Raw genomic sequence first — 55,000 nt, 5'->3', positions numbered from 1 at the left:
GCTAACCAGCTAACTAGCTACAAGCTATTTAGTCATTGTTAGTTTTTTTAACCTGGATAACACTCGCCAGTCCAGCTTCCCTGCCCCATCCACCGCTGCCCCCTGGACACTGATCACTTGGCTACAATAGCTGATGCATGCTGGACTGTCCATTAATCACGGTACTATATTCTGCTTGTTTATGTTTTATCTGTCGGCCCCAGCCGCACTCAGGCTCTGTGTGTAGTTAATCCGACCCTCCCTCTGCCTAGTCAACGCCATTTTACCTGCTGTTGTTGTGCTAGCTGATTAGCTGTTGTTGTCTCACCTACTGTTTTAGCTAGCTCTCCCAATTCAACACCTGTGATTACTGTATGCCTCACTGTATGTCTCTCTCAAATGTCAATATGCCTTGTATACTGTTGTATACTTGTATACTGTCAGGTTAGTTATCATTGTTTTAGTTTACAATGGAGCCCCTAGTTCCACTCTTCATACCCCTGATACCTCCTTTGTCCCACCTCCCACACATGCGGTGACCTCACCCATTACAACCAGCATGTCCAGAGATACAACCTCTCTCATCATCACCCAGTGCCTGGGCTTACCTCCGCTGTACCCGCACCCCACCATACCCCTGTCTGCGCATTATGCCCTGAATATATTCTACCATGCCCAGAAACCTGCTCCTCTTATTCTCTGTCCCCAATGCTCTAGGCGACCAGTTTTGATAGCCTTTAGCCGCACCCTCATACTACTCCTTCTCTGTTCCGCGGGTGATGTGGAGGTAAACCCAGGCCCTGCATGTCCACAGGCACCCTCATTTGTTGACTTCTGTGATCGAAAAAGCCTTGGTTTCATGCATGTCAACATCAGAAGCCTCCTCCCTAAGTTTGTTTTACTCACTGCTTTAGCACACTCTGCTAACCCTGATGTCCTTGCCGTGTCTGAATCCTGGCTCAGGAAGGCCACCAAAAATTCGGAGATTTCCATACCCAACTATAACATCTTCCGTCAAGATAGAACTGCCAAAGGGGGAGGAGTTGCAGTCTACTGCAGAGATAGCCTGCAAAGTAATGTCATACTTTCCAGGTCCATACCCAAACAGTTCGAACTACTAATTTAGAAAATTACTCTCTCCAGAAATAAGTCTCTCACTGTTGCCGCCTGCTACCGACCCCCCTCAGCTCCCAGCTGTGCCCTGGACACCATTTGTGAATTGATCGCCCCCCATCTAGCTTCAGAGTTTGTTCTGTTAGGTGACCTAAACTGGGATATGCTTAACACCCCGGCAGTCCTACAATCTAAGCTAGATGCCCTCAATCTCACACAAATCATCAAGGAACCCACCAGGTACAACCCTAACTCTGTAAACAAGGGCACCCTCATAGACGTCATCCTGACCAACTGGCCCTCCAAATACACCTCCGCTGTCTTCAACCAGGATCTCAGCGATCACTGCCTCATTGCCTGTATCCGCTACGGAGCCGCAGTCAAACGACCACCCCTCATCACTGTCAAACGCTCCCTAAAACACTTCTGTGAGCAGGCCTTTCTAATCGACCTGGAAGGACATTGACCTCATCCCGTCAGTTGAGGATGCCTGGTCATTCTTTAAAAGTAACTTCCTCACCATTTTAGATAAGCATGCTCCGTTCAAAAAATGCAGAACTAAGAACAGATATAGCCCTTGGTTCACTCCAGACCTGACTGCCCTCGACCAGCACAAAAACATCATGTGGCGGACTGCAATAGCATCGAATAGTCCCCGCGATATGCAACTGTTCAGGGAAGTCAGTCAGGGAAGTCAGGAACCAATACACGCAGTCAGTCAGGAAAGCTAAGGCCAGCTTCTTCAGGCAGAAGTTTGCATCCTGTAGCTCCAACTCCAAAAAGTTCTGGGACACTGTGAAGTCCATGGAGAACAAGAGCACCTCTTCCCAGCTGCCCACTGCACTGAGGCTAGGTAACACGGTCACCACCGATAAATCCATGATTATCGAAAACTTCAACAAGCATTTCTCAACGGCTGGCCATGCCTTCCGCCTGGCTACTCCAACCTCGGCCAACAGCTCCGCCCCCCCCCACCCCCCGCAGCTACTCGCCCAAGCCTCTCCAGGTTCTCCTTTACCCAAATCCAGATAGCAGATGTTCTGAAAGAGCTGCAAAACCTGGACCCGTACAAATCAGCTGGGCTTGACAATCTGGACCCTCTATTTCTGAAACTATCCGCCGCCATTGTCGCAACCCCTATTACCAGCCTGTTCAACCTCTCTTTCATATCGTCTGAGATCCCCAAGGATTGGAAAGCTGCCGCAGTCATCCCCCTCTTCAAAGGGGGAGACACCCTGGACCCAAACTGTTACAGACCTATATCCATCCTGCCCTGCCTATCTAAGGTCTTCGAAAGCCAAGTCAACAAACAGGTCACTGACCATCTCGAATCCCACCGTACCTTCTCCGCTGTGCAATCTGGTTTCCGAGCCGGTCATGGGTGCACCTCAACCACGCTCAAGGTACTAAACGATATCATAACCGCCATCGATAAAAGACAGTACTGTGCAGCCGTCTTCATCGACCTTGCCAAGGCTTTCGACTCTGTCAATCACCATATTCTTATCGGCAGACTCAGTAGCCTCGGTTTTTCGGATGACTGCCTTGCCTGGTTCACCAATTACTTTGCAGACAGAGTTCAGTGTGTCAAATCGGAGGGCATGCTGTCCGGTCCTCTGGCAGTCTCTATGGGGGTGCCACAGGGTTCAATTCTCGGGCCGACTCTTTTCTCTGTATATATCAATGATGTTGCTCTTGCTGCGGGCGATTCCCTGATCCACCTCTACGCAGACGACACCATTCTATATACTTCCGGCCCGTCCTTGGACACTGTGCTATCTAACCTCCAAACGAGCTTCAATGCCATACAACACTCCTTCCGTGGTCTCCAACTGCTCTTAAACACTAGTAAAACCAAATGCATGCTTTTCAACCGTTCGCTGCCTGCACCCGCACGCCTGACCAGCATCACCACCCTGGATGGTTCCGACCTTGAATATGTGGACATCTATAAGTACCTAGGTGTCTGGCTAGACTGTAAACTCTCCTTCCAGACTCATATCAAACATCTCCAATCGAAAATCAAATCAAGAGTCGGCTTTCTATTCCGCAACAAAGCCTCCTTCACTCACGCCGCCAAACTTACCCTAGTAAACCTGACTATCCTACCGATCCTCGACTTTGGCGATGTCATCTACAAAATTGCTTCCAACACTCTACTCAGCAAACTGGATGCAGTTTATCACAGTGCCATCCGTTTTGTCACTAAAGCACCTTATACCACCCACCACTGCGACTTGTATGCTCTAGTCGGCTGGCCCTCGCTACATATTCGCCGCCAGACCCACTGGCTCCAGGTCATCTACAAGTCCATGCTAGGTAAAGCTCCGCCTTATCTCAGTTCACTGGTCAAGATGGCAACACCCATCCGTAGCTCGCGCTCCAGCAGGTGTATCTCACTGATCATCCCTAAAGCCAACACCTCATTTGGCCGCCTTTCGTTCCAGTTCTCTGCTGCCTGTGACTGGAACGAATTGCAAAAATCGCTGAAGTTGGAGACTTTTATCTCCCTCACCAACTTCAAACATCTGCTATCTGAGCAGCTAACCGATCGCTGCAGCTGTACATAGTCTATTGGTAAATAGCCCACCCATTTTCACCTACCTCATCCCCATACTGTTTTTATTTATTTACTTTTCTGCTCTTTTCCACACCAATATCTCTACCTGTACATGACCGTCTGATCATTTATCACTCCAGTGTTAATCTGCAAAATTGTAATTATCCTCATGCCTTTTGCACACAATGTATATAGACTCCCCTTTTTTTCTACTGTGTTATTGACTTGTTAATTTTTTACTCCATGTGTAACTCTGTGTTGTCTGTTCACACTGCTATGCTTTATCTTGGCCAGGTCACAGTTGCAAATGAGAACTTGTTCTCAACTAGCCTACCTGGTTAAATAAAGGTGAAATAAAAAATGTTTTAAAACTAGAGATTCATCACCATTATAAATCTCTCAATAACAAACTAGAGATTCATCACCATTATAAACCTCTCAATAACCAGCTAGAGATTCGCCACCATTATAAACCTCTCAATAACAAACTAGAGATTCATCACCATTATAAACCTCTCAATAACAAACTAGAGATTCATCACCATTATAAACCTCTCAATTACAAACTGGAGATTAATTACCATTATAAACCTCTCAATAACAAACTAAAGTTAATCCTAGACAGTATCTTGTCATCTTAGATAGGGTTTTAATACATAATTTCCCCCTCCCAGTTTCAGCTGTTTCCCCTGCAGACCCTCCTGCCAACCCCTCTGCCCCCCCTGGTAGAGCCTTCATCAGAAGACACAGAATGGCTCTAGAGACTCGCCTGGGACTGTTACAGCCCATATTCCTGCGTCTCCAGTATCATGGAGTTCTGATTCACGAGGAGAGGGAGGAGGTGGTCAGTAAATCCACCAAGACCCTACAGAACCAAACCCTGCTGGACATGGTGGTAAAGAAGGGGGCTCGCGCCCAGGAACACTTCTACCAGGTCCTGAAGGAAGTAGATCCCTGCCTGGTCGAAGACCTGGAAGAGCAGACAGTCTGAGAGGTAACCATGGATACAACAGCATCAGGATATATTATATCACTATACTAATACATGCTCTGAAAGAGACAGACAGTCTGAGACAGGTAGCCATGGATACAACCTCACAACCTCAGAAGATATCAAAACATTTAACAGAGACAGAGAGCAGCAATTTGAGGAGGAGCCATCCTGACCAGAGGTGGTTGGTGTGTAACGTGATTGGACACCATTCTCACCAGCACTCCCATCAGTCTGTAGTTTACTATACAAGCCCCAGGTCTCAGGCAAGATGACATCACTGTGAGGCTACTGTCTACCAGACAACCTACCTGTGTTACTCTGGTACACTGGCTATAAACAACAAGATTTTAGAATTTCTATCTGGAACATGGTGAATGTTGAATCATCTTGGACAGGACTCAGACAAAAACATGTGAGACTTAACATCTACCAGACAACTGACTCGTACTGGACAGCTGTACTGGCTGAACACAAGATATATCTCTGTTTAGAAATAGTGTATACAGTGGGGCAAAAAAAGTATTTAGTCAGCCACCAATTGTGCAAGTTCTCCCACTTAAAAAGATGAGAGAGGCCTGTAATTTTCATCATAGGTACACTTCAACTATGACAGACAAAATGAGAGAAAAAAAATCCAGAAAATCACATTGTAGGATTTTTAATGAATTTATTTGCAAATTATGGTGGAAGGAGGAACCAGAATGATCTAAGTTAGAGAGAGAGGTGAAACAGAAGGGAACAATTAGTCTGTTCTTTAGAAGTTCAGTTCCTTGTTTATATGTTGACTGTCATCGTCTTTCCTTCACACAACTAGAACCACAACTTGCTGACAAACTGAGAACCATCCTTGATAATGTAGCCCTTGAAATGATGTAGACAGTTAAATAATGATAATTTCTCGACAAAACAATAATCCTAATGTAGGTTTATTTTTTTATGGGCTAATTATTCCTCAACCTGCTCAATTGATCCCATCCCCACAATGTTTCTAATTGTTTGTTTGTTAAACGATGTCTTAGAAATTGTATATTGCTCTGTATTTTATCACCTTTACCTGGTTGCAATCTGGTTAGTTGACATTCATGGGGGGGGGGGGATTTCGACAAGGCCATTTTCTTGCCTGACGAACCTCCCCCCCTTTCTAATTTCCTTAATTTTGTGGATAGAGTCAAATACTTTCTGTGGCATTTGATAGGGAAGCTGAAAGGTCAAATATACTGTTAGGCTTTCTACTGCCAAGTTTACACCTTCACTATTGCACTGAAATGTTTTGATCGGGAAGTTGTCTAAATGGGTTATCATTTTTTGTTAGTGAGTGAAGGAAAAGCAGCCAACAAGTGCTCAGCGTATGTGGAAACTCCTTCAAGACTGTTGGAAAAGCATTCCTCATGAAGCTGGTTGAGGGAATGCCAAGAGTAGGTGTGCAAAGCTGTCATCAAGGCAAAGGGTTGCTACTTTGAAGAATCTCAAATATAAAATACATTTTATATTTAACACTTTTTTGGTTACTACATGATTCCATATTTTTATTTCATAGTTTTGATGTCTTCACTATTATTCTACAATGTAGAAAATAGTACAAATAAAGAAACCCTGGAATGAGTAGGTGTGTCCAAACCTTTGACTGGTCCTGTATATGACATGAGCTTCAGAGATGGTGACTGTTACATTTAGGAACTGTCATCATAATTGTATTGCTGTAGTAGTAGTAGTGTTGTTGATTTAATTGAATTATGATACAATTGATTATTTAACCATAGTAGATCACCATCTTTTAATCCACAGCCTCACCAACAGAAGTGAAGTCTGCAGGTAACTGGTCTCATCAAACCTTATACTTTGGGGCGGTTAAAGTGCCACCAACAAAGACAACTACCCACAAACACAGGTGGGGAAAAAGGGCTGCCTAAGTATGATTCCCAATCAGAGACAACGATAGATAGCTGTCCTTGATTGAGAACTATACCCGGCCAAAACAAAGAAATACAAAAAGATAAAAAATTGACCGTAGAATGCCCACCCCACATCACACCCTGACCTAACCAAATAGAGAAATAAAACGTCTCTCTAAGGTCAGGGCATGACACCATGTTGATTCTACCTGCAGTTTAACCTATCTCATAAACTGCACCACAAACTGTAACTACCATATTCTTTATGGTCTGGCACTTAACCAAGTGACTTCTTTTGTTGAAGGTCCTGCACAGTCAAAATCATGTTTTTCATGAAATGTGATAATATTTGGATTAAATCAGATCAGAAGTATGAAAAATTACTGTTGCTTCTGCATTGATAAAGTTGTATCATAAAGTCCCCTCTCCTTTGTCCACCACTTGGATTCAGGAGCTGTGGGGATATTAATGGCTTTTTGTGACATCACAAAATCCTCAAATTTGAATACACCAATGGTAACATCTCATTTTCTTACCTAATTTAAATAACTACCGCCTTGTAACTAACATCGCAGAATGGTGTGGTTTACATAGCAGAATGGTGTGGTTTACATAGCAGAACGGTGTGAGAACGGTGTGGTTTACGTAGCAGAACGGTGTGGTTTACATAGCAGAATGGTGTGGTTTACATAGCAGAATGGTGTGGTTTACATAGCAGAACGGTGTGGTTTACGTAGCAGAACGGTGTGGTTTACGTAGCAGAACGGTGTGGTTTACGTAGCAGAACGGTGTGGTTTACGTAGCAGAACGGTGTGGTTTACGTAGCAGAACGGTGTGGTTTACGTAGCAGAACGGTGTGGTTTACGTAGCAGAACGGTGTGGTTTACGTAGCAGAACGGTGTGGTTTACGTAGCAGAACGGTGTGGTTTACGTAGCAGAACGGTGTGGTTTACGTAGCAGAACGATGTGGTTTACGTAGCAGAATGGTGTGGTTTACGTAGCAGAATGGTGTGCTTTACGTAGCAGAATGGTGTGCTTTACATAGCAGAATGGTGTGGTTTTACGTAGCAGAATGGTGTGGTTTACGTAGCAGAATGGTGTGGTTTACGTAGCAGAACGGTGTGGTTTACATAGCAGAATGGTGTGGTTTTACGTAGCAGAATGGTGTGGTTTACGTAGCAGAATGGTGTGGTTTACATAGCAGAACGGTGTGGTTTACATAGCAACGTATTTGATGAATAGGGGAAACTTGTATATATATTTTTTAAGGCAAATATACTTAGGTTTCCGCTTTCATCTGGGTCTGGTGTTAGCTAGTTACTGGCTAGCTAGGTTTTTCACAAGCATGAAACAAACGTGGGGGAAGGGTAGCCCAAAACTCTGACTAATTGTCAGGTCATTACATCAAGAGACATGCCAAACATGAGTCATACAAACTTCTTGACATCATTGATGGTCATGATATATGAACGTTGTCTGACAGTCAATACACACTGAGTGGACAAAACACCGGCTCTTTCCATGACAGACAGTTGATTTAACAGATTGTTAAATCAACTTAAAACCGTGTAGATGAAGGGGAGGAGACGGGTTAAAGAAGGATTTTTTTTTAGGCTTGAGACATTTGAGACATGGATTGTGTATGTGTGCCATTCAGAGGGTGTTTCCTATGTGTATCAACAGTGGTCCACCACCCAAAGAACATCCAGCCAACTTGACACAACTGTGGGAAGCATTGGAGTCAACATGGGCCAGCATCCCTGCGGAACGCTTTCCACACACCTTGTAGAGTCCATACCCCCAACGAATTGACACTGTTCTAAGGGGGGTGCTACTCAATATTAGGAAGGTGTTCTTAAATGTTTTCTACACTCAGTGTGTTTATATGTAAGGTACCCAGACCTCACCCTGTAAAGTTTCAACAAAAATTGTCCAAGATGATCTAGCTAGCTAAATTATATAGCCACCATTATTTCTTTATTGATGCTGTTACAATAGCCAAACCATTTGTGAAACCATGCTATGAGTTGCTTTGTCTATCAGCAAATTTGCTTGATATAATCTCATCACAACACTGCCTCCATGTTGCTTGACATATGCGGTTCCCAAGGTGAGCTCCCCAGCCTCTCCTATAAGCCTGCGGTAAACACAGTCTTTATCAGCTAATGTCACTTTTTGTCAATTTGTGGACATGTATGTAATAATAAAAACACAAAGCATAAAGGCGTCATAATTCATAAAATTCCTGTTGACTGACTGATATTATCTCATAGAACAAAATGTATAAGATCTCCAAAACCTGCGTTAACCTCGGACTTATTTGGGGTTTTTATCCCAAAAACTCTATTCATTCCCCGTAGGGATGGTTGAAAGAACTAGAGGTAACCCATTTCCGGGTTTTTGGACTACAAGCTGGCGAGCTCTATTGTGGATAAAATGCTGTGCCTGGTGACGTAGTGCACATATAAATAACTTGGCGTAGTGCACATAAAAATAAATTCCCATGTACTGAATGAAAAATCTAAATTAAATGGGTTTCCATAACATTTTCAGCTCTACTGATGATTTTGTCACAACAACTGTTGCGTTAAATAACAAATGTTCCCACTCTGGTCTTGGCAAGTGCGCTCTCGTCAACAGCTCACAGAAAAGTGGGGTTAGGATACCTACATTATGAGCTAATTTGTATTGGTCAAACGGCAGCCAATCATAGATCAACATGTCCCCAGAATAAGACCCTCGATATTTATTGGAAATGAGCATAAAGCTCATCACCGTGCATATTCACCAGCCTGTGAAGTTTATCGTAATTTATTTCATCTGAATCCTAATAAACGGCCTGCTTTCCCGAGTAATAATGAAAGGACCACACAATATATCGCGTTTAAAAAAATATTTTAAAAAACGTAGAAATAACACAAAAAAAAGAAAAAACAATTCAATGTACGACTGCACACAAAAATTAAAAGATGGACAACTTTCTTCAAAGAGAGAAACTTAGCCTTCTCTTAATATTTCCTACCAGTTTTAAAATGGACAGTCTCTAGTGTATACATCAAGTTAACCTTGATAAAAAGGTTATTATATCAATATTTGCGCAAAAAGCGTTTTCCACCGCCAATTCTCACCAATTAATTTTACCGACACATGTCAAAATAACTTATTGTCTATCGGCATTTATAAAAGTGTACGAGCATTTCCTGTGTCCATCAGCCCTGTCGTGAATTTCTTTCATGCATCAGGTAATTAATCCGCATGAAATGGCTGGATGGAAACCTGGTTACTCAAAATGCTATTTTACAGACTCAGAACGACTGTTTAGGACCTTTAACAAGTGTAACAAGTTATATTTGTATCCACAGTTACACCACAAGATGGCGCTACAGCGGGTAAATATAATTTCCTGTCTTCACCAGGAGATTTAGTTAAGAGTTCCTGAAATTAATGTCTGATTATTGCAGCGAACACAATCGTGTATTTTATTTTTGGAATCCTAAACACGAGAAATAAAACATCAGTTACTAGAGATAGTGTTCATAACCAAGTGCTCTGATATAGCAATAGAAATACATTCATGTAGATATATTCACCTGACTAAGGTGCAGTCTCCCACTACAGAGACAACCATACTCACCACCTCGACATAGCCATGGCACAAACTGCTAACAGTCAGTGTATTGGCACATTCTACAAAACCATAAACATTTTGAATGTCTTCAATTACAAGTATTTAATGTAGACTCAGCAAGATGGCATCATCACACACAACAGGGAACTTGTTGTTTCCATACATCAACATAAAAGGTGACATCACCGTGAGAATATCGTCTTATCAAACAACGTGACTGTGCTACTCTGGTACACTGACTACAAGATCAGGGACTGTTTTAATGTTGTGACTCAAACATTTTTATATATGTATATAGTGCAGAAGCTTATATAACGGTATTTCTAAGCTTTTTAAAAATGGAAATGTCATATATTTTTTTACATAAAAACTGTTGATGGATGGTCGATGATACCAATGAATTTATGTTTGCAGATTACAAGATCAACGACTGATATTTGAATGATCTTCTACTGTGACATGATACTTCTACTGTGACATGATACTTCTACTGTGACATGATACTTCTACTGTGACATGCAGCATAGGCTAGCATTTGTATTGTTAATACATTAGTAGTTATTAATTAATGAATCTACATTTTCTTATTATGTACACTAGATGATCAAAGGTATGTGGACACCTGCTCGTCCAACATCTCATCACAAATTCATGGGCATTAATATGGAGTTGGTCCCCCCTTTGCTGCTATAACAGCCTCCACTTTTCTGGGAAGGCTTTCCACTAGATGTTGGAACATTGCTGCGGGGACTTACTTACATTCAGCCACAAGAGCATTAGTGAGGTCAGGTACTGATGTTGTGCGATTAGGCCTGGCTCACAGTCAGCATTCCAATTTATCCCAAAGGTGTTTGATGGGGTTGAGGTCAGGGCTCTGTGCAGCCCAGTCATGTTCTTCCACAACGATCTCAACAAACCAGTTCTGCATGGGACTCGCTTTGTGCACAGGGACATTGTTATGATTAAACAGGAATCATCTAGAACATCATGTTAGCGTTAAGATCTCCCTTCACTGGAACTAAGGGGCCTAGCACCGAACCATGAAAAACATCCTCAGACCATTTTTCCTCCTCCACCAAACCTTACAGTTGGCGCTATGCATTGTGGCAGGTAGCGTTCTCCAAACCCAGATTTGTCCGTCAGACTGCCAGATGGTGAGGCGTGATTCATCACAGTTCTTATGCTGACGTTGCTTCCAGAGGCAGTTTGGAACTCGGTAGAGTGTTGCAACCGAGGACAAACGATTTATACGCGCTACACACTTCAGCACTCGGTCGGTCCCATTCTGTGAGCTTGTGTGGCTTACCACTTCACGGCTGAGCCGTTGTTGCTCCTAGACGTTTCCACTTCACAATAACAGCACTTACAGTTGACTGGGGCTGCTCTAGCAGGGAATACATTTGATGAACTGATTTATTGGAAAGGTGGCATCCTATGACGGTGCCACGTTGAAAGTCACTGAGCTCTTCAGTAAGGCCATTCTACTGCTAATGTTTGTCTATAGAGATTGCATGGCTGTGTGCCTGATTTTATACACCTGTCAGCAACGGGTGTGGTTGAAATAGCCGAATCCACTAATTTTAAGGGTTGTCCACATACTTTTGTATATATAGTGTATGTAATATATATTGGATCGTCCAACCCTCCATGATAAAATGAGACAGCAGACAGAGCTTAATAATTGACATACAATGTATTTATTCATTTTTGGTTATTTTCTGCCATTTAGAACTTTCCGTTGTGTACATTTTGTCTCTGTAGCAACTGTTTTTTTAAAAAGTCTAAAAAGGAAAAATACAATCGTTGCTAAACACCTAAAAGGGACGACATGCATGGAAGACGAGAAACAGTAGATTTTTTTTCTTTATTTTTCTTGTTATGCATTTTTTTCTTCTTCTTCTTCTTCTTCTTTTTGAGTAACATGATGCGTCCACGTCAGGCTCCAACACACGCGGCTGGTGCGGCTTTGTGAAACAGTATTAGAAAAAAAAAACTACATGTGACTCTAAATTACCTTCTTTTTTTAAACGAGAGAAAAATAAGTGGTTATAAAAATAAAGAAAAAGACTTGATGTCAGACGATGGAGGAAGAGGAGGAGAGAGAGGAAGAGGAGGAGAGAGAGAGGAGGAGAGAGAGGAGGAGAGAGAGAGAGGAGGAGAGAGAGAGGAGGAGAGAGAGGAGGAGAGAGAGAGAGAGGAGGAGAGAGAGAGGAAGAGGAGGAGAGAGAGGAAGAGGAGGAGAGAGAGAGGAGAGAGAGAGGAGGAGAGGAGGAGAGGAGAGAGAGAGAGAGAGAGAGAGGAGAGGAGGAGAGAGAGGAAGAGGAGGAGAGAGAGAGGAGGAGAGAGAGAGAGGAGGAGAGAGAGACGAGAGAGGAGGAGAGAGAGAGAGAGGAAGAGGAGGAGAGAGAGAGGAGAGAGAGAGAGAGGAAGAGGAGGGAGAGAGAGAGGAGGAGAGAGAGAGAGAGAGGAGAGAGAGAGAGAGGAGGAGAGAGAGAGGAAGAGGAGGAGAGAGAGAGGAGGAGAGAGAGAGGAGGAGGAGAGAGAGAGACGAGAGAGAGAGGAGGAGAGAGAGAGAGAGAGAGAGGAGAGAGGAGAGAGGAGAGAGGAGAGAGAGAGAGAGAGAGAGGAGAGAGAGAGAGAGGAGGAGAGAGGAGAGAGAGAGAGAGGAAGAGGAGGAGAGAGAGAGGAGGAGAGAGAGAGGAGGAGAAGAGGAGAGGAGGAGAGAGGAGAGGAGGAGAGAGAGAGAGAGGAGGAGAGAGAGGAGGAGAGAGAGGGGGGAGAGAGAGAGGAGGAGAGCGAGGAGAGAGAGAGAGGAGAGAAAGAGGAGGAGAGAGAGAGGAGGAGAGAGAGAGGAGGAGAGATAGATTGGGGAGGGAGAGGAGAGAGAGAGGAGCAGGAGAGAGAGGAGGAGAGAGGAGGAGAGAGAGGAGGAGGAGAGAGGAGGCGAGAGAGAGGGATGGGGGAGGGAGGGAGAGGGATGGGGGGAGGGAGGGAGAGGAGGGGGGAGGGAGGGAGAGGAGGGGGGAAAGAGAGAGGAGGGAAGAGCTAGGGGGTTATATTGCATCAGGAGTGGAGGGGGGGAGGATGGGGGAAGAGAGAGGAGGGAAGAGCTAGGGGGTTATGTTGCATCGGGAGTGGAGGGGGAGAGGGATGGGGGAGGGAGGGAGAGGAGGGGGGAGGATGGTGTGGAGGGAGAGGAGGGGGATGCTCAGGTACAGGTAAAGCAGGGGGAAGTTGTTTCAGTTTGAGGTATGACTGATATGTGGGGGGGGGTAGAGGGGTGGCTGTGTGAGGGTGGAGGAAGTGGAATTTGAAGGGTAGAGGGGTGGGGGGCGTTTGGGGTGAGTGTGTGTCTCAGTTTGAGGTGTCCGAGTGCACGCTGCCCGGTGCCCCGTGAGGGGGGGTGAGGGAGGGGGGGTCGGTGCTGTCCTGCCATCCACTATCAACCTGGAGAGAGAGAGAGAGAGAAAGGGAAGCGTGGAGGGAGAGAGAAAGAGAAGGAGAGAGAGAGATGAAAAGAGGGAGTGAAAAATATTTTATACAAGACATCAATTGAAGGTATTCACATGAGTTGGTCACCCACCTACAATATCTGTTTTAAAAAACTGGCATAGACAGTGGTGGTGAACAGAGTGTTACCATAGATACTGACATGGAAACAGTGGTGGTAAACCGAGTGTTACCATAGATACTGACATGGAAACAGAGTGTTACCATAGATACTGACATGAAGACAGTGCTTGTAAACATAGTGTTACCATAGATACTGACATGAAGACAGTGGGGATGAAACAGTGTTACCATAGATACTGACATGGAAACAGAGTGTTACCATAGATACTGACATGGAAACAGTGGTGGTAAACAGGGTGTTACCATAGATACTGACATGAAGACAGTGCTTGTAAACATAGTGTTACCATAGATACTGACATGAAGACAGTGGGGAGGAAACAGAGTGTTACCATAGATACTGACATGGAAACAGAGTGTTACCATAGATACTGACACGAAGACAGTGGTGGTAAACAGAGTGTTACCATAGATACTCACATGGAGACAGTGGGGGAGGAAACAGTTCCTCCAGGCAGCTCCTCATAACATCCCGTCAGGAGTGTAGCACGGCGCTGGGTATCCACCTGGAGGAACAGACCAGCAGGGGGCGCTTTACACACTAGTACAGACTAATACTACATTTATACACACACTGGTACACACTAATACTACATTTATACACACTAATACTACATTTATACACACACTGGTACACACTAATACTACATTTATACACACTAACACTACATTTATACACACTAATACTACATGTATACACACTAATACTACATTTATACACACACTGGTACACACTAATACTACATTTATACACACTAACACTACATTTATACACACTAATACTACATGTACACAGACTAATACTACATTTATACACACACTGGTACACACTAATACTACATTGATACACACTAATACTACATTTATACACACACTGGAACACACTAATACTACATTCATACACACTAACACTACATTTATACACACTAATACTACATTTATACAAACACTGGTACACACTAATACTACATGTATACACACTAACACTACATTTATACACACACTGGTACACATTAATACTACATTTATACACACTAACACTACATTTATACACACTAATACTACATGTATACACACTAATACTACATTTATACACACACTGGTACACACTAATACTACATTTATACTCTCTGGTACACACTAATACTCTCCTGTCCTATTCGGTGTCCTGTGTGAATCTAAGTGTGCGTTCTCTAATTCTCTCTTTCTCTCTCGGAGGACTTGAGCCCTGGACCATGCCCCAGGACTACCTGACATGATGACTCCTTGCTGTCCCCAGTCCACCTGGCCGTGCTGCTGCTCCAGTTTCAACTCTTCTGCCTTATTATTATTCGACCATGCTGGTCATTTATGAACATTTGAACATCTTGGCCATGTTGTTATAATCTCCACCCGGCACAGCCAGAAGAGGACTGGCCACCCCACATAGCCTGGTTCCTCTCTAGGTTTCTTCCTAGGTTTTGGCCTTTCTAGGGAGTTTTTCCTAGCCACCGTGCTTCTACACCTGCATTGCTTGCTGTTTGGGTTTTTAAAGCTGGGTTTCTGTACAGCACTTTGAGATATCAGCTGATGTACGAAGGGCTATATAAATTTGATTTGATTTGATTTATACACACTAATACTACATTTATACACACACTGGTACACACTAATACTACATTTATACACACTAACACTACATTTATACACACTAATACTACATTTATACACACTTATACTACATTTATTCACAAACTGGTACACACACTAATGCTACATTTATACACACTAATACTACATTTATACACACACACTAATACTACATTTATACACACACACTAATACTACATTTATACACAAACTGGTACACACACTAATGCTACATTTATACACACTAATACTACATTTATACACACACACTAATACTACATTTATACACACACACTAATACTACATTTATACACAAACTGGTACACACACTAATACTACATTTATACACAAACTGGTACATACTAATACTACATTTATACACACACTAACACACAGACTGTTGCACATTAACACTGCAAACTCAAACACTAATACACACACACACACACACACACACACACACACAGGGTTCCAAGAGTTCCAACAGGGGGCTAAAAGGTGCAACTGAACAGGGGTCAGAGGGGCTCTATAGGGGCTGGGGGGGTTGGTAGCTGATACTACTAAAAGGTACAACTGAACAGGGGTCAGAGGGCTCTATAGGGGCTGGGGGGGTTGGTAGCTGATACTACTAAAAGGTACAACTGAACAGGGGTCAGAGGGGCTCTATAGGGGCTGGGGGGGTTGGTAGCTGATACTAAGGGGTATCAATGATACCACCGGGAACACAGGTGGCAGTTTGGGGGGATTGAGGGGGGGCAGGAGAGAGGAACAAGCAGCTATAACAGGGGAACCATTTTGGGGAGGGGGATGCAGGCCTACCTGAGGCTGCAGAGGAGGGCTGAGAAATAACCCCTCCCCATTGGTCGGGTGTAAACCGGGGTGGGCGTGGCCTGTGTTGGGCCGACTGTACGACCCTGGCGAGCCTGCGGAATGTCATAACCAGCCAATCAGGAGAGAGGCTTTTGTGGCAGGGAGCGGTTGATTGGTGGGGCGGGTAATAAGAGGCGGGTTTAAACTTTGTTAGAAGGGAGACTATGGGAGAAGTAATTGTGTGAAAAAGATGTGGCTGGTCTTGGTGGTGCCACTGTGTGTGTTTGTATGCGAGCGAACGTGTGAAATGCACCCCCACATGGTCTACGACTGTGTGTGTGTGTGTGTGTGTGCCCCCGAGTGGGTGTTTGATGTCCAAATGTGTGTGTGATATCCGAGAGTGAGTGATCCTGGCGCGTATGCACACGTGTGTGTCAAGTCTGAGTGTGTGTGTGATGTCCGAGCGTGAGTGATACTGGCGCGTACGCACACGTGTGTGTTTGTGTGATGTCCGAGAGTGTACCTGAGTTGGGCGTGGCGGGGGAGTTGGCCTGGCTGGCCTGTGAGGAGACGCTGGCTGCATCTACAGCTGTTTTCACAGCATACAGGTTCGCTTCCTCCTGGAACTTCCCTATGTTCTTCTTGTACCTGATCCTCTTGTTACCAAACCAGTTAGACACCTGAAAGAGAGAAGTAGGGGGGGGGGGGGTAGAGGGGGGGAGAGAGAGAGAGAGAGAGAGAGAGAGAAGTAGAGAGGGGGGGAGAGAGAGAGAGACGTAGGGGGGGAGTAGAGGGGGGGAGAGAGAGAGAGAAGTAGAGGGGGGGCAGGGAGAGAGAGACGTAGGGGGGGCAGGGAGAGAAGTAGGTGGGGGGGTAAGGAGAGAGGGAAGGGGGGAGAGAGGGGGAGACATAGGGGGGGCAGGGAGAGAGAGACGTAGGGGGGCAGGAAGAGAAGTAGGGGTGGAGAGAGAGAGAGAGAAAGAGAGAGAGAGAGAGAGAGGGAAGTAGGGGGCAGGAGAGGGGGGGCACGGAGCAAAATAGAGGGAAGTAGGCGGCAGGGAGAGGGAGGGGGGAGAAGGAGGGGGAGAGAGAACTCAGTTTGAGGAAAAATGAAAATGATCTACTCATTTGAATCAAGTGATAACTAAGACCTAGTCAAGTCTGAATTAAGTGATAACTAATACCTAGTCAAGTCTGAATCAAGTGCATGCAGGTGCCAGAGCGTGTTTCTGGGAACTTTAAGACATGAATCACATTCTATTCTTCTCACCTCCTGGGGAAACGTTCAGATAACAACCTGTTCCTGATACAGTAAGTCTAACGTGGCTGTGGTCAAAAGTAGTGCACTTTGGTGGTCTCACATCTACCCTGTAATTGAATTGACTTAGTTGACATGGAAAAGTAAAAGTAAACACGAGCAATAATACCAACAGTAGTGACAATATGAACAGCAGTATTACTACCTCCTATAACCCCCTACCCTAATATTAATACCTCCTATAACCCCCTACCCTAATATTAATACCTCCTATAACCCTCTACCCTAATATTAATACCTCCTATAACCCTCTACCCTAATATTAATACCTCCTATAACCCTCTACCCTAATATTAATACCTCCTATAACCCTCTACCCTAATATTAATACCTCCTATAACCCCCTACCCTAATATTAATACCTCCTATAACCCTCTACCCTAAATTAATACCTCCTATAACCCTCTACCCTAATATTAATACCTCCTATAACCCTCTACCCTAATATTAATACCTCCTATAACCCTCTACCCTAATATTAATACCTCCTATAACCCTCTACCCTAATATTAATACCTCCTATAACCCTCTACCCTAATATTAATACCTCCTATAACCCTCTACCCTAATATTAATACCTCTATAACCCCCTACCCTAATATTAATACCTCCTATAACCCCCCTACCCTAATATAATACCTCCTATAACCCTCTACCCTAATATTAATACCTCCTATAACCCTCTACCATAATATTAACAGTAGTATTAATACCTCCTATAACCCCCTACCCTTAATATTAATACCTCCTATAACCCTCTACCCTAATATTAATACCTCCCATAACCCTCTACCCTAATATTAATACCTCCTATAACCCCCTACCCTAATATTAATACCTCCTATAACCCCCTACCCTAATATTAATACCTCCCATAACCCTCTACCCTAATATTAATACCTCCTATAACCCTCTACCCTAATATTAATACCTCCTATAACCCTCTACCCTAATATTAATACCTCCCATAACCCTCTACCCTAATATTAATACCTCCTACAACCCTCTACCATAATATTAACAGTAGTATTAATACCTCCTATAACCCCCTACCCTAATATTAATACCTCCTATAACCCTCTACCCTAATATTAATACCTCCCATAACCCTCTACCCTAATATTAATACCTCCTATAACCCCCTACCCTAATATTAATACCTCCTATAACCCCCTACCCTAATATTAATACCTCCCATAACCCTCTACCCTAATATTAATACCTCCTATAACCCTCTACCCTAATATTAATACCTCCTATAACCCTCTACCCTAATATTAATACCTCCCATAACCCTCTACCCTAATATTAATACCTCCTATAACCCTCTACACTAATATTAATACCTCCTATAACCCCCTACCCTAATATTAATACCTCCTATAACCCCCTACCCTAATATTAATACCTCCCATAACCCTCTACCCTAATATTAATACCTCCCATAACCCTCTACCATAATATTAACAGTAATATTAATACCTCCTATAACCCTCTACCCTAATATTAATACCTCCTATAACCCTCTACCCTAATATTAATACCTCCTATAACCCTCTACCATAATATTAATACCTCCGATAACCCTCTACCCTAATATTAATACCTCCTATAACCCTCTACCCTAATATTAATACCTCCTATAACCCTCTACCCTAATATAATACCTCCCTATAACCCTCTACCATAATATTAACAGTAGGTATTAATACCTCCCATAACCCTCTACCCTAATATTAATACCTCCTATAACCCTCTACCCTAATATTAATACCTCCTATAACCCTCTACCATAATATTAACAGTAGTATTAATACCTCCCATAAACCCTCTACCCTAATATTAATACCTCCTATAACCCTCTACCATAATATTAACAGTAGTATTAATACCTCCCATAACCCTCTACCCTAATATTAATACCTCCTATAACCCTCTACCCTAATATTAATACCTCCTATAACCCTCTACCATAATATTAATACCTCCTATAACCCTCTACCCTAATATTAATACCTCCTATAACCCTCTACCCTAATATTAATACCTCCTATAACCCTCTACCCTAATATTAATACCTCGTATAACCCTCTACCATAATATTAACAGTAGTATTAATACCTCCCATAACCCTCTACCCTAATATTAATACCTCCTATAACCCCCTACCCTAATATTAATACCTCCTATAACCCTCTACCCTAATATTAATACCTCCTATAACCCTCTACCCTAATATTAATACCTCCTATAACCCTCTACCCTAATATTAATTCCTCCTATAACCCTCTACCCTAATATTAATACCTCCTATAACCCTCTACCATAATATTAATACCTCCTATAACCCTCTACCCTAATATTAATACCTCCTATAACCCTCTACCCTAATATTAATACCTCCTATAACCCTCTACCATAATATTAACAGTAGTATTAATACCTCCCATAACCCTCTACCCTAATATTAATACCTCCTATAACCCTCTACCATAATATTAATACCTCCTATAACCCTCTACCCTAATATTAATACCTCCTATAACCCTCTACCCTAATATTAATACCTCCCATAACCCTCTACCCTAATATTAATACCTCATATAACCCTCTACCCTAATATTAATACCGCCTATAACCCTCTACCCTAATATTAATAGCTCCCATAACCCTCTACCATAATATTAATACCTCCTATAACCCTCTACCCTAATATTAATACCTCCTATAACCCTCTACCATAATATTAACAGTAGTATTAATACCTCCTATAACCTCTACCCTAATATTAACAGTAGTATTAATACCTCCCATAACCCTCTAACCTAATATTAATATCTCCCATAACCCTCTACCCTAATATTAATACCTCCTATAACCCTCTACCCTAATATTAATACCGCCTATAACCCTCTACCATAATATTAACAGTAGTATTAATACCTCCCATAACCCTCTAACCTAATATTAATACCTCCCATAACCCTCTACCCTAATATTAATACCTCCTATAACCCTCTACCCTAATATTAATACCTCCTATAACCCTCTACCCTAATATTAATACCTCCTATAACCCTCTACCCTAATATTAATACCGCCTATAACCCTCTACCATAATATTAACAGTAGTATTAATACCTCCCATAACCCTCTAACCTAATATTAATACCTCCCATAACCCTCTACCCTAATATTAATACCTCCTATAACCCTCTACCCTAATATTAATACCTCGTATAACCCTCTACCATAATATTAACACCTCCCATAACCCTCTACCCTAATATTAATACCTCCCATAACCCCCTACCCTAATATTAATACCTCCCATAACCCCCTACCATAATATTAATACCTCCTATAACCCTCTACCCTAATATTAATACCTCCCATAACCCCCTACCCTAATATTAATACCTCCCATAACCCTCTACCCTAATATTAATACCTCATATAACCCTCTACCCTAATATTAATACCGCCTATAACCCTCTACCCTAATATTAATAGCTCCCATAACCCTCTACCATAATATTAATACCTCCTATAACCCTCTACCCTAATATTAATACCTCCTATAACCCTCTACCATAATATTAACAGTAGTATTAATACCTCCTATAACCCTCTACCCTAATATTAACAGTAGTATTAATACCTCCCATAACCCTCTAACCTAATATTAATATCTCCCATAACCCTCTACCCTAATATTAATACCTCCTATAACCCTCTACCCTAATATTAATACCGCCTATAACCCTCTACCATAATATTAACAGTAGTATTAATACCTCCCATAACCCTCTAACCTAATATTAATACCTCCCATAACCCTCTACCCTAATATTAATACCTCCTATAACCCTCTACCCTAATATTAATACCTCCTATAACCCTCTACCCTAATATTAATACCTCCTATAACCCTCTACCCTAATATTAATACCGCCTATAACCCTCTACCATAATATTAACAGTAGTATTAATACCTCCCATAACCCTCTAACCTAATATTAATACCTCCCATAACCCTCTACCCTAATATTAATACCTCCTATAACCCTCTACCCTAATATTAATACCTCGTATAACCCTCTACCATAATATTAATACCTCCTATAACCCTCTACCCTAATATTAATACCTCCCATAACCCCCTACCCTAATATTAATACCTCCCATAACCCTCTACCCTAATATTAATACCTCCTATAACCCTCTACCCTAATATTAATACCTCCCATAACCCTCTACCCTAATATTAATACCTCCCATAACCCTCTACCATAATATTAACAGTAATATTAATACCTCCTGTAACCAAAGGTCAAGACGTTGGTTTCTCCCATGGGAGACCAGGGTTCAGATCCCACCCGTCATACTTCTGTGACCCTAGTTTGACCCCAATTTGACCTCTGACCTGAGAGACGGTGATGGCACACTTCTTGGCCAGTTCCTCCTTGGCCTCCTCACTGGGGTAGGGGTTAGACAGGTGGGAGTAGAAGTACTCATTCAGCACCTCAGTAGCCTGCTTGTTGAAGTTACGTCTCTTCCGTCTGACCAGAGAGAGAGAGAGGGAGGTCAGAGAGAGAGAGAGAGACAGAGAGAGGTGAGAGAGAGAGAGAGAGAGAGAGAGAGGGGAGGTGAGAGAGACACCGAGAGAGGTGAGAGACACACCGAGAGAGGTGAGAGACACAGAGAGAGAGCGAGAGAGAGAGAGGGGAGGTGAGAGAGAGAGGGGAGGTGAGAGAGACACCGAGAGAGGTGAGAGACACACCGAGAGAGGTGAGAGACACAGAGAGAGAGCGAGAGAGAGAGGGGAGGTGAGAGAGAGAGCGAGAGAGAGGGAGGTAAGAGAGAGAGAGAGACAGAGAGGGAGGTGAGAAAGACGGAGAGAGTGAGAGACACAGAGAGAGAGAAAAGGGGGGGGGGTGAGAGAGACAGAGAGGGCTGGTGGGAGGTGAGAGAGGGAGACACCAAAAACACACACACATCCACACTGTCTCTCTCCGTCTCTCTCACCTGGCGTCGAGGAATCTGGAACGCAGGATCATGACGGCTTCACAGGTGCTTTGTTTGAGCTGCATCTGGATGGAGCTGAACTTGCGGTGGATGATCCCCACCATGCGCTCGATCTCCTTGGGAGAGATGGGCCGCGTGCGACTCTGCTCCCTCAGCAGGTTCATCACGTGGTTGGTGAACTCACTGCACGCCTGGGGAGGAGAGGAGAGGAGAGGAGGAGGAGGAGGAGGAGAGGAGGAGGAGAGGAGGAGGAGGAGAGAGGAGGAGAGGAGGAGGAGAGGAGGAGAGGAGGAGGAGGAGGAGAGGAGGAGGAGGAGGAGGAGGAGGAGAGGAGGAGGGAGGAGAGGAGGAGGGAGGAGAGGAGAGGAGGAGGAGGGGAGAGGAGGAGGAGAGGAGAAGAGAGGAGGAGAAGGAGGAGATGAGGATCGGAGGAGGAAGGAGATGTCATTTTTTTCTGAAGGGGAGGTACTGGTCGTGTCTGAATACCCATCCTGAGTTCTAAATAGTAGTCTGTGAAATCTCTAAATGTCAGGAGGTCATCAGGCTTTTCATCTCCTAGAATTCACTGCACCCTACTCAGGAAGAGAATGATCCTTTCATCTAGTAGAATTCACTGCACACTACTCAGGAAGAGAATGATCCTTTCATCTAGTAGAATTCACTGCACCCTACTCAGGAAGAGAATGATCCTTTCATCTAGTAGAATTCACTGCACCCTACTCAGGAAGAGAATGATCCTTTCATCTAGTAGAATTCACTGCACCCTACTCAGGAAGAGAATGATCCTTTCATCTAGTAGAATTCACTGCACCCTACTCAGGAAGAGAATGATCCTTTCATCTAGTAGAATTCACTGCACCCTACTCAGGAAGAGAATGATCCTTTCATCTAGTAGAATTCACTGCACCCTACTCAGGAAGAGAATGATCCTTTCATCTAGTAGAATTCACTGCACACTACTCAGGAAGAGACTGATCTTTTCATCTAGTAGAATTCACTGCACACTACTCAGGAAGAGAATGATCCTTTCATCTAGTAGAATTCACTGCACCCTACTCAGGAAGAGAATGATCCTTTCATCTAGTAGAATTCACTGCACACTACTCAGGAAGAGACTGATCTTTTCATCTAGTAGAATTCACTGCACACTACTCAGGAAGAGAATGATCCTTTCATCTAGTAGAATTCACTGCACACTACTCAGGAAGAGACTGATCTTTTCATCTAGTAGAATTCACTGCACACTATTCAGGAAGAGAATGATCCTTTCATCTAGTAGAATTCACTGCACCCTACTCAGGAAGAGAATGATCCTTTCATCTAGTAGAATTCACTGCACCCTACTCAGGAAGAGAATGATCTTGTCATCTAGTAGAATTCACAGCACACTACTCAGGAAGAGAATGATCCTTTCATCTGTTTGAAAACAGCTGATTATCAGATTAGGGGAGGAGCAACGAATGGCGAGGAACAAGCGTGATTGGATGATGTTGATATTTCAGGATTCCTGCATTCGTTGTCACAAAACAGTATCTTCTAAATGGTATGTAGTACTACTAATACACAGTATGTAGTTTTAGTAAGTAGTAGGTAAGACAGATTTCAGAGACGCCCCCTCCACCCCCCTCCTTCTCTCAGCTGTTTTTGGATAGTGTGTGTTCCCTCCTACCTGTTCATATTTCTCCAGTTCAGAGTGGTATATTCCTCTGATCTGAGTCAGCTTGGCCCTGTAGTCTGAGTGTTCTATACTGCCGTCGTTAGGGGACCCGCCTGCGGCCGCCGCCGCCACGGCCGCCGCCGCCGCCGAGGCCCCGCCCTTCTCTGGGCCGGACACGCCCTCTGCCAGCAACATGTTGTCCAATCGCATGATCTGAGGATCTGGTGGATCCTCATCCTGGATGCCACGGATACTGAGGACTGGAGAGGAGAGAGAGAAACAAGCATAAGGGTTAGAAAGATGAATAGAGAGAGAGAGACAAGCACAAGGGTTAGAAAGATGAATAGAGAGAGAGACAAGCACAAGAGTTAGAAAGATGAATAGAGAGAGAGAAGCACAAGAGTTAGAAAGATGAATAGAGAGAGAGAGACAAGAACAAGGGTTAGAAAGATGAATAGAGAGAGAGAGACAAGCACAAGGGTTAGAAAGACGAATAGAGAGAGACAAGCACAAGGGTTAGAAAGACGAATAGAGAGAGAGAGACAAGCACAAGGGTTAGAAAGATGAATAGAGAGAGAGAGACAAACACAAGGGTTAGAAAGATGAATAGAGAGACAAGCACAAGGGTTAGAAAGACGAATAGAGAGAGAGCGAGGGAGAAAAAGATGATTAGAGAGATGAACGTGGGGGAGAGAGATGGAGAGAGAGAGAGAGAGAGAGAGGTTAGAGAGAACAGAGAGAGATGAATAGAGAGGTGAGGGAGAGAGTAGAAATGGACAAAGAGAGAGAGCACATTTCTTCAGTGAAAACAATGTACTGAGCAAATGTTGAATTGGCTTTTTACCAAATTACTGTACGACAGACCACGTATTCACCCTGCACACTAGACGTTGACCGATTAATCGGAATGGCCGATTAATTAGGGCCGATTTCAAATTTTCATAATATATCATTTTTTTTACACCTTTATTTCATCTTTATTTAACTAGGCAAGTCAGTTAAGAACTCACTCTTATTTTCAATGACGGCCTAGGAACGGTGGGTTTAACTGCCTCGTTCTGGGGCAGAACGACAGATTTTCACCTTGTCAGCTCAGGAGATTCAATCTTGCAACCTTACAGTTAACTAGTCCAACGCTCTAACCACCTGCCTCTTATTGCACTCCACGAGGAGACTGCCTGTTAAGTGAATGCAGTAGGAGCCAAGGTAAGTTGCTAGCTAGCATTAAACTTATCCCATAAAAAACAATCAATTAATCATAATCACTAGTTAACTACACATGGTTGATGATATTACTAGTTTATCTAGCGTGTCCTGCGTTGCATATAATAGATGCGGTGCGTATCATTGCTCCAATGTGTACCTAACCATAAACATCAATGCCTTTCTTAAAATCAATACACAGAAGTATATATTCTTAATCCTGCATATTTAGCTAAAAGAGATCCAGGTTAGCAGGCCATATTAACCAGGTGAAATTGTGTCACTTCTCTTGCGTTCATTGCACGCAGAGTCAGGGTATATGCAACAAGTTTGGGCCGTCTAATTTGCCAGAATTTTACATAATTATGACATAACATTGAAGGTTGTGCAATGTAACAGCAATATTTAGACTTATGGATGCCACCCGTTAGATAAAATACCGAACGGTTCCGTATTTCACTGAAAGAATAAACGTCTTGTTTTCGAGATGATAGTTTCCGGATTCGACCATATTAATGACCTAAAGGCTCGTATTTCTGTGTGTTATTATGTTATAACTAAGTCTATGATTTGATAGAGCAGTCTGACTGAACGAAGGTAGGCAGCAGCAGGCTCATAAGCATTCATTCAAACAGCACTTTCATGCGTTTTGCCAGCAGCTCTTCGTTGTGCGTCAAGCATTGCGCTGTTTATGACTTCAAGCCAATCAACTACCGAGATTAGGCTGGTGTAACCGATGTGAAATGGCTAGCTAGTTAGCGGGGGGCGCGCTAATAGAATTTCAAACGTCCCTCGCTCTGAGACTTGGAGTAGTTATTCCCCTTGCTCTGCTCAATATTGTTATAATTGTCATTATTACAAATACATTTTTTTTAAATCTTCAGATTAATTTGGTCCTCCAATAATCGGTATCGGCGTTGAAAAATCATAATCGGTCGACCTCTACTGAACACCCTAATTGACAAACAAAACAAAGGCAAAGTCTTGTCATGCATTGTTGATTGCCAAAAAGCTTTTGACTCAATTTGGCACGAGGGTCACGAGGGTCTGCTGTAGGCACGAGGGTCACGAGGGTCTGCTGTAGGCACGAGGGTCTGCTGTAGGCACGAGGGTCACGAGGGTCTGCTGTAGGCACGAGGGTCTGCTGTAGGCACGAGGGTCACGAGGGTCTGCTGTAGGCACGAGGGTCACGAGAGTCTGCTGTAGGCACGAGGGTCTGCTGTAGGCACGAGGGTCACGAGGGTCTGCTGTAGGCACGAGGGTCTGCTGTAGGCACAAGGGTCTGCTGTAGGCACAGGGGTCTGCTGTAGGCACGAGGGTCACAAGGGTCTTCTGTAGGCACGAGGGTCACGAGGGTCTGCTGTAGGCACGAGGGTCTGCTGTAGGCACGAGGGTCACGAGGGTCTGCTGTAGGCACGAGGGTCACGAGGGTCTGCTGTAGGCACGAGGGTCACGAGGGTCTGCTGTAGGCACGAGGGTCACGAGGGTCTGCTGTAGGCACGAGGGTCTGCTGTAGGCACGAGGGTCACGAGGGTCTGCTGTAGGCACGAGGGTCACGAGGGTCTGCTGTAGGCACGAGGGTCTGCTGTAGGCACAAGGGTCTGCTGTAGGCACGAGGGTCTGCTGTACTGATGGAAAGTGGTGTTGGGGAAAAATACAACATAATATCAATGTATATCAACAACAAGTGTGCAGCTTGAGGATGCAGCTTGAGCCCCGCCCTCTTCAACATATATATCAATGTACATCAACAACAAGTGTGCAACTTGAGGATGCAGCTTGAGCCCCGCCCTCTTCAACATATATATCAATGAATTGGCGAGGGCACTAGAACAGTCTGCAGCACCCGGCCTTGGAATCTGAAGTCAAACGTGTCTCCTGTTTGGTGATCTGGTGCTTCTGTCCCCAAACAAGGAGGGCCTACAGCAGCACCTAGATCTTCTGCACAGATTCTGTCAGACCTGGGCCCTGACAGTAAATCTCAGTAAGACAAAAATAATGGTGTTCCAAAAAAGATCCAGTTGCCAGGACCACAAATATAAATTCCACCTAGACACCGTTGCCCTAGAGCACAGAGAAAACTATACATACCTCAGCCTAAACATCAGCGCCACAGGTAACTTCCACAAAGCTGTGAACGATCTGAGATACAACACAAGATGGGCCTCCTACACCATCAAAAGGAACATTACTTTTTTTTAAACTTGAATCAGTTATAGAACCCATTGCCCTCCATGGTTGTGAGGTCTGGGGTCCGTTCACCAACCAAGAATTCACTAAATTGATACTCTGCAGACAGACAGACAGACGTAGTCCCAGCTGTGACCAGCAGAGTGCACCCTTCCCCTGTTTCTAGCCCACTAGTGAGCAGACATAAGGGCCACTATAGAAGCCAGTGTTGTTTCCTCCTCCATGCTCTAACATTCAGGCCTCATAACCAGTTACCAGGCTGGAAACGAATTAAGACAACTGATTGTGGGCTGGTTCACCTGGTCAAGGTTTGATTTGATTTGATTTGATTTAACTAGCTCACCTGGTTCACCTGGTCAAGGGCTTTAACTAGCTCACCTGGTTCACCTGGTCAAGGGCTTTATCAGTAGTTAACAAGTTGAATCAGATGTGTTTGCTCTGGAATAGCTACAATACATGGAATGACTGGCGGGCCCCGTGGAGAGGTTTGAGAACCACTCGTCTGATAGGTGTAGTAACGCTGTAGGAGTTACTGGTCTCTTGGTGCGTCCCAAATGGTACTCTATTCCCCCTAGGCCCATAGGGTTCTGGTCTGAATGGTACTCTATTCCCCCTAGACCCATAGGGTTCTGGTCTGAATGGTACTCTATTCCCCCTAGACCCATAGGGTTCTGGTCTGAATGGTACTCTATTCCCCCTAGGCCCATAGGGTTCTGGTCTGAATGGTACTCTATTCCACTAGGCCCATAGGGTTCTGGTCTGAATGGTACTCTATTCCACTAGGCCCATAGGGTTCTGGTCTGAATGGTACTCTATTCCACTAGGTCCATAGGGTTCTGGTCTGAATGGTACTCTATTCCACTAGGCCCATAGGGTTCTGGTCTGAATGGTACTCTATTCCACTAGGCCCAAAGGGTTCTGGTCTAAATGGTACTCTATTCCACTAGGCCCATAGGGTTCTGGTCTGAATGGTACTCTATTCCACTAGGCCCATAGGCTTCTGGTCTGAATGGCACTCTATTCCACTAGGCCCATAGGGTTCTGGTCTGAATGGTACTCTATTCCACTAGGCCCATAGGGTTCTGGTCTGAATGGTACTCTATTCCACTAGGCCCATAGGGTTCTGGCCAGAATGGTACTTTATTCCACTAGGCCCATAGGGTTCTGGTCTGAATGGTACTCTATTCCACTAGGCCCATAGGGTTCTGGCCAGAATGGTTCTCTATTCCCCCTAGACCCATAGGGTTCTGGTCTGAATGGTACTCTATTCCCCCTAGACCCATAGGGTTCTGGTCTGAATGGTACTCTATTCCCCCTAGACCCTTACTGGGTCTAGGGGGAATAGAGTGGGGGAATAGAGTGGTGAATGACCGGTATGCTGTCTAAATATATGTCTGTCTGGTGGTTTAATGTGTCTTACTGATTGGTTCTCAGAAAGGCTTCTGTCAGACTGGTGTATTACTGGTTACTGATTGGTTCTCAGAAAGGCTTCTGTCAGACTGGTGTATTACTGGTTACTGATTGGTTCTCAGAAAGGCTTCTGTCAGACTAGTGTATTACTGGTTACTGATTGGTTCTCAGAAAGGCTTCTGTCAGACTGGTGTATTACTGGTTACTGATTGGTTCTCAGAAAGGCTTCTGTCAGTCTGGACCCGTCAGGCATATTTAGACAACTAACCAGTAATACACCAGTCTGACAGGGTACTGGTTAGGGTCCAGTCTGACAGGGTACTGGTTAGGGTCCAGTCTGACAGGGTACTGGTTAGGGTCCAGTCTGACAGGGTACTGGTAGGGTCCAGCCTGACAGGGTACTGGTAGGGTCCAGTCTGACAGGGTACTGGTTAGGGTCCAGTCTGACAGGGTACTGGTTAGGGTCCAGTCTGACAGGGTACTGGTTAGGGTCCAGTCTTACAGGGTACTGGTTAGGGTCCAGTCTTACAGGGTAATAGTTCACAGAGAATTCACCCAACAAAGGACGACATAAGAAACTTAACCATTTCCTTCTTTAGTGTGTGTGTGTGTGTGTGTGTGTGTGTGTGTGTGTGTGTGTGTGTGTGTGTGTGTGTGTGTGTGTGTAAGCCTTTGGTTGTAAGAAGATCAGGTTTAAGTAGCGTCTGTTAGTATTTACTGAAGATTGACACGCACACATTCTGAGAGATAGAGCGAGAGAGAGAGAGAGACAGCGAGAGAGAGAGAGAGACAGCGAGAGAGAGAGAGAGACAGCGAGAGAGAGAGAGCGAAAGAGAGACAGAGCTAGAGAGAGACAGAGAGCGAGAGAGACAGAGCGCGAGAGAGAGCGAGAGAGCGAGAGACAGAGAGAGTAGCAGTGGTTTGTGTGGCTGTTGCTATGGTAGCATTGCCAGCTTTCCCTGGCATCCCCTTACTGCCAAAACAACAGATACGACACACACACTCTCTCTCCCTCACACACACACAGAGGCGTTAATTAGGGCGTCTCTTAAGGAGCCACTAAAGACCCTGTGAAAAATGAATGCTCATTTGAGAGGTCATTATTTGCACAGTTATGCAAATTAGGTGGCAATTACAGCGTAGTTCCCTGGATCAGCTCACATTTATAATCACACAATGAGGGATATGACAGCATCCACATCTGGCAACCGGCCAGTCTACAATATACACACAGAGACACACACAGTCTACAATACAGACAGACAGACAGACGGACGGACGCAACCAAACACAGATACATCTTTCCCTAACTGACACTCTGCTGAAACTGGCAACCAAACACAGATACATCTTTCCCTAACTGACACTCTGCTGAAACTGGCAACCAAACACAGATACATCTTTCCCTAACTGACACTCTGCTGAAACTGGCAACCAAACACAGATACATCTTTCCCTAACTGACACTCTGCTGAAACTGGCAACCAAACACAGATACATCTTTCCCTAACTGACACTCTGCTGAAACTGGCAACCAAACACAGATACATCTTTCCCTAACTGACACTCTGCTGAAACTGGCAACCAAACACAGATACTACTACATCTTTCCCTAACTGAAACTTTGCTGAAACTGGCAACCAAACACAGATACATCTTTCCCTAACTGACACTCTGCTGAAACTGGCAACCAAACACAGATACATATTTCCCTAACTGACACTCTGCTGAAACTGACAACCAAACACAGATACATCTTTCCCTAACTGACACTCTGCTGAAACTGGCAACCAAACACAGATACTACTACATCTTTCCCTAACTGACACTCTGCTGAAACTGGCAACCAAACACAGATACATCTTTCCCTAACTGACACTCTGCTGAAACTGGCAACCAAACACAGATACATCTTTCCCTAACTGACACTCTGCTGAAACTGGCAACCAAACACAGATACATCTTTCCCTAACTGACACTCTGCTGAAACTGGCAACCAAACACAGATACATCTTTCCCTAACTGACACTCTGCTGAAACTGGCAACCAAACACAGATACATCTTTCCCTAACTGACACTCTGCTGAAACTGGCAACCAAACACAGATACATCTTTCCCTAACTGACACTCTGCTGAAACTGGCAACCAAACACAGATACATCTTTCCCTAACTGACACTCTGCTGAAACTGGCAACCAAACACAGATACTACTACATCTTTCCCTAACTGACACTCAGCTGAAACTGGCAACCAAACACAGATACATCTTTCCCTAACTGACACTCTGCTGAAACTGGCAACCAAACACAGATACAGCTTTCCCTAACTGACACTCTGCTGAAACTGGGAACCAAACACAGATACATCTTTCCCTAACTGACACTCTGCTGAAACTGGCAACACCCAGGAAATTCAACTGGATCAGAAACTGAAACTCTGCTGAAACTGGGAACACCCAGGAAATTCAACTGGATCAGAAACTGAAACTCTGCTGAAACTGGGAACACCCAGGAAATTCAACTGGATCAGGAACTGAAACTCTGCTGAAACTGGGAACACCCAGGAAATTCAACTGGATCAGAAACTGAAACTCTGCTGAAACTGGGAACACCCAGGAAATTCAACTGGATCAGGAACTGAAACTCTGCTGAAACTGGGAACACCCAGGAAATTCAACTGGATCAGGAACTGAAACTCTGCTGAAACTGGGAACACCCAGGAAATTCAACTGGATCAGGAACTGAAACTCTGCTGAAACTGGGAACACCCAGGAAATTCAACTGGATCAGAAACTGAAACTCTGCTGAAACTGGGAACACCCAGGAAATTCAACTGGATCAGGAACTGAAACTCTGCTGAAACTGGGAACACCCAGGAAATTCAACTGGATCAGGAACTGAAAACTCTGCTGAAACTGGGAACACCCAGGAAATTCAACTGGATCAGGAACTGAAACTCTGCTGAAACAGGGAACACCCAGGAAATTCAACTGGATCAGGAACTGAAACTCTGCTGAAACTGGGAACACCCAGGAAATTCAACTGGATCAGGAACTGAAACTCTGCTGAAACTGGGAACACCCAGGAAATTCAACTGGATCATAAACTGAAACTCTGCTGAAACTGGGAACACCCAGGAAATTCAACTGGATCAGGAACTGAAACTCTGCTGAAACTGGGAACACCCAGGAAATTCAACTGGATCAGAAACTGAAACTCTGCTGAAACTGGGAACACCCAGGAAATTCAACTGGATCAGAAACTGAAACTCTGCTGAAACTGGGAACACCCAGGAAATTCAACTGGATCAGGAACTGAAACTCTGCTGAAACTGGGAACACCCAGGAAATTCAACTGGATCAGGAACTGAAACTCTGCTGAAACTGGGAACACCCAGGAAATTCGACTGGATCAGGAACTGAAACTCTGCTGAAACTGGGAACACCCAGGAAATTCAACTGGATCAGAAACTGAAACTCTGCTGAAACTGGGAACACCCAGGAAATTCAACTGGATCAGAAACTGAAACTCTGCTGAAACTGGGAACACCCAGGAAATTCAACTGGATCAGAACTGAAACTCTGCTGAAACTGGGAACACCCAGGAAATTCAACTGGATCAGAAACTGAAACTCTGCTGAAACTGGGAACACCCAGGAAATTCAACTGGATCAGAAACTGAAACTCTGCTGAAACTGGGAACACCCAGGAAATTCAACTGGATCAGGAACTGAAACTCTGCTGAAACTGGGAACACCCAGGAAATTCAACTGGATCAGAAACTGAAACTCTGCTGAAACTGGGAACACCCAGGAAATTCAACTGGATCAGAAACTGAAACTCTGCTGAAACTGGGAACACCCAGGAAATTCAACTGGATCAGGAACTGAAACTCTGCTGAAACTGGGAACACCCAGGAAATTCAACTGGATCAGAAACTGAAACTCTGCTGAAACTGGGAACACCCAGGAAATTCAACTGGATCAGGAACTGAAACTCTGCTGAAACTGGGAACACCCAGGAAATTCAACTGGATCAGGAACTGAAACTCTGCTGAAACTGGGGACACCCAGGAAATTCAACTGGATCAGGAACTGAAACTCTGCTGAAACTGGGAACACCCAGGAAATTCAACTGGATCAGGAACTGAAACTCTGCTGAAACTGGGAACACCCAGGAAATTCAACTGGATCAGGAACTGAAACTCTGCTGAAACAGGGAACACCCAGGAAATTCAACTGGATCAGGAACTGAAACTCTGCTGAAACTGGGAACACCCAGGAAATTCAACTGGATCAGGAACTGAAACTCTGCTGAAACTGGGAACACCCAGGAAATTCAACTGGATCAGAAACTGAAACTCTGCTGAAACTGGGAACACCCAGGAAATTCAACTGGATCAGGAACTGAAACTCTGCTGAAACTGGGAACACCCAGGAAATTCAACTGGATCAGGAACTGAAACTCTGCTGAAACAGGGAACACCCAGGAAATTCAACTGGATCAGGAACTGAAACTCTGCTGAAACTGGGAACACCCAGGAAATTCAACTGGATCAGGAACTGAAACTCTGCTGAAACTGGGAACACCCAGGAAATTCAACTGGATCAGAAACTGAAACTCTGCTGAAACTGGGAACACCCAGGAATTCAACTGGATCAGGAACTGAAACTCTGCTGAAACTGGGAACACCCAGGAAATTCAACTGGATCAGGAACTGAAACTCTGCTGAAACTGGGGACACCCAGGAAATTCAACTGGATCAGGAACTGAAACTCTGCTGAAACTGGGAACACCCAGGAAATTCAACTGGATCAGGAACTGTAGTATCTTTATATCTAATTAGGTACAACATGTCAACCCCCATCCATCCTTTCCCCAACATCCCAAACCATACTCACACTGCTCTTCGCACACAAGTAACATCAACAAATGTGTGATGTTAAGTGCAAACGACAACCCCAGACAAACACTCACCAGCACACACACACACAAGGCAGTCAAGGCCATTAGTTTGAGACAGCAAAGCTCTGTTGTATGCATTATACATGTAGCAGCTCATTATTACCGCTGCACTATGATGCATTACAACATCTAAACATGTATTAACAATTACCGTGGACATCTGCATGACAATTAAACCTTACTCAAAAATGTCAATGATCACAGCCCTACCCAAAACACCTTTTGACAGATTAACTAGATTACTATATAATCCAACAACTCAATCCAAAGAAACACCTGTACATTAACTCACGTCTGTTAGTGTATATCCTCCCTCTCTCTGTCTCAGCAACACGTCTGTTAGTGTCTATCCTCCCTCTCTCTGTCAAATCAACACGTCTGTTAGTGTCTATCCTCCCTCTCTCTCTGTCTCAGCAACACGTACAGGGACGTGCGCGCGCACACACACACACACACGTTGGTAGTGTGTAACAGCAAGTATGGGGCCTCCCAAGTGGCGCAGTGGTCTAAGGCACTACATCGCAGTTGCTAGCTGTGCCACTCGAGATCCTGGTACGAGTCCAGGCTCTGTCGCAGCGGGCCTCGACCCAGAGACCCATGGGCCAGGTGTACGGTGTTTCCTTCCGACACATTGGTGTGGCTGGCTTCCGGGTTAAGTGGGCATTGTGTCAAGAAGCAATGCGGCTTGGCTGGGTCGACCCTCGCCTCTCCCGAGTCTGTACTGGAGTTGCAAGCGATGAGACAAGACTGTAACTACCAATTGGATTCCACGAAATTGGGGAGACAAAGGATTTTTTTTTTTTTATACTTAAAAAAATGTAAATACATCAAAGTAATATCAGTACAGTAACGTCTGCTGTGATTGGATGTTAGTGTGTAGATGTGCGTTTACAAGGATATGAAATGGAGGTGAGGGTGTGATATGGTTTATCAGGGTGTGTGTGTCACATGGCTCAACTTAACAGACAGGAGGACCCCCCCCCCCCCCCCCCAGTTTCTTGGGAGAGCGGAAGTATTAACTGAGATTAGAGCTTACACAGAAATCCCCTCCATTCTTTCCATCCTCTCTTATGCCCTGTCACTCGGATCATTCCATCATTCAGTTGATCATAATCCCACTCTGCTAATAACTCAGGTAGAGAAAGAAAGAGACGAGAGGAAAGGTCAGAGAGAGAGGGAGGATAGACACTAACAGACGTGTTGCTGAGACAGAGAGAGGGAGGATAGACACTAACAGACGTGTTGCTGAGACAGAGAGAGGGAGGATAGACACTAACAGACGTGTTGCTGAGACAGAGAGAGAGGGAGGATAGACACTAACAGACGTGTTGATTTGACAGAGAGAGGGAGGATAGACACTAACAGACGTGTTGCTGAGACAGAGAGAGGGAGGATATACACTAACAGACGTGTTGCTGAGGAGAGAGAGGGAGGATAGACACTAACAGACGTGTTGCTGAGACAGAGAGAGGGAGGATATACACTAACAGACGTGTTGCTGAGGAGAGAGATAGAGGGAGCGAGGTGGGGAGAGGAAGAGAGATCAACCTGTAGTCTACAGGCAGCGCAGTGAGTAGTCTACAGGCAGCGCAGTGAGTAGTCTACACGCAGCCCAGTGAGTAGTCTACACGCAGCCCAGTGTGTAGTCTACAGGCAGCCCAGTGAGTAGTCTACACGCAGCCCAGTGTGTAGTCTACAGGCAGCCCAGTGTGTAGTCTACAGGCAGCGCAGTGAGTAGTCTACACGCAGCCCAGTGTGTAGTCTACACGCAGCCCAGTGAGTAGTCTACACGCAGCCCAGTGAGTAGTCTACACGCAGCCCAGTGAGTAGTCTACACGCAGCCCAGTGAGTAGTCTACACGCAGCCCAGTGAGTAGTCTACACGCAGCCCAGTGTGTAGTCTACACGCAGCCCAGTGAGTAGTCCTACACGCAGCCAGTGAGTAGTCTACACGCAGCCAGTGAGTAGTCTACACGCAGCCCAGTGAGTAGTCTACACGCAGCCCAGTGAGTAGTCTACACGCAGCCCAGTGAGTAGTCCTACACGCAGCCCAGTGAGTAGTCTACACGCAGCCCAGTGTATAGTCTACATGCAGCCCAGTGAGTAGTCTACACGCAGCCCAGTGAGTTAGTCTACACGCAGCCCAGTGAGTAGTCCTACACGCAGCCCAGTGAGTAGTCTAACGCAGCCCAGTGAGTAGTCTTCACGCAGCCCAGTGAGTAGTCTACACGCAGCCCAGTGAGTAGTCTACACGCAGCCAGTGAGTAGTCTACACGCAGCCCAGTCAGTAGTCTACACGCAGCCCAGTCAGTAGTCTACACGCAGCCCAGTCAGTAGTCTACAACGCAAGCCCAGTGAGTAGTCTACACGCAGCCCAGTGTGTCGTCTACACGGCAGCCCCAGTGAGTAGTCTACACGCGGCCCAGTGTGTAGTGCTACACGCAGCCCAGTGAGTAGTCTACACACAGCCCAGTGAGTAGTCTACACGCAGCCCAGTGAGTAGTCTACACGCAGCCCAGTGAGTAGTCTACACGCAGCCCAGTGAGTAGTCTACACGCAGCCCAGTGAGTAGTCTACAACGCAGCCCAGTGAGTAGTCTACACGCAGCCCAGTGAGTAGTCTACACGCAGCCCAGTGAGTAGTCTACACGCAGCCCAGTGAGTAGTCTACACGCAGCCCAGTGAGTAGTCTACACGCAGCCCAGTGAGTAGTCTACACGCAGCCCAGTCAGTAGTCTACACGCAGCCCAGTGAGTAGTCTACACGCAGCCCAGTGTGTAGTCTACACGCAGCCCAAAAAGCAAGAAGGAAAAAGGAGAGAAACAGAGAGAGAGAGAGAGAGAGAGGAGGATGAAAGAGAAACAGAGAGAGGGACAGAAAGAGAGGATGGGGAACCAGGTCCCATTAGTTTTAATTAATCCTTAATTAGTATGGATTATGGTCCAGCCTCCCAGACTGCCCACCACACACACGTCTATGTTTCAGACAGACAGACACGTCTACGTTTCAGAGACAGACACGTCTACGTTTCAGACAGACAGACACGTCTACGTTTCAGACAGACAGACACGTCTACGTTTCAGACAGACAGACACGTCTACGTTTCAGACAGACACGTCTACGTTTCAGACAGACACGTCTACGTTTCAGACAGACAGACACGTCTACGTTTCAGAAAGACAGACACGTCTACGTTTCAGACAGACAGACACGTCTACGTTTCAGAAAGACAGACACGTCTACGTTTCAGACAGACAGACACGTCTACGTTTCAGAAAGACAGACACGTCTACGTTTCAGACAGACACTTCTACGTTTCAGACAGACAGACACCTCTACGTTTCAGGCACCCCATATTGTGCGAACACATTCACACACACATTTGTACCTCTCTAATACACAGGCTGCCACTGTACAACACACACACACTCCTGCTTACAGACATGCTGAGTTAATAACCCCACTGTATTACTTTTTTATAAACCAGCTTCATGCCACCGTGATCCAGCAGAGTGGGCTATTACCAGATACCACCAGGTGTAGGCCAAAGCCAGGGCAGGCGGGTGAGCCCCCTCCCCCCAGGGAGAGTGAGTGTTGGTGGGGAGGAGGCCAGGCTGACAGGGGTCTGGAGCATATCACCAGTCTGGCCAATCCACAGACACAGTCATTACTGCCTCTCCCTCCATCTCATCAATCAATCTGTCGCCCTCGTTCTTCTCCTCCCTCTCTTTCTGTCCATTTCTTTTATTTCCCCTATTACCCATTTTCTCCTTCTCTCCATTGCTCTTATTCCCTTTGTCTAATTCCAAATGCCTTTTCTTATTTTGCTTCTCTCTTTCTCTCTCTCTCTCTCCTGCGTGCTCTCCTCTCTGTCTCTCTCTGCATCTGCTGCCTCTCTCTGTCTCTCTCTCTTCTCTCTCTGCGTCTCTGGTCCTCTGTTCTGCTCTCACTCTCTCTGTCTCTCTCTCTCATCTCTCTCTCTCTCTCTGTCTCATCTCTCTCTGTCTCTCCTCTGTCTCTCTCTCGTCTGTCTCTCGTCTCTCTCTGCTCTCTCTCTCTCTCTTCTCTCTCATGGTGAAACCAGAGGTGAAAAGGGGAGGAATACAGATCAATATTTAGGACATTATGAAATCCGAAAGCAAGAGTGTGACAGGATGAGAAGATAAAGGGGATGAAATAATGAAAATAAATGAAAGATAGTAGGAATGGAGAGTACCTGGCATGTGTTTCAGATGATAATGATTACACTAAAATACCCCCCACTAACACTATCATTACCTAGATCTACCAACCCCCTCTCATCTCTCTCTCTCTCTCCCCTTCTCTCTGTCTCTCTCTCTCTCTCTCCCTCCCTCCCTCCCTCTCTCTCTGGACACAGAGTGCAAATGTGAAAATCAAAGTGAATGACATTAGGTAAATAAGACAGCTAGTTGCCTTGACAACCATAACCCCCTACTCTGCCTCGGGCCTCCCCTTTCCCCCTCTGGACCAATCGGGAACAAGCAACACCGGGTGATTGACATATCGTCATGGCAGCCAGCAGAGGATGCCTCTCATAATGTTTTCCATCACGAGAAGAGGGGGAGAGGGAGCGAGAGAGAGAGAGAGAGAGAGAGAGAGAGAGAGAGAGAGAGAGAAGGGGAGAGAGAGAGAGAGAGAGAGAGAGAGAGAGAGAGAGAGAGAGAGAGAGAGAGAGAGAGAAGGGGAGAGAGAGAGAGAGAGAGAGAGAGGGGGAGAGAGAGAGAAGGGGAGAGAGAGAGAGAGAGAAGGGGAGAGAGAGAGAGAGAGAAGGGGAGAGAGAGAAGGGGAGAGAGAGAGAGAGAGAGAGAGAGAGAAGGGGAGAGAGAGAGAGAGAGAGAAGGGGAGAGAGAGAGAGAGAGAGAGAGAGAGAAGGGGAGAGAGAGAGAGAGAGAAGGGGGGAGAGAGAGAGAGAGAGAGGAGGGGGGGGGGGGGGATGCGTGAATGAAAGAAGGTGACTTTAAAAAGCGAAGAGGACAGTAAAGGGGGACTAAAATGAAAAGATACAACCAGTTTTAGTGTCAGTTTCATTCAATGCAGTCGTATGGTTGTTGTTGATAGGGCCAGGTGGAGGGCTGACTCTAGATCAGTGCTTAGGGAACCTCTGTACTACCATGTAAACAACGTCAACTGCTTGGAGGAATAGCAGAGAAGAGTCAACCAAAACACGAGACACCACTACAGACACCCTGGTTCGAATCCAGACTGTATCACAAACGGCCGTGATTGGGAGTCCCATTGGGCGGTGCACAATTGGCCCAGCATCGTCCGGGTTTGGCCGGTGTCGGCCGTCGTCCGGGTTTGGCCGGTGTCGTCCGGGTTTGGCCGGTGTCGCCATCATTGTAAATAAGAATTTCCTCTTAACTGACTTGCCGAGTTAAATAAAGGTTAAATATTTTTTTTAACAAAAGTCCCAAGACAAGAGTCAGATAGTAATGTATAGCGTAGAGCAGTTATAATGCTCTGTTGTGTTGAAAAAGGCTCTATACATTACATTTCTATCTGCGACGTTCAAAACATTTCTGACTATAACTCAAGACATCAGTGGTAGAACAGAGAATGGGATTGGCCAATCATAGAGGAAGTCAGGAACTGATTGGCTGACTGGCTCACCTGTCTTTTCTTTGATCTCACACAGCACACTGAAGAGGGCGGGCTTCATTCTGTGGCAGTTTAACGCATGTTTCCTGTGTGAGAGAGAGAGAAAGGGAGAGAGAAAGAGAGAGAGAAGGGGTGAGAGAGGAGAGAGAGAGAGGGCGAGAGAGAGGAGAGAGAGGAGAGAGAGAGAGAGAGGGAGAGAGAAAGAGTGAGAAGGGGAGAGAGAGAGAGAGAAGGGGAGAGAGAGAGAGTGAGAGAGAGAGAGAGAGAGAGAGAGAGAGAGAGAGAAGGGGAGAGAGAGAGAAAGAGTGAGAGAGAGGGGGGAGAGAGAGAGAGAGAGAGAGAGAGAGAGAGAGAGAGAGAGAGAGAAAGAAGTGAGAGAGAGGGGGAGAGAGAGAGAAGAAGTGAGAGAGAGAGAGAAGGGAGAGAGAGAGAGAAAGAAGTGAGAGAGGGGGGAGAGAGAAAGCGAGAGAAGGGGTGAGAGAGAGAGAGAGAGAGAGAGAGAGAGAGAGAGAGAGAGAGAGAGAGAGAGAGAGAGAGAGAGAAGGGGGAGAGAGAGAGAAAGAAGTGAGAGAGAGGGGGGAGAGAGAGAGAGAGTAGGGGGAGGAGAGATTCATTAGCTACAAGACAGAACCAAAACTATGATAGGAGCACAGCTGTCAATCTTCCACTGAACCAGGGTTAAAAGTGCACCTTCTCAACACACACACACACAAACAGACACATGCGCACACACACACACAAACAGACACGCGCGTGCACACACACACACACATTCTGGAGGGAATTCCTGCTGACATGTGACCACAAGGAACATTCTTTCAGCTGGCATTCTTTACTTTAACTCAGAGAGGAAAGAAAGAAAGAGATCTTACTAGATAAGCTTAATTACAGAATAATAATATTTAATCAAAACACCTTTTAAAACATACACACAGCCACTGTGGTTTAGCCATCACAGAGTATGTGGTCTGACCAACCAGTTTGTTATTGTGTTTCACAGTCGTCTGAGACAGTGTGGTCTGACCAACCAGTTAGTAAAGACACTGTTTCACAGTCGTCTGAGACAGTGTGGTCTGACCAACCAGTTAGTAAAGACACTGTTTCACAGTCGTCTGAGACGGTGTGGTCTGACCAACCAGTTAGTAAAGACACTGTTTCACAGTCGTCTGAGACAGTGTGGTCTGACCAACCAGTTAGTGAAGACACTGTGTTTCACAGTCGTCTGAGACCGTGTGGTCTGACCAACCAGTTAGTAAAGACACTGTTTCACAGTCGTCTGAGACAATGTGGTCTGACCAACCAGTTAGTAAAGACACTGTTTCACAGTCGTCTGAGACAGTGTGGTCTGACCAACCAGTTAGTGAAGACACTGTGTTTCACAGTCGTCTGAGACGGTGTGGTCTGACCAACCAGTTAGTAAAGACACTGTTTCACAGTCGTCTGAGACAGTGTGGTCTGACCAACCAGTTAGTAAAGACACTGTTTCACAGTCGTCTGAGACGGTGTGGTCTGACCAACCAGTTAGTACTGTGTTTCACAGTCGTCTGAGACAGTGTGATATCTTGTCCAACCAGTAAGGTCCTTCACAGGACACGTGTGTGTGGCCTCTATAGTAGATCGACCGATTATGATTTTTCAATGCCGATACCGATTATTGGAGGATCAAAAAAGCCACTGCCGATTAATCGGCCGATTTATATATATATATATATATATATATGTGTGTGTATGTATATGTATGTATATATATGTGTGTATATATGTGTATATATATGTGTGTATGTATGTGTGTATATATGTGTGTATATGTGGGTGTGTATATGTGTGTATATATGTGTGTATGTATGTGTGTATATGTGTGTGTGTATATGTGTGTATGTATGTGTGTATATATGTATGTGTGTATATATGTGTATATATGTGTGTATATATGTGTATATGTATGTGTGTATATATGTGTATATATATGTATGTGTGTATATATGTGTATATATGTGTGTATATATGTGTATATATGTGTGTATATATGTGTGTGTATATGTGTATATATGTGTATATATATGTGTGTGTATATGTGTGTGTATATATGTGTATATATGTGTATATATATGTGTGTGTATATGTGTGTGTATATATGTGTGTATGTATGTGTGTATATATGTGTATGTATATGTATGTATATGTATATATGTGTGTATAAAAGGTCGCAAAGTTCAAGGGGGCCGAATACTTTCGCAAGGCACTGTATGTGTATGTATATATGAAAGCTGGTGGTTCCTTTTAACATGATTCTTCAATATACCCAGGTAAGAAGTTTTTGGTTGTAGTTATTATAGGACATAGGACTATTTCCCTCTATACCATTTGTATTTCATATAACTTTGACTATTGGATGTTCTTATAGGCACTTTAGTATTGCCAGCCTAATTTCGGGAGTTGATAGGCTTGAAGTCATAAACAGCGCAATGCTTGAAGCACTGCGAAGAGCTGCTGGCAAACGCAGGAAAGTGCTGTTTGAATGAATGCTTACAAGCCTGCTGCTAGTTACCACCGCTCAGTCAGACTGCTCTATCGAATCATAGACTTAATTATAATATAATAACACAGAAATACGAGCCTTTAGGTCATTAATATGGTCAAATCCGGAAACTATCATCTAGAAAACAAAACGTTTATTATTTCAGTGAAATATGGAACCGTTCCGTATTTTATCTAACGGGTGGCATCCCTAAGTCTAAATATTGCTGTTACGTTGCACAACCTTCAATATTATGTCATAATTATGTACAATTCTGGCAAATTAATTACAGTCTTTGTTAGGAAGAAATGGTCTTCACACAGTACGCAACGAGCCAGGCGGACCAAACTGCTGCATATACCCAGACTCTGCTTGCACAGAACGCAAGAGAAGTGACACAATTTCCCTAGCTAAAAGAAATTCATGTTAGCAGGCAATATTAACTAAATGTGCAGGTTTAAAAATATATACTTGTGTATTGATTTTAAGAAAGGCTTTGGTGTTTATGGTTAGGTACACATTGGTGCAATGACAGTGCTTTTTTCACGAATGCGCTTGTTAAATCATCACCCGTTTGGCGAAGTAGGCTGTGATTCGATGATAAATTAACAGGCACCGCATCGATTATATGCAACACAGGACAAGCTAGTTAACCTAGTAATATCATCAACCATGTGTAGTTAACTAGTGATTATGTGAAGATTGATTGTTTTCTTATAAGATACGTTTAATGCTAGCTAGCAACTTACCGTGGCTCCTTGCTGCCCTCGCGTAACAGGTGGTCAGCCTGCCACGCAGTCTCCTCGTGGAGTGCAATGTAATCGGCCATAATCGGTGTCCAAAAATGCCGATTACGATTGTTATGAAAACTTGAAATAAGCCCTAATTAAATTGGCCATTCCGATTAACTGGCCGACCTCTACTCTATACTATATTATAAACTGGGTGGTTCAGTTCGAGCCCCGATTGCTGATTGGCTGTGGTATATCAGACCGTTTACATTTTAGTCATTTAGCAGACGCTCTGATCCAGAGCCACTACAGTAGTGAGTCATTTAGCAGACACTCTGATCCAGAGCCACTACAGTAGTGAGTCATTTAGCAGACTCTCTGATCCAGAGCCACTACAGTAGTGAGTCATTTAGCAGACGCTCTGATCCAGAGCCACTACAGTAGTGAGTCATTTAGCAGACTCTCTGATCCAGAGCCACTACAGTAGTGAGTCATTTAGCAGACGCTCTGATCCAGAGCCACTACAGTAGTGAGTCATTTAGCAGACTCTCTGATCCAGAGCCACTACAGTAGTGAGTCATTTAGCAGACTCTCTGATCCAGAGCCACTACAGTAGTGAGTCATTTAGCAGACTCTCTGATCCAGAGCCACTACAGTAGTGAGTCATTTAGCAGACTCTCTGATCCAGAGCCACTACAGTAGTGAGTCATTTAGCAGACTCTCTGATCCAGAGCCACTACAGTAGTGAGTCATTTAGAAGCACAGAAACAACCACACACTCCAGGCCATCAGGAAGCAGATTGGCCACCCTGTACGTCTACATGTTTAGCGTGTAGACAGACCATTTTTAAGGCTGCCCCTTTGAAAACACCTACCTAGCCTTTACAGGCCCAATCTATACTCTACAGAGGAGAGGAAGAGATGAGGGAGGAGAGAGAGGAGTGAGGCTGGAGACCTATGACATCTGCCTCAACTCAGAAGAGAGAGGGAGGAGAAAAAGGAGGCGAGGAGAAAACCAAACTGTCCAGAGCTCCTCCATTACCAGAGTATGGGGACAGAGCGAGTTTCCCAAAGGCTGGAGAGTCGGCCTTCTCACCCAGCATGCATCTGTAGTCTACTTGTGTGTCTCCTCCTCTCTCCTCTTTCCTCTCCTCCTCCCCTCCGTTCTCCCTCCCTCCTTCCCTCGCTCCGTCCTGAGAAACCAGAGGGACGAGAGAAACCAGAGGGACGAGAGAAACCAGAGGGACAAGAGAAACCAGAGGGACGAGAGAAACCAGAGGGACAAGAGAAACCAGAGGGACGAGAGAAACCAGAGAAACCAGAGGGACGAGAGAAACCAGAGGGACGAGAGAAACCAGAGGGACGAGAGAAACCAGAGGGACGAGAGAAACCAGAGGGATGCGAGAAACCAGAGGGACGAGAGAAACCAGAGGGATGAGAGAAACCAGAGAAACCAGAGGGACGAGAGAAACCAGAGGGACGAGAGAAACCAGAGGGACGAGAGAAACCAGAGGGACGAGAGAAACCAGAGGGACGAGAGAAACCAGAGGGACGAGAGAAACCAGAGGGACGAGAGAAACCAGAGGGATGAGAGAAACCAGAGGGACGAGAGAAACCAGAGGGATGAGAGAAACCAGAGGGACGAGAGAAACCAGAGGGACGAGAGAAACCAGAGGGACGAGAGAAACCAGAGGGACGAGAGAAACCAGAGAAACCAGAGGGACGAGAGAAACCAGAGGGACGAGAGAACCCAGAGGGACGAGAGAACCCAGAGGGACGAGAGAAACCAGAGAAACCAGAGGGACAAGAGAAACCAGAGGGACAAGAGAAACCAGAGAAAAGAAGAAGAAAAAGGGAGCATAAATAAACTGACCAGGATGATACACCAGCCTGTACAGCCTATAGTCACCACAGACCAGCCTGTACAGCCTCTACTGTCACCACAGACCAGCCTGTACAGCCTCTACTGTCACCACTGACCAGCCTGTACAGCCTATACTGTCACCACTGACCAGCCTGTACAGCCTCTACTGTCACCACTGACCAGCCTGTACAGCCTATAGTCACCACTGACCAGCCTGTACAGCCTCTACTGTCACCACTGACCAGCCTGTACAGCCTATACTGTCACCACTGACCAGCCTGTATAGCCTATACTGTCACCACTGACCAGCCTCTACTGTCACCACTGACCAGCCTGTACAGCCTCTACTGTCACCACTGACCAGGATACACCAGCCTGTACAGCCTCTACTGTCACCACTGACCAGGATACACCAGCCTGTACAGCCTATACTGTCACCACTGACCAGCCTGTACAGCCTCTACTGTCACCACTGACCAGGATACACCAGCCTGTACAGCCTCTACTGTCACCACTGACCATGATGATAAACCAGCCTGTACAGCCTATACTGTCACCACTGACCAGCCTGTACAGCCTATATTGTCACCACTGACCATGATGATACACCAGCCACACACACCGCCATAACACACCCATGAATGAGTAATACACAGCTAGTCTTTAATATGGGGAATTCACTGAGTGGACGAAGGCTCCAACAACCATACAATAGGTATCCTTAGGTCTTTGGAGCCTAGCTATATTGGTAACGGAGTGTGTGTGTGTGTGGACAGCTGCTCTCTCGTGCAGTATTATCAGAGAATTGATTGCATCCCTCCTCTCACAGTGAACAGGATAAAAACCCAGAAGGGACGAGAGGAGAGGAGAGGGAGAGAATGTCTGTCTGTATTTCTGTCTGTCTGTGGCTCTCTGTGTATCTGTCTGTATTTCTGTCTGTGTGTCTGTCTGTCTGTATTTCTCTCTGTGTATCTGTCTGTATTTCTGTCTGAGTCTGTCTCTGTCTGTATTTCTGTCTGAGTCTGTCTCTGTCTGTCTGTCTGTATTTATGTCTGTCTGTGTCTCTCTGTGTGTCTGTCTGTATTTCTGTCTGTGTCTCTCTGTGTGTCTGTCTGTGTGTCTGTCTGTATTTCTGTCTGTGTGTCTGTCTGTGTCTCTCTGTGTATCTGTCTGTGTGTCTGTCTGTGTCTCTCTGTGTGTCTGTCTGTGTCTCTCTGTGTATCTGTCTGTGTGTCTGTGTGGTGATACTGGCAGAACAGCAGCACAGATGTAGGTGATACATCACACTACTATAAAAGGAGCCAATTCACCAATACAGCTTCAGCAATGTATGTATTAATATTGTAATAAGACGGTAATAGAAGTGTGATTCTACAGTTCTGTCCATTTGTTTGTAACGGTGAGACCTATAAGGTCTGCCAGTAAAGTAATAAACCACTCCATAGAAAATAAACACTGTGTGAATGGTTCATTCTAGTTGTATTGGTTGGACCTTGTAATCCTATAACTAACCTAAAGTAAATCACAGATTAACAATGTTAATGTCAGTGGTTCATTCTATAGTTCAGTAATGGGTTTACAGGCCTATTAGTAAAGTAATAAATCCATCACAGATTAACACATATAACGTGAATGTTTCTGTGAAGCCGCTTGCCGGGCTGCGACACGTAAAACAGACACCACCGGGGTCAGCAGCATCATCCAGCAGGCTATTTACAGCCACTGGGGGGTCAAGCCGTGTGAAATCCGATCCGAGTTTCCATCACGGACAAGAAAACTCACACCAACCGCTGACTAAAACACCTCCAGCCCACCACCGTACTGGCGACCTAAAGCACCTGACACACCGCCACCACCAGACCCAAAAACGGCCATCTCCATTTCAATTGCGGGGCAATCCCCCTCTCCAGTCGCGGTAAGATCCTTTGTCATTATTCCATGTTAATGACGTGATGACCGATCAATCAAGGCGGCCTCAGCAAACTCCTTCTAGTTAATTAGTCCGCCGGGCGGTCGTCAAAGTTAACAGTATTTATATAAAGGAGGAGGGGAGGAGGAGAGAGAATAACAACAGAGAGAGAGAGAGAGAGGATGGAGGGAATAAAAACAGAATAACAACAGAGAGAGAGACAGAAGGAAAACAGACTGAAAGCATACTGCTAATAAAAATGTAATCGCCTAGTGTATATTTTAAAACGCCGCAGGTGCAAATTACACGGTCTTGAGTGTGGAGCTCAACGTTACGTCACGGCGCAGTAAAGTACAGCAAATAAACGCGAGGTCGGTCTGCGCACACAGACTGGTGCCATAACGACACGAGAGGCTATTAATGAACCCGCCTGAATTAATGACCACTGCTGTAACCGACCAGCGCACTGGGACTGGTGGTGTGTAGCCTGTGTGAGTGTCAAAGAGACGATGTGAAATCCGTTGTTATTATGGCCAGAAATTCACCACGCAGGCTCCTCTCCCCTGGATCCACGTACTCCATCATGTTCAAATCAAATCCATTTATATAGCCCTTCGTACATCAGCTGATATCTCAAAGTGCTGTATAGAAACCCAGCCTAAAACACCAAACAGCAAGCAATGCAGGTGTAGAAGCACGATGTTCCTTGCTTCTTTACTATTCACCAAGCAAAGAGGTGCCCCTAATATCTGATCTTGGGTCAGTTTTATCTTTACACCACATAAAACATAAGCTCGGGTCTAATATGTCGTATAATGATCCTGGATCATATAAGAGTGGTGACATCAACCTGAATCCCCTGTCTACATGGATCTCTCCCCTGTGCTCCAGCCCTCCTCTCTCCCTCCTCTCCTCGGGGAAGGTGTTACCTGGCCTGGGCCTCGTCGAGACTCTCGTCCGTGATGGCCATGATCTGCTGGAGGATATCCCCGATGTCCTGCTGCGGCTGGCCGAGGGAGTGCTGCTTCCTCCCGGCGTCATGGTCCCCCACGTCGACCTGAGACAGTCCGGACAGCCCGACGAGACCCGACATCATGCGGGCCTGGTCCTCCATGCCTTTCAGAAAAATCTCGCCGTTTTTGCGACAAAACTAGGGAGGGAAAGGTGACCGTTGTCCGATGAAGGGAGGAAGATGAGAAGATAGTATATTTTTTCCCCCAGAGGTAGCCCAGGCCAGTTGCCTTTTACAGTTTAATGTCCCTGACTCGAAACACCGAGTGTTTCAAAGTAGCCAATAAACAAAGGAAGACAAACTAAACTATGAAAAGTAGCCAATAAACAAAGGAAGACAAACTAAACTATGAAAAGTAGCCAATAAACAAAGGAAGAAATCAAACTAACTACAAAATGCCATTGCTCGTTCAAATGACCAATAGCAGCAAGCAAACTGTAAACATGCAATTGTCTAAGTAAAACAAAAAAGCAAGTAAACGGTCGATCTGGGCCTACACAGTATTTGTAAACAAATAAACACTATTTTCTTTGGCATAACCCGGCCTAGATTTATTTTGCATTCCGAGTCGAACACGGGTGCAGGGTTCTAACAGTAGTTCCACGGTCGAGGCAGATAGAGGGAGCGAGGAGGCCACGGGGGGAAAAATAAAGCCTGGAAAGGTAGAGCTGCCTTTAAAATGGTCAGCTTGGCGAACGACAAAGAGGGGGAGGGAGAACGAACCGAGCTGCCGCTGCCAGGGAGAAAAATGGCAACAATTAGCAGACTAGCTTGTCACAAATGTTACTCCTGCGTTCGACAAATTAATAATCCGGCCGATATCCAAACGTTGTCTCGTGGAAAGCGACGGGGAATGTAGGCGAACCAGTTTGGAATCCAACCACCATGTATCTCCGTGTTTTTCTAACAATGAGAAACAAGAGTAGCGCCACACTAGCCTACAACAGCTCGGCTAACGTTACTAGTCCACAGAAATCCCCAACGTGTCCGTTTTCGTTGCCTTCTTTTCCCAGGAAAAACCTGCACGGCCGGGAAGAAGTATTGTAGCTAGTAACCTACAGGATCAAATAAAACGACGGAATAAAATACATGTTTTTAATAAACTCCAACCCGTCCGACCAGCCGTGGCTGGCCTTGTCCTATCCGTTGGTCGAATAGCGCTGCTTGCTCCCCTCTCTTCTCGGCAGTTTTTTTCCTTCTCCTCTGCTCTCCTTTCTTTATCCGGCTCCCTCGCCTGGCCCGTTCTCCCACTACACACACACACACACACACACACACACACACACACACACACACACACACACACACACACACACACACAGCGCACGCTGGGGAGGATAATATGCAATTCCACATCTCACCGCTGGGGATGGGCTCCTCTCAGCTCTCATATGGTGTTCAGCAGCAGCACCATGGAAACAAGCAGCATTGTTGACAGTTGTGTTATTGTTGTTGTGATGGCTTGGAGGGCCTTCTCATGTAGCCTAACTATCCCACCCCAAGACAGTCATATGAAAGCCTCACGTTTCAAGGAGCCCATTCACTATGAGGTCAGGAGCCCGTTCACTATGAAGTCAGGAGCCCGTTCACTATGAGGTCAGGAGCCCGTTCACTATGAAGTCAGGAGCCCGTTCACTATGAAGTCAGGAGCCCGTTCACTATGAGGTCAGGAGCCCGTTAACTATGAGGTCAGGAGCCCGTTCACTATGAGGTCAGGAGCCCATTCACTATGAGGTCAGGAGCCCGTTCACTATGAAGTCAGGAGCCCGTTCACTATGAGGTCAGGAGCCCGTTCACTACGAGGTCAGGAGCCCGTTCACTATGAGGTCAGGAGCCCGTTCACTATGAAGTCAGGAGCCCGTCCACTATGAAGTCAGGAGCCCGTTCACTATGAAGTCAGGAGCCCGTTCACTATGAAGTCAGGAGCCCGTTCACTATGAAGTCAGGAGCCCGTCCACTATGAAGTCAGGAGCCCGTTCACTATGAAGTCAGGAGCCCGTTCACTATGAGGTCAGGAGCCCGTCCACTATGAAGTCAGGAGCCCGTTCACTATGAAGTCAGGAGCCCGTCCACTATGAAGTCAGGAGCCCGTTCACTATGAAGTCAGGAGCCCGTCCACTATGAAGTCAGGAGCCCGTTCACTATGAGGTCAGGAGCCCGTTCACTATGAAGTCAGGAGCCCGTTCACTATGAGGTCAGGAGCCCGTTCACTACGAGGTCAGGAGCCCGTTCACTATGAGGTCAGGAGCCCGTTCACTATGAAGTCAGGAGCCCGTCCACTATGAAGTCAGGAGCCCGTTCACTATGAAGTCAGGAGCCCGTTCACTATGAAGTCAGGAGCCCGTTCACTATGAAGTCAGGAGCCCGTCCACTATGAAGTCAGGAGCCCGTTCACTATGAAGTCAGGAGCCCGTCCACTATGAAGTCAGGAGCCCGTTCACTATGAGGTCAGGAGCCCGTCCACTATGAAGTCAGGAGCCCGTTCACTATGAAGTCAGGAGCCCGTCCACTATGAAGTCAGGAGCCCGTTCACTATGAGGTCAGGAGCCCGTCCACTATGAAGTCAGGAGCCTGGGTCAACCAGAGCAATAGTTTCAGGCCGACCAGCCTACCAAGATGGCTGTAATGGAATTAGACGTTCTCTCTACTCATTGCAAACGACCCTAAGATGCTGCACTGATCCCACTGCTGCCACCAGTGTAGCAGACGGAGACGGGCTTGATCCAGAGAACACGGGTTGTGGGGAGAGCAGCCCTGCCACCTATACCATAAAGATTACGCACATAGTCATAGTTACCCAGTCAGACACAGTCTATAGTCACAGACACATGCTACAGACACATGTTACAGACACAGTCTACAGTCACAGACACATGCTACAGACACATGTTACAGACACAGTCTACAGACACATGTTACAGACACAGTCTACAGACACAGTCTACAGACACATGCTACAGACACAGTCTACAGTCACAGTCTACAGACACATGCTACAGACACATGTTACAGACACAGTCTACAGACACAGTCTACAGACACAGTCTACAGTCACAGACACATGCTACAGACACAGTCTACAGTCACAGACACATGCTACAGACACATGCTACAGACAGTCTACAGTCACAGACACATGCTACAGACAGTCTACAGACAGTCTACAGACACATACATGTAGAGGCGGTGAGTTGGTCTCACGCTCTCGTGACGAGGTAGTGCCTGTCACTTGAAATCAGTGTCACCCTTTTGGTCCAAGAGAGAATTTCCTCTTGTTCTAATGTTTGAGACGTTGGTTTCCTGAGCAGGAGACAAGGGTTCAGGACCCACCAGTCATTCATAGACACATACAGACACTGATACAGGTTGGCTACAACAGCCTACGCTTGGTCAAATGGCACCCTATTCCCTACATAGGGCATTACCTTTGGCAAGAGCCTTACGGCAGGGGCCTGCCAAATGGCACCCTATTCCCTACATAGGGCATTACCTTTGGCAAGAGCCTTACGGCAGGGGCCTGCCAAATGGCACCCTATTCCCTACATAGGGCATTACCTTTGGCAAGAGCCTTACGGCAGGGGCCTGCCAAATGGCACCCTATTCCCTACATAGGGCATTACCTTTGGCAAGAGCCTTACGGCAGGGGCCTGCCAAATGGCGCAGAGGTCTAAGGCACTACATCCCAGTGCTTGAGGCATCACTACAGACCCTGGTTTGATCCCAGGCGGTGTCACAGCCAGCCGTGACCGGGAGACCATGAGGCGGCGCACAATTGGCCCAGCGTCGTCCGGGTTAGGGGAGGGTTTGGCCCAGCGCCGTCCGGGTTAGGGGAGGGTTTGGCCCAGCGTCGTCCGGGTTAGGGGAGGGTTTGGCCGGCCGGGATTTCCTTGTCCCATCACGCTCTAGCGACTCCTTGTGGCGGGCTGGCTCCAGTTGCCAGTTGTACTGTGCTTCCTCAGACACATTGGTGCGGCTGGCTTATGGGTTAAGCCATGTATCTGTCTGTCAAGAAGCAGTGTGGCTTGGCAGGGTCGTGTTTCGGAGGACGCATGGCTCTCGACATTCGCCTCTCCCGAGTCCGTACGGGAGTCGCAGCGATGGGACAAGACTGTAACTACCAAGTAGATATCACGAAATTAGGAATAAAAAATTATAAACTTTTTAAAAAACCCTATGGCCAATTCCCTACATATAGGGCACTAGTTTGACCTAGTCCTTTTTCACTCAAATAAATGCCCTATATAGGTTGCAATTTGGGACACTGGAATAGTAGCCTAAATGGTTCTGTTATTTATCCTCTTGCTAAATGGTATCCATGTTGATGTCTCCTCAGCTTTGTAGATGTGACGTAGCGTGTGCGTGATTAGCCTGCTAATGTTGAACACAAAACAAAGCCGTGTCACTCGACCATCATCATCATTACCATCACTCACCCCTTCTCCGCCAATCATAGCCTCCACTCGTCTTTGACCCCCTTGGTTGCTAGGCGTTATGCTAATGGTGCCTATAGAGTTTCTACCTAAACAGTGGACCAACTGAACAACGTGGAATATGTAGAGTGGATATCCAGGTCTGAATGTACACAACACACACAGCATTAGGCCTAGTCCTCCTTATTGAATCATTACAAAAGGACACAACATGTATCTGTCGTGTGTGAATGTTGCTGTTTATATACAGTACCAGTCAAAGGTTTGGACACACCTACTCATTCAAGGGTTTTTCTTTATTTTTGACAATTTTCTACATTGTAGAATAATAGAGAAGACATCAAACATATGACATAACACATATGGAATCACTACTTTTGACCAGAGCCATTTAGTTCACTTCACAGGGAAAAGGGTGCCATTCTGGTCTAAAGTAGTTCACTTCACAGGGAAAAGGGTGCCATTCTGGTCTAAAGTAGTTCACTTCACAGGGAAAAGGGTGCCATTCTGGTCTAAAGTAGTTCACTTCACAGGGAAAAGGGTGCCATTCTGGTCTAAAGTAGTTTACTTCACAGGGAAAAGGGTGCCATTCTGGTCTAAAGTAGTTCACTTCACAGGGAAAAGGGTGCCATTCTGGTTAAAAGTAAGTAGTTCACTTCACAGGGAAAAGGGTGCCATTCTGGTCAAAAGTAGTTCACTTCACAGGGAAAAGGGTGCCATTCTGGTTTAAAGTAGTTCACTTCACAGGGAAAAGGGTGCCATTCTGGTTAAAAGTAGTTCACTTCACAGGGAAAAGGGTGCCATTCTGGTCTAAAGTAGTTCACTTCACAGGGAAAAGGGTGCCATTCTGGTCAAAAGTAGTTCACTTCACAGGGAAAAGGGTGCCATTCTGGTCTAAAGTAGTTCAGGGTTCCAAAAGGGTGCCATTTGGGCCGCGTGTGTTCAGATTGAGTCATGGTGTCTTTGTTTAGCTGCTGTTGCCAATAGAGACAGCAGACTGACAGAGACCACGCCTTCAGCTAATGACTCAATTATACATCACTCTCTCTGTGTGTGTGTGTGTGTGTGTGTGTGAAGTACTTTGTGCTTGCTGTAAGATCATACTGGATCAGTTTGAACCATAAATGAAGCAGAGGGAATGTCAGAAAGCCTCGTCCTCCTCACTCTCCTGCTAGATTGACAGCTTGGTTGCCATGGCAGGAGGGGGAATAGAACATTGGGTCATTAGCCCGCCTCCTTTCAGGATGATTGACGTCCAGGCTGGGAGAGGGGAGAGGGAGGGGGGAGTAGAAAGGAAAGGGAGAGGGAAGGGGAAGGGGAGGGGTTGAGGAAAGGGGGAGGGGGGACTGGGGAGAGGCAAGGGAGAAGGGGGGACTGGGGAGAGGAAAGGGAGAGGGGGGACTGGGGAGAGGAAAGGAAAGGAAGAGGGGGGACTGTGGAGAGGAAAGGAAGAGGGGGGACTGGGAGAGGAAAGGGAGAGGGGGGACTGTGGAGAGGAAAGGGAGAGGGGGGGACTGGGGAGAGGAAAGGGGGAGGGGGACTGGGGAGAGGCAAGGGAGAGGGGGAAATGGGGAGAGGAAAGGGAGAGGGGGACTGTGGAGAGGAAAGGGAGAGGGGGCCTGGGGAGAGGAAAGGGAGAGGGGGGACTGTGGGGAGGAAAGGGGGGAGAGGAAAGGGGGAGGGGGGACTGGGGAGAGGAAAGGGGAAGGAGGGACTGGGGAGAGGAAAGGGAGAATGGGGACTGGGGAGAGGGAAGGGAGAGTGGGGACTGTGGAGAGGAAAGGGAGAGGGGGACTGGGGAGAGAAAAGGGGGGAGAGGAAAGGGAGAGGGGGACTGGGGAGAGGAAAGGGTAAGGGGGAACTGGGGAGAGGAAAGGGAGATGGGGACTGGGGAGAGGAAAGGGAGAGGGGGGACTGGGGAGAGGAAAGGGAGATGGGGGACTGTGGAGAGGAAAGGGAGAGGGGGGACTGGGGAGAGGAGTGGGAGAGGAAAGGGGGAGAGAAAAGGGGAGGGGAGAGGAAAGGGAGAAGGGGGACTGGGGAGAGATTAGGGAGAGGGGAGGGGGGAACGGCAGGGTACGGGTGTAGAGTTTCAGTTACACTCCCACTTTACCATGACAGCCCAAAGACACAACACACACACACACAGGTTAGGTTGATGTGAAGTGGTGTGATAAAGTGTTGCTGACTACATAGGGAGAAGAACATTCCCTGTGTTATGTGTGTGTGTGTGTGTGTGTGTGTGTGTGTGTGTGTGTGTGTGTGTGTGTGTGTGTGTGTGTGTGCGTGTGTGCGTGTGTGTGTGTGTGTGTGTGTGTAGCCAGTCTGTCATACTCAGAGAGACAGAAGGCCATCCAGCAGGACAGATGAATGGATCCTGTGGCAAGGCGGGAAAAGAGAGATGACTGAGGTTTCACTCTATCATTCCCTCTCTCTCTCTCTCTCTCTCTCTCTCTCTCTCTCTCTCTCTCTCTCTCTCTCTCTCTCTGTCTCTGTCTCTCTGTCTATCTCTCTCTCTGTCTCTCTCTGTCTCTCTGTGCCTCTCTCTGTCTCTCTCTGTCTATCTCTCTCTCTCTCTCTGTCTCTCTGTCTCTCTCTGTCTCTCTCTCTCTCTCTGTCTCTCTCTGTCTCTCTCTGTCTATCTCTCTCTCTGTCTCTCTCTGCCTCTGCCTCTGTCTCTCTCTCTCTCTCTCTCTCTCTCTCTCTCTCTCTCTCTCTCTCTGTCTCTGTCTCTCTCGCTCTCTCTCTGTCTGTCTGTCTGTCTGTCTCTCTCTCTCTCTCTCTCTCTCTCTCTCTCTCTCTCTCTCTCTCTCTCTCTCTCTCTCTCTCTCTCTCTCTCTCTCTCTCTCTCTCTCTCTCTCTCTCTCTCACACACACACACACACACACACACACACACACACACACACA

General features: G+C 45.8%; 2 protein-coding genes across 9 annotated transcripts in view; one reads left to right on the top strand and one right to left on the bottom strand.

The window, feature by feature from the left end:
• LOC109887372 (uncharacterized) overlaps window positions 1-6,492 on the top strand; it is a 36,839-nt gene extending 30,347 nt beyond the window's left edge. For 5 of the 8 annotated variants that reach the window (XM_031811490.1, XM_031811486.1, XM_031811485.1 and 2 more), the window contains one exon: window positions 4,327-6,491. In XM_031811490.1, coding sequence (XP_031667350.1) covers window positions 4,327-4,643 — 317 coding nt within the window. In that variant the 3' untranslated portion in view covers window positions 4,644-6,491. Of the gene's footprint in view, window positions 1-4,326 lie in introns of all 8 variants that reach the window. The other 3 variants (XM_031811489.1, XM_031811487.1, XM_031811483.1) reach the window with 1 other exon arrangement.
• Window positions 6,493-13,191: 6,699 nt separating this feature from the next.
• On the bottom strand, window positions 13,192-47,813 carry LOC109877924 (pre-B-cell leukemia transcription factor 1). Its single transcript, XM_031811481.1, has 8 exons — window positions 47,578-47,813; window positions 39,639-39,712; window positions 24,254-24,501; window positions 22,585-22,775; window positions 21,983-22,118; window positions 16,762-16,918; window positions 14,220-14,305; window positions 13,192-13,613 (listed from the first exon to the last, which is right to left on the bottom strand). The coding sequence occupies exons 1-7, from the start codon at window positions 47,760-47,762 to the stop codon at window positions 14,262-14,264; spliced, it is 1,035 nt and encodes a 344-aa protein (XP_031667341.1). The 5' UTR covers window positions 47,763-47,813; the 3' UTR covers window positions 13,192-13,613; window positions 14,220-14,261.
• Between the last annotated feature and the right edge of the window lie 7,187 nt (window positions 47,814-55,000).

This window comes from Oncorhynchus kisutch, unplaced genomic scaffold, assembly GCF_002021735.2.
Source record: "Oncorhynchus kisutch isolate 150728-3 unplaced genomic scaffold, Okis_V2 Okis01b-Okis20b_hom, whole genome shotgun sequence".
In the NCBI taxonomy this organism is placed as follows: Eukaryota; Metazoa; Chordata; class Actinopteri; order Salmoniformes; family Salmonidae; genus Oncorhynchus; species Oncorhynchus kisutch.
Note: the sequence above shows the minus strand (reverse complement) of the source record. Positions and strands in the feature narration are given on the sequence as shown.

What these genes read in the sequence shown, in the direction of transcription:
- LOC109877924 (XM_031811481.1), bottom strand. Translation starts at nt 47,762, where the DNA reads ATGGAGGACCAGGCCCGCATGATGTCGGGTCTCGTCGGGCTGTCCGGA. An exon ending in CTCGACGAGGCCCAGGCCAG is followed by an intron (nt 39,713 to 47,577) that starts GTAACACCTTCC and finishes TCTCTCACACAG; the next exon opens with GAAACATGCGTTAAACTGCC. An exon ending in GTGCCATCACCGTCTCTCAG is followed by an intron (nt 16,919 to 21,982) that starts GTCAGAGGTCAA and finishes TCTCTCTTTCAG; the next exon opens with GTGTCTAACTGGTTTGGTAA.